The sequence below is a fragment of the Sceloporus occidentalis genome, unplaced genomic scaffold, assembly GCF_023333645.1.
Source record: "Sceloporus occidentalis isolate IW3139 unplaced genomic scaffold, rSceOcc1.0.p SCAF_56, whole genome shotgun sequence".
In the NCBI taxonomy this organism is placed as follows: Eukaryota; Metazoa; Chordata; class Lepidosauria; order Squamata; family Phrynosomatidae; genus Sceloporus; species Sceloporus occidentalis.
The window spans coordinates 574,543-636,262 of record NW_028317036.1 but is presented as its reverse complement, the minus strand read 5'-3'; the positions used below and the strand labels follow the sequence as shown (position 1 = coordinate 636,262).

Below are 61,720 nucleotides of genomic sequence, written 5' to 3'. Positions count from 1 at the left end.
AAAATGATAATGCATTAAAGAACTGCAGTAGATATGTTTAATAGTTAAAAAAAGAACATATCAGTAGGCACTAATGTACCAGTAAGACATATGGGAATAGATAAATATAAGGTTACACATTTGGGAAGTGTAAAGGTTCATGCTGGGAACACACTTTATATTTTGTGTCAATCTATGGGAAATAAGTGACCCACCTGATTTTGGTACATTCCGTAAGTACTTGTGATCTGAACAGCGCTTACAGAAGAACGGAAAGTGGAACAAGAGAGAATGTAGATATATACTTTACATTAAATTCTTAACCATGTGATGCTTGCTTACATGAAATTGTTTTTTGTACACTCACACAAATTATATAGTACTTTTTTAAGGACAGACAGGACTTTCTTTTGATACCATTTTTAGATGTATAGTCAAACATTTAATATGAATAATACATTAAAATAATAAAAGTATTTCGGGGGGAAATAGTTTACTGTGAAAATGGTCCCCAAACTAGTTCATTTGACAAAAATACGACAAAAATCTACAAAAAACTCAGCATGCATAGGTTTGTTATGTTTTTTTTTTTTTATGTTATGGGACACACAATGGAACATGGCCGTTCACTTTTCCAAACTTGACATTTTCTAATTTTATTGTATGAGGCCTATGTCTCATTTGGGACTGCTTAGCTACCCACCAATTCAAAATACCCCCAAAGAAATATTTGTATATATTTCACTAGGAGCATTTGGACTCTTATCATGCAACCAGTTGGTCAGCAATCCCTGGCATGGGGATTTATTTTTTCCAAACTTTCCATATTTCTTAGAATTGAATGCACAGATTACATGCAACTGCAGAAAAACCCAAACTGTATTTTCTGAAGCCTATATTTCATTTGGGACTGTTTAGCAGCCTATCAGCTCAAAATACCTCCACAAAAATGCATCCCCAGATGTATAGGTTCTATGGATTTTGGAAGTTACAGGGAAAACAAACATGTTCTCTTTCCCAAATTTTATTTGTGACGCTGTCTCATTTGGGACTGTTTAGCAGCCCACAGCTCAAAATACCCGCACACAAGTTTATATATATATAAGAGAAGACAAGTATTTCACAAGGAGCATTTTGATACTTATGCAACCATTTGGTCACCAATTATGAGGCGCCGTTAGGGACATTATTTCAGTTTTTATCTCACATATATCATATAGTGAAACGCATATATCATATACTGAAATGCATATATCATATACTGAAACGTATATATCATATAGTGAAACACATATATCATATAGTGAAACGCATACCTCATAACCAATCCCTGGCAAAAGGAGCTGTAACATTAGTTTTTGTTGTTCTTTTTTCACCAAACTTTCCATGCTTCCTAGGAAATACCTATCAAAATGAATTCAGGCATAGGTTTTTGTATATTTTGTTTTTGTGTATTATTTTAAATCTACAGGGCCCACTACATGACAAGCTCATGTCACTGCACAACAACACACAGAACAGGGCAGGGTGGGCACGCTGAAAATAAAAGGTTAAATTTCAAAATACACACTGTACAAACAGTAGGGACAAAGATACATTTTCTCAAGTATGCCATCCTTTTAGTTCTCTCTTGCACTCAGGGGGTACAACTCCCATCACTCCTATTTGAGGGTGATGGAAGTTTTAACTCATCAAGAAAGACTCGTGTGATCGCATGAGACTTCTGACCTGGGGATGGTGAATGCCGGTTCCCAAACACTGCCTTGGGTGTGAGACAGTCCACTGCACCAGGAACCGGCTCCTGTTCACAACGCTACTTTCTTCATGATGTTCTATGTCATCAATATATTTATTTTTGGGCACCTTTTTTTTCGCAGAGTCATAGAACATCTTGGTTAATTGCATGTGTTGAATGTCATGATTTTTTATTCAATAAATCTATTATCTTTAATGAGCAGACCGAGGCTAATACAATTTTGTTAAGCTGTGCAAGTGAATGGGTTAAGCTTTCAGAGAAGAGTGTTGTTACCTAGCACTTTACCATTAATGCTTTTTTGTTTATGTGGTGCTGACTGCGCTTGTAGCTGGAGTCAGATATCCTTTGTTACTCTTTATTAGTGATAATAAGATGAGAGATTTCCTAACATCGGCTTATTTTGACGTAAAGACTCAGTGGGAATTTTAACCATGCCATATGTATGTGGGAAAAAAAACATCAATATTGTAATGTTAAGAGGTGTAGCTCAGCTAGTTGACTGGGTTTGTGAATGCTGCAATAAGTATCGTAATGAAGCTTGTTCAGTGAAGTGAAACAAAAGGAGAAAATGATCTTGCATGGCATGAAAGTACATAACATATATTCTGTCACGGGAGCCGCCGCGGCACTTACCTCGCGTGCTCGCGGCAGCTCCCTCCATCCTGCCGCGGCGCGCCCGTCAATGCCGCCGACGCCGTACGGTCGCAGCGAGGTCGCGGCTTCACCGCCGCCGCAACCGGACGCCGGCAGGGAAGTCCTGCCTCCACGGCCTCACTCGGGCTTGCGCCTGCTCGCCAGGGACGAGCAGGCGCGTCACCACCTTCCCCCACCGGGATCGCGGATCGGACCACTGCCGCGATGACGTCACGCACGCCGCGCACGGCACGCCACGGCCTCATTGTGAGTAGACGGTTTCCTATTTAAAGGCCATTTGTTTTATCTGCTTTACCCGTTCAAAGTTTATTGCTTTTTGGGGTGTGCTGTGCTTTATGATATTACCTTGCCTTGTGTACCGACCCTTGCCTGCTCTTTGACTACGATTCTGATCTGCCTGCCTCGACCTCGGACCTGTTATACCGTTTTGCCTCTTATCTGCCTGCCTCGACCTCGGACCTGTTATACCGTGTTGCCTCTTATCTGCCTGCCTCGACCTCGGATACGTTTTTGACCTCGCTGTTTGCCGTTGCACTTTTGACCGGACTACGCTACGTCCATATATCTGCATAGTTGGATCCTCCCCTGCTACCTGACCCCGTGACATATTCTGAGCAGACATTAACCCTTCCTCTTTTCAGCGGGATTCCACTCAACTGCTTCAATGCAAGCCCATATGTCTATGGTCATTAACCGTCAAGAAAAAATTACTTATATGTTCCATTAGTCAAGAGATCATTTTATTAGTTAATTTAGTACTGTCTGCAGAGATATATGCTGTCAAATGTAAGGGTTCAACAATTATTTCAAATAATTGAAATAATCTGATAATAATTCTTCTTAGTTTAGAGAAAACCTCCCATGATTCACCTTACCGTAAAAGAGCTGAGAGAATAAATCCAAGCCATTTATCTACACTTTAAGGATTTTTTTGCCAGTTTTGTAATAATATCAGTTATGTTTAATAAATACCTGAATCCATAGAATATTCAATTAGGAAATTGGATTTGCACTTCAAGAAAGATGCTATTTTTTTATGGTTGTATAGGAATATTTGGAGACAGACTATTAACCCATCTGGTGCCAGTGAAGTCTGAAACAACTATATGTTAGATTGTAATGCACAGTGTATAGCAGGCCTTGCAGTGAGCTGGTTAATACAGATGGATGCCATACAGCAGATATCTATCCAGAAAACAGCGTGTCTATTCCTTGCAAAAAAGAGAGAGATTACTCTGCTGATATATCTGAGTCCAGCAGCATATCATTTTCAGGTTATGCTCTCCCACCAAGCCATTTAACAATTTGATTTTAGGAGGCAGGTGAATTATTTCCATGAAAAAAATATAAGCATGAGAAAGCAATTTTTCCCCCAGCGTGCAATTCCTTTGCGAGAATTTACATTCTTCTAATTTCCTGGTTTATCGCATCACTTATTGCACTCCTGCGGAGGTGCAGAATGGCATCCGCCGCTAAAATCACAGGGATGTATGATATATACACACCAAGAAGCTCTCCTCCATTTGCAAACATTGTGTCCATTGTTTAATTTACTTACAGAGACAGTAATGTTAACACCCAAATCTACTTCAATTAATCGCTTCAATCCTACAGACAACAGTGAAATGCAGCTGACGCCAATATTATTGAAAAACGATGTATTTGTCACAATGTATTTTGTACAAACCACTTCAAAATCTGACACGAATGGCACAAGGTTATGTGCTTAAACACACACACAAAATGAGCACCAAATTTAAAAATATACACTCTAGGGACAAAGGTATTGAGACACCTAACCATTACCCCAACAGGGACTTTGTATTCTAAATATATAGATATTAATATGTAGCTATATTACCTTCCACTCTTCTTGGATGTTGGATGAGAAGGTCTGGCTCGCAATCTCCATTCTAGTTTATCCCAAAGGTGTTCAGTGGGGTTGAGGTCAGGGCTCTGTATGGGCCAGTCAAGTTCTTCCATACCAAACTCATCCAACCATGTCTTTATGGACCTTAATTTGTTCACTGGGGCACAGCCATACTGGAATACAAAAGGGCCTTCCCCAAACTGTTCCCACAAAGTTGAAAGTAGAGCCCTGCACGGGACTGTTTTTTAAATCCCACTCCCGCTGATTTTTTTGTCCAATCCCGCCCGCTCCTGCAATGTGTGTTCCAATCCCGCCCACCCCCTTATCTGCAGATTTTCCGCGCAGTCCCACAAGGCTGCCTTTGTGTTGCTCCCTCACAGCGTCTCTTCTCTTGCTCCGCCCAGGAACAAGGCGGAGTCATGGGAAGTGACGTCACATCACGTGACTCCGCTGGGTTTCTGGGCAGGACAAGAGAAGAGACGCTGTGAGGGAGCCTTGCAGGACTGCGCAGGATTACCGGGACCCGCAGATACAGTGTCTGACCGTCCGCTCCCGCCCGCAACACCAGCAAGACCACCCGCATCTCTCGGGACCCGCATCCCAATGCAGTCCTCTAGTTGGAAGCAAAGCATTGCCCAAAATGTCTTGGTATGCTGAAGCGTTAACCCCTGAAAAACAGCCCAGTACCTTTATCCCTCCTCCACCAAACTTTACGGTTGGCACAGTGCAGTCAGGCAGGTAACTTTCTCCTGCCATCAGCCAAACCCAGACTCATCAGACTGCCAAACAGAGAAGTGTGATTCGTCACTCCACAGAACAGGTTTCCGCTGCTCCAGAGTCCAGTGACGGCGTGCTTTACACCGACGTTTTGCATTATTCTTAGCTGCAGCTGCATGAAGCTCTCGTCGGACAGTATTTTTGCTGATATTAATGCCAGTGGAAGTTTGGAATTCTTCAGCCATGGAATCAGCAGAGCGTTGGCAACTTTTACACACCACGCTCCTTACCACTCGGTGACCCTGCTCTGTGACTTTACATGGTCTTCTGCTGCTGCTATTCCTAAACGCTTCCACTGTCCAATAATACCACTTACAGTTGACTGTTGAATATCTAGCAAGGATGAAATTTCAGAAACTACCTTATTGCAAGGGTTGCATCCTATCGCAGTACCAGGCTTGAAATCACTGAGCTCTTCAGAATCACCCACTCTTTTCATAAATGTTTGTAAATGCAGACTGCATGACTAGGTGCTTCATTTTGTACGCCTGTGGCAATGTGTCTGATTAAAAACACCTGAATTCAATAATTAAGAGGTGTGCCCCAATACGTTTGTCCACATATGGTATATCATTATACCTTAGTACCTCCCAGGTATGCTTTCCTAAAGTTCTCCCCTCCCGGATCCATATTCAAGCATCCAAAAAGGGGTGTGACTTGAACTTAATGAGATGGAAAATGGGTGGGGAGTGGGTAGAACGCTCACCCACCTAGACATCAAAGCAGTGTCCGTGGCTTGGTAATGAGCTGCTATTCAGGGCAGGGTGTGAGTGTGGGGGCAGGGCAGGAGACTGGGTGCAGGGCAGAGTGGGGGTGGGGGTGCAGGGCAGAGTTGGAGACTGGGTGCAGGGCAGAGTGTGAGTGTGGGTGCAGAGCAGAGTGGGTGCAGGGTGTGAGTGTGGGGGCAGGGCAGAATGTGGGGGCAGGGCTGGGTGCAGGGCAGAGTTGGAGACTGGGTGCAGGGGCACAGTGCAAAGTGCCAGGGCTGGGTGCAAAGTGCCAGGGCTGGGTGCAAAGTGCCAGGGCTGGGTGCAAAGTTCTGGGTGCAAAGTGCCAGTGCTGGGTGCAAAGTGCCAGGGCTGGGTGCAAAGTGCCAGGGCTGGGTGCAAAGTTCTGGGTGCAAAGTGCCAGGGCTGGGTGCAAAGTGCCAGGGCTGGGTGCAAAGTGCCAGGGCTGGGGCTGGGTGCAAAGTGCCAGGGCTGGGTGCAAAGTGCCGGGTGCAAAGTGCTGGGTGCAAAGTGCCAGGGCTGGGTGCAAAGTGCCAGGGCTGGGTGCAAAGTGTCAGGGCTGGGTGCAAAGTTCTGGGTGCAAAGTGCCAGGGCTGGGTGCAAAGTGCTGGGTGCAAAGTTCTGGGTGCAAAGTGCCAGGGCCGGGGCAAAGTGCCGGGTGCAAAGTGCCAGGGGTGGGGCAAAGTGCTGGGTGCAAAGTGCCAGGGCTGGGTGCAAAGTGCCGGGTGCAAAGTGCCAGGTGCAAAGTGCTGGGTGCAAAGTTTCTTGAACAGTAATAGTCCACCTCTTTTCAGAATGTTTGGGGTTATTTTGTTTCATAAATATTGTGTTTGGGTTTTTGTACTTTGAAAATTGTTTTTTTATTACATCATAACAAAATAAGAATGTTAATGTAAATTTTAAGTTGTTTTTTAACATCCAGGTCATTAAATTATTTTAAATAAACAAAAAATTTGCATATTGTTTTTTTTATCCGATTAATCGATTAATCGAAAAAATAATCGGCCAACTAATCGATTATTAAAATAATCGTTAGTTGCAGCCCTAGTATGATCTAAACACTTTTGCTTTGCTTGCCATCGGCTTCTACTTCAGTGACTTAAGAGGATATGCAATAAAATTAGATACTGATGTTTCCTGGTTTCAGCAGGGAGAGTTAAGGAATTAGTAAAACTAAACAGAATTCTTGTTTTCCAATAACAATAAATACATGCTCTAACTTACATGCAGTAAATGTTATTTAATTCCCATATAAAGCATACAAACAGCATCATTCACATTTAGAAAATGACCAACGCACATAAGAGTTGGCAACACTAATTTGTGCCAGCTGCACACATGGCGGTAACGAGGAATGCATTGCTGTAATGGGATATACCGTGGTCTATGTCTTGGCTAAAGACAAATTGTGTAATTAGGGTGTCATTTCACACAGTCTAAACTCTAGGACTCGCCTTCAAAGGAAATGCTGGCTGTTATAGGAGACAACCCAGCAGAGAGCTTAGAAAAATTTAGGACTTCAAATCAGCATACATAAAATCCAGATGGATTTCACCAATTCTTGAAACGGAACCTGTTGGACTTTCATTTAGCTTCTGCACACAAAATAACTTTCTTAAGCACAACACAAGCCCTTTAGATAGGAAAAGCTAACAAAAAAAGTCAATACAGTAATCATAAGTAAAAGCACGTCTTTTCTTTTTTTGAAGCGTGTGGGACACAACAACAACCTATCTTCTGATTGTATGCAACTTCTGATTGTTTAGTTAATCAACAGCCAACTTTCAGGTTCTCCATGCATAAGCGATTGATAGAGGCTCCATGTTGTCACAGAGCCCATAAAACAAAACCCAGTAATTACATCAATTAACTGCCTCTAGATTCCGTTTCTTTTGATTTTTGAGCTAGGGTCTAAATCTGAGTTCTTTGTCATGTACAGCAGAACCTCAATAAATAACTACTTCCCTATTTAGTTGCCAAAAATTACAATTTAATGATCTTTACCTTGAAACAAACTCTCTTAGTAGAATGAATTATTCACCTTGAGTATCAGGCCAAGACTGGTCTTTCAGCACACTGGCCAAATGCCTAGTGGGCCAGTGGCCGATAGGGCTGCGTACTTATCAATACTTACACTTCAGTGGCAAATCAGGCCTGCAGTGTGCCGCAACCGGCAGGAGTATAAAACCATAATGTGCATTCCCATATACATCATTTGACAGCCGCTGGCCTTAAAGGGCTGTTTAGCCATCCCCAGTCCGGCCTTGTTGGGTATCCATCCTAGACATTTGTCTGCGCCACCTCAGTCACCACCAGTCTCTGTCGAACATAGCGCAGGCAGCTGTTTTATTCTTTACTGATGGATTTCAAGTATTTGTTATGTGATAGGTAAGGAACGGTAGGAAGTCTGGAACGAATCACAAACCATTGTCTTGGGTATCCAATGGTTAAATGTATATACTATATGAAACGGTGATCAATAGCAACTGGTAAAGTTATAGAAAACCCCTTTTTTTACATCTTGTAAGTGTGTTCAGTGCTTTGTGCAATGGTGAAGGACTGAGATAAGAGTTTCACAAGTTTGCAGAGTTTACTTTGCAATTCATGTAAGCTTTATTAAGCAAAGTATGGCATATTCATTCAACCAGGGAGGAGGGGATTAATCCTGCATAAGTAATTTTAAAACAAGTCTTTTTTTTCCCATTTCTGTAAACTATTTGAGTTTCCATTTTCAGGATTACTGAGATTTCCGTCAGTCAGATTTTAATTTTGGTTTCATCAGAAATGGCTTATGCATAAGGGTCCAAAGCTGTGCATGAAAGCATCCTCTGAATTATGTAATTGGTGTGGAACAGTGACATGCACAGAATATATCTGACAAGGTCCAAGAAATAAGCTTCGGTTCCACAGTTCAGCATCTTTGTTGAAGATTAGCAGAATCCTTATTGCAGGTGTAAAGTATTAGCTAAAAAATATGACATCCTTGAGCGCAAAGGCTGCAGCATTAGCACACAATGTATCTGTTCTATACACAATCACTTTACATTGATTTATATATACGATAGATTCTATTTTTTTTTAATAACCCCAATTTAAAAACCCCATTTTGATTTGGAGTTGTGTTCGTATCCTTACCAATCATATAAAAATATAATATTTTATTTAATTAAACTAACAATTTAAATTAAAATAGTTTAGGTACAGTATATCGCTTACATGTATATGTACATATATTAGGACTTCTGCTCCTCTGGACTTGTCCTCTGGTTTTATACACCGCATATTGTCTGGCCACTATAGGACATTTTCACAGCCAATCATTTATCATTTACCCAAAATAATGAGAAGATCAGAATTTTCACATGTTCTCTGTTATATCATTTCCATCACCAGACACTTCTCCCCTGTGAACTACACCGGCGCCTTAGGCTACGTTCGGTGAATCTACAGCTTTATTTGCAAACCTTCCCTCTTTGAGAGGGCTGCCTCCGGATAGACCAGAGGTCCACACTTTTACTCCAGCTAAACCGTGCTGGCCTTATGAAGTTCTCATTAAAAGCAGGAGAAGTTATCCTCTTGCAATGAATGTTGAAATACTACATAAAACGGACCCCCAAATACGACACATTTGGAATCGGGCAACACTGAAAAAAATTTGTACTTATCATGTCTCTTGAAGAAACTTTTAATGATTTTTTTTTTGTCACAAAGGGTGATGAAAATCCTTCCACCAGCCCTGCCTATCGGTACTAGTAAATGGTGTTATTTAACACAATTTTCCAGAATATTTCTTTCCCATTCTTTCTATATGATCTTGTAGTACTGACATCTCATCCACCTCCATAATCCGAGCATGCCATGCGAATTAGCCTTCATTTCCCATAGTCCTCCAGTGAGCATTGCATTTCTTCTCAGGCGAGCTTGTTTCAAACATTCAACAATTACAAAAAATAATTTTTTGTAATTAATGTGTTTTTAGCCTTTGTGCAGGAGCACCTGATATGAAACTGTTATTTCTATCATATCATACATTAGTATGTTAGATAAGTAACTACTCCATTTATGTAAAACATTAAAATACCGTATAGACCAAATAGGGTTTGGGAACAGCAACCATTGATCTCACAACATTTCCGGTCACATACAAGTTAATATATTATTCCATCATTACTAAATATGTGACTATTTTTTCCACCCTGGAAAAACTTGTGCGGAACAAACCTACTTCCTTCTCCACCGACATACACTACCAAAAGTAAGTTTGGAGTCACTTAGAAATGTCCTTGTTTTTGAAAGATTTTCAATGGAATATCTTCATAGGCGTGCAGAGGCCCCTTATCTCTCCAATCACTCCTTTGTTCCAATAGCACATTAATCTAAGTTTAAAAGGCTAATTGATAACTAGAAAACCCTTTGAAGTTATGTCACACAGCTAGAAATGTAGTTGTTTTCTATGAGAACAGCGAAAGGCTCCTCCGAAATTTTGAACAATATGTCAGAGTGCCGACGTAAGACATGTAGCCATTTGATCCATAACACAGAAAACATTTTGCGCTTACAGTCTTCACGCACAACACACATAACATTTCGGTAAGTGTCATTTGTGGCATGCTGTCATTGGTACAAAAGTGTCAAAATGCAGCGATTTTCAGTGTACTGCCCAGCGTTGTATATTACATAGACCTGTTTTTAACTCATTTAAACACAGGACAATGCACAAAATTATGAAAATATGTGAAAAGTTAAAAGAAAAGACCAGTGCAAGTAGATGAATTGTTACATAAAGTTTTATTTAAAGTTTTCTTCCTACAAGCAAGCTCAATTTATACATTCTGATACTGTACAAAATTTACATCCGTTTTATGATTTGTTCAATAACACTGCTTTCCGTGGTCATGCCTTCTTGAAAGATAGAAAGCTTTAAATTACTATGGTAAAAAAAAAAAAAAGAACCATTCAAAAGACAACAAACAGCCATTTAAAGTTAGAATTCAGAAGATTGCACATTTCGTTAGACAAGTCAGGTGACAGCTGCCGTAAATCGTTTTGAGACGGGTCTTCTGCCAATTTTAATACTAAGCAGGGATGCCTCATTTTGTGCTGGAGCAAATTGCTTTTGCATGTTCCTTCCAATGAAAAAAAATAATCTATATTTCCCAATGTCTTATTTTACAAGGAAATTGGAATCCTTGGGATAAAAAAAGGTAATTTCTCTTATTATCACACAATACAAAAACAACATAGATTGCACTTTACAGTAGTAATAGTAAGAGGGCATTTAAACATACACAATTTCCAGTTCTTTTATGTGGGGTAGGCAATGAAGCTCAACATGTTTCTGCCTCTTTGGCAGTTAAGTGGCAAAATAAGGTATTATTTAATAAATAATGCCAGTGGATATTGTAATGGAAATATTAAATTTTACACTCTCCTGGTATGTAACTTTCAATGTTAAATTGCAGAAAGAGATTAAACATCAGAGGTCTCTTCTTTATTTTTTTGAGTAGAGATCATTCCATCTTTTGAAAGCAATGGTTTGTTAACCGCTTTGGCTCTTGAAGGCTTAAGACATATTAGAACTGTGTAATTTCATAATTTTGCTCTATTTGGGACCAGGAATTCAAAATGGCCGAAAAAAACCTGCAAGCTAAGTGTATATACTGGCATTGTAACGTGTAAAGGTTTACAAGTTTATGAAAGGCAAGAAAGTTTATTAGGAAAGTGCCAGAGCTGAAATTAATGAGATTGCGTATACGTACAGTATGTATGGAACCGTAGAAATTCAGAATATACTGTTATATCTGTCAGACAACAGTAACGTAAGAGAAGGCCCGGCTCTAGGAGTTTTTTCATATGACAGCTATAAACATATTTGCCAACACAAGGAGACCTACTAGTTGGGCCGGGCTCTCTCGTGTGCATTCACAACCGCTGTTTTCTGTATTACTGTAAAACCCGATGTTGAGTTCAGCCAGCTACTGACACAGAGGTGCTTTAACAAAGATACCAGGCTCTTGAATAACAATGCTAAACTTAAAGTAACGAAGTACAATTTTATTAAAAGAGTGATATATTGGGCCAGATTCAATGCCACATATAAATCTATCACAAGTAACTAAATAGCAATCCTCCAAGATATTTCAACAGAAAAAAACTTTAACTAAAAGTAGATATATTAGCCCAGATTCATTCACTGGCCAAAATAAAATGTTTTACTGGTTTTATCTCAATTTTTACATTGCTATTGGATTGCTATTCAATTATTTCTAATCAATTTATTTCCGCCATTGAATCTAGCCAGTCGTTTCTTTTGCCAATAAACTCCTCAGCTTAAAAAAAAGAATTGAACAATCAGAATCCCTGTTTTTTCCCCTTCATAATACAGCTATGGGGAAAAAAAACATAATTTGAGGTTTGCCCAAAATAGTGGCGAATGGCTACTGATTCAGTACAAATTATGCTTCTAGCTAGTGGCAGTGGAACGATGGCTGAATTCTTGGCAGCAATGTTTAATTTAATTTAAAGGATATTGGGGGTGAAATGATACATGTTACCTATTTAAATGATAAAGAATATGTGATAAGAAAGATTCTTAAGTTGGGTTCCATTTAACAGGTTTTATAAACTTGTATTAGAATAAAATCCTCAATCGGAAGAAGTGAGAAACGATTGTCTATTTTACATTTTGCACAGAGCCACTTTGCTGAAAATCCTTAATCCGGAAACCAGTAAATCAAAACATAAAAGAGGAATCCTCAAAATACGATAAAAAATATAATAATCATACAGATGAGGGTCTACATTTTAATAAATAGTCATTTGGAATTAGCTTCGTGTGATTATGTTCCGTATTGAACCTCTGGCAAAAATATCCTCAAGATAATTTCTAATCAGATGTTTTACAGCAACCGAGGAGTAAGCAGCACATAGAGGTTGATTCACAAGAACGCACGACTAACATTGAGATTACATCCTGATGTTGAACCTATTAATACTTCATGGCCCTCTGCCTATTAAATTATATCTTTCCTTCAACCTGTACAATTTGTGTGCATGCGGAATCCTGTAGGTAAAAATTATTTTGCTCTGTACTTGTAAAAGTGGGGAATATATGCACTTTATGCACATAATAACATTTTATATATGAAGAACAGATGGGGGGTAGATTATTGTGTGAAATCAAATTGAGAGGATATTAAATAAGAAGAGAGCAACGAGGGCACATGCAGAGCCACATACACCCAAACGCTTATGTCTGGAAACAGATACACACTGCCAATAATGCAAAAAAAACCCCACACTATTATGGAAATGCTGTAACATGTTATATGATCTTGTTGCAGTTATGGAGAATGTTAATAAATAAAGATCAGTCTTAACATTATTCTTTGTGCTTGAATAGAAAAGGTCCATTATTAGCAGGTTTCTGTATAGAAATTGCACTTTATGTGGTAGCACTGGAAATGAGGCATACCCGAGAACTCACTGGGTTTGACCCAGAGTCTCCAGGCTAAGTGCTGCTTCCCTGTGTCTCTTCTCTCTTTCTATGGGTAAGTCAAGTGGTGTTTAGCAAAGCCCATTACCTACTATTAATACTGTCTTGGGCTATACCAGCCCCTATGCACAGCTAGCCCTTTCCCACAGAACTCGGGGTAGGCTGCCCTGGAAAGTTCCTGCCCATGGGCATATCCGTGCTAACTGGCAAGCCACAGCAATTATAATAATTCCCCATACCTGCTCCGTACACACACCTCATATCCAATACAGGCGCTTACCATACGCATGTTTGATCTCTCAAGCCATCAAGAGTATTGATTTGTTTCTAACATATTCTGAATTAGATGAGCTTTATGAAAATGCCTAAAACATCTCTGACTCCAAAATAATATGTCCCTATTAAAAGAGTAAAATGTCTTGTGATATTAACAAACTTAAAAACCATTTGCACTGGTGTTAGTCTACACCTACTCCACTGACATCATAGGTTTGAACTATTCTTTTACATTACAATACTACTGAAAAAAGGTTGGAAACATCATTTGATTTCATATGATTAATATTTTGAAGCATGGATTTTTTTTTAGGCTATTTGGAACATGGTGATGCATTATATGTATATATGATATATATATATATATATATATATATATATATATATATATATATATACATATTACAAGTTAGCATAATAATACTAAGTAGTGTATTGTTCAAAAAACAATAAGTGGATCGTTACAGTAGTTCAACTGTACATTATAGAATGTTCATAGACAGACAAAGTTATCAACATTCTATACGTGTTTGCATGGTTTCCAGTAATTCTTGTCTGCATAGATCAGGTGAGGTTTGCTCAGACATTGGGGTTTTGAAGGCGTCCACAACAATACAGATGAAGGGCACGGGAAAACAAATGTCAACATTCCCTTGGGAGGGCAGAACTTGGTATAAAGCGATGCAGATCATCACATCACATGACTTCGACCGCTATAATAAAGTGAAGTTATACCATTGCTCTACTCACACTATAAGCATGTGTGTTCATTACTAAAAAGCGGTAAAATGTATTACCAGTGTCAGGCATTCAGTTGTTTCAGGTCAGATGGTAAGTTTCACTGTTGAGAAATCTTCGAAACATTAATTTCTTCCTTGCTTTTAAAAGTCATAAATCCACTTAGAGAAGTTCAGCAAACGAAGTAAGTCCTGCAATGTCCTAATGCTACTTGTTATAGGGGACACAAGCTGGCAGTATGACCGTCGCGCAGGCAGGTCCTGCTAATGGTTCAGCAACATCCCCTTCCAGTTCTGTCCAACTTGCCTTTTCGGGACTGTAACAAATAGTCGAAGACTTGTACGCTCCCTAAAAACAAAAGACCATCACAGCAATCATGAAAACTTTGGTTTTGGGAATAAATTACAACATTTGTTCAGTGCTGCAGAATATTTTATAAAAATAATAATAAAATAAAAGGTGGCCAATAAATGACTGCTATTATACACCAGTGCAGTGTAAATGCTACTTACAAGAAACTTTAGCTGTAAGTGAAAATAATTTAAAAAGCCATATGAGTTTTAGGACTATACATCTGAAAACATTACCTCTGCTAAAATTGTCATTTCGCTAAATAACCATAATTTACCCTTATTATGTTATTTAATGGTATTGGAGCCAGACAAGATTTGTGGCAACCCCTGCTTGATCATAGGTGCAGTTAGCAGGTTCAGTGATACCCATGGTAAAAGTTGGGATATCCAGAAATCATTTGCAGCTTCCTATGCTCTCAGATTTGCTGTAACGATATCAGTTTAAGTTCTTGACTTTGACTTATATTTTACGCTAAATGAAGCCCCCAATGCCTTCCTATGCTCTACCCTTTGCATTCACTAGCACATCAGAAAGTCTACATTTTGGTCTTGAACCCAACCTCTCTGGGATGGTGTATGGGGATTTAGGAGCTTTAAAAAAATTACAGAACTCTAATTGGAGATTGTAGATTTTTTTTTCCTTGTCACCTGTCTTTCAGAGACAAAGGGATATTGCAGCACAACAGAATAATAACTGGATTTAATTCTCTATTATTATTTTCTAGAAATCCATGAATGGTGGCATCATGACCTTTTCTTTTCACACAGTTTGTCAATTTTATTTTTTCTGTCTCTTGCCCTAAATATCAAAAATTGATTTTCAATGTATGATCCCAATCAGCTGGATGGATGAAGAATTGTATGTTTATTAACAAACAAGAGCTACTGGGTAATCCTTAAATTGACACATACCATACTCCAGCTGTAACCTCCAACAAGATAGAACCTATCATCTAGAACTGCGCACCCTGGACCACTGCGACCTTCCAAAATAGGCGTCTGTAAAATATTCCACTGATCTCCTTTTGGGTCATAACACTCCACAAGCATGACATCAAGATGGGAAAAGCCTACATAGAGGATAGATGCAAACATTGGTTTTATATAGTGCTGGAAAGTTAATGTACATTATGTACTGATATTTATCCATACAACTTTGAGACATAATATACATGATGTTCATTATGGGCCAGGCAGTGGGAAGTCTTGTCAGTCTAAAGTAGAAGCTGTCCAACACTACTCTACTGAAGCTCAGCTAGCAAAAAGTACTTTTCATTTGTTTTAAAATATCTAGTGGAGCGTCATAGGACTTGTAATTAGACAGAGAAGTGTATCTACGCTGTCCTCACCACCAGCCTGGAATGGTATGTTTGTAGCAAGCCTTTACTGGTAGATTTTACTAATTACATATATTTAATACTTATATTGAAAACAGATATAACATATATTACACAAAATGTAATGTTAAATTTGAATTGAATCTTACATTTTCAGGCCACTTTTTTAATCTATCTTTAATTTCAATAATCACCTTTTACAACAGCTAGATTTGAACCCAACTATGTGATCTTTTACAGGTCACAGTTGCCAAAAACAACATAAAACGAGGATTATTCTGGATGAATGATCTCCCTACCTAACTACACGTTTAGATGCTGTTATGACAAAGGGGTCGTGATGTCTTCAAGCCATTTAAATTCAATATACCCTGAATTTGTGGTTTATATTAAAATGACATCAATAGCAAAACCATTGAGCACGCTGTGAGTTTGCTTTAAAGTACAATCCTACTTTCAGTAGGATTACTAGACGTTTTACCTTTTAAATGGTTCCCTCCGATTGCATACAGACGATCATTCATTACTGCTAAGGCATGGATTGCCCTTTTAGTGTTCATATCTTGCTTTCTGGCCCAAACATCCATTACTGGGTCATAGCAATATAGCCACTGGACATATTCTCCATTATGTACACCACCTGCAGATACAACATATTATGACATTTACTTATTATTCTTATTATCACCATCACAACACTTCTTACAGTATGAGAAAACCAGAAGTGACAGAATAAGACAATACATTTTATTACTGTATTATCAATACATTGGGTAATAACCACACACCCTACCTAGGAAACGGGAACAAATTAAAAAAAAAGTTGTTGATTTTTTATCTTAGCCTTTGGGTACCAAATCCTTTAGTTCCATTCATGATGTTTCTAAAGGATCAGATTGAAGTTTATACTGGAAGTAGCTGTAAGCTGATTTCTTTAGGAAAGTGGGTAAATATAGTATATGAATAACCATATGTCTGATACAACATATATGATGCTTTCTGTGTCTCATCTTGCTGACAAATCCACTTTGTAAGATGGAACATGTTCACGTGGATATTTAAAATTATTATACATATTACATATTGATTTTGTTAACAGATTGGACCAATTACAATCCACTCTTCGCAGTTGTTGAATAGACCACAACAGTACAAAAAGAAAAAATTAAACTATGATTTTTTTTTGTAGGATTCTTAGGTTTCATACCGGATATGTATATTTTGCCATTGTGTACCGCTCCTGCGTGAGCTGCCAGAGGCTGGGGCAATGAAGATACGTAACGCCATTCGTTGGTCTCCAGATTGTAACACTCCACGCTCGACAAATAACCGGTTTCATTCCTTCCCCCGATTACGTATAAGTGCTTCTCCAGCCGGCATGCATAAAAACTGGCTCTCCTAGAAAAGAGTATGTACGATTTCACTTGGATGGGTCCTATTTGCATTCTTCTCTTGGAAGAAGTCTCATATTAGCCTGCCTAATATATGTGACTTAACACAAGCTTAGAGTGCTTTCTCGTGGTAATCACTACCTTTGAAAGGATCTGCAAGTCCATATGACAAAGTGAAAAATGAAGAAGATAATTTAACAATAATAAATGATCTTGACATTCTCTATCCTTATGGTCCTTCAAGGGTCATTGTTTCCAATTTACTAAAAGAACCACATCATCAAAATTTTTCTCCAATTATCTTTTTTTTTTTTTTTTTTTGGAGAAAAAAAATATGGAACTTTTACATGACAATCTGTAAATGAAATTTGGCTCGAAACTCCCTAATGGATCTATTTAATGAACAAGGTGTGGAATCGTTCCAGAAATAGAAGCTGTAAGCCTTATCTACTCTGGATAGTAATGGCTTCCTTAGTTATTGTTATCTACTAATATGTTTTGTGTACAGTATTTTTTCTTAAAAACAATTGTGTCCTATTATCATCTATCTTATATTCGGAGACTATGCATTTATATTTGTAGTCGGGAATCTTTTCAGCACACATGAATTCAGAAGAGTACCAAACAAACACTGGAGTGGATTTGGCAGAACAGGATGACAATTACAATGAACTAGGATGTCAACTGTCTTGTAATTATAGATCAAATTATATATTACAGAATACTTGTGAAATGTTATAGTTTTGGAATGTTAACATTTTATACAAATGCCATTGGAGGACTAGACCTTTTTACTTTTTAGCGTAATGTACAGGGTAAGATTAAACAACCTTATAAAAGTAAAGATGGGAGATGCTATTAGTAGATAACATTTTTATATCTATTACTATAAAATGGGAATAGTTATATAAGAACATAATAAAAAAGCATTTCTATTTTTCAACGTAAGGCCAATTTTGCATACTTTAGTTAATATGTTCCCCCTGGCATACTAGATAACAAAAATCTCTACTTTTTCTATTTTTAAGTAATGTCAGTCCAACACATACAATATAAGTGATCACAAAATGCGTAGCCTTATATGGAGGATAATGGAACTTGGGCTGGTATTATATTTTTTTCTGCATCTATTGATTAGGGGATATCTTGTTTTGATTATCAATACAAACAGCAATAGCTTACAAAAAGATTAACATGATGGGTATATATATATATATATATGTTTATGCTATTTACCAATGTCATATATATATATATAGCTTATTAATGAGACCTACCTTTCCTGCATGGGTGGTAGTTGTATCCAGCTGTTAAACCTCGGATCATAGCGACTTACAAAGTTTGTACTGTGCTTTCCTGCCAAACAAAATATATTTCATGGAACATGAGGATTCTAAATAATATTTACATACAAGATCATATATTAAGCACATACTACATTTGTGTCTTATATACATACATGGTGTCAAAATGACATTACGACACAGTACACAATCCTTTCAAACATTGATCCTGATGGAGCAAATATAGACTTTTGGTTTTATTTGGGTACCAGAGACTATATTAGAACTTCATGCATAAACAAACATATTCAGCTGTCAAAAACACTTCCATAAAAAGCAACATTATATTTTCAATTGATTAACCCCAAAAGTAGGATTAAACACAGTTTAAAAGTAATTATACTTTCCCTTTAAACAAATGAGCGTTGTGTGCCACATAAATCAAATAACGATACATTTTTCAGTCTATGTTACACTTTTGTAAATCTGCAACAGTTCTGTAAATCTTAAAGCCAGGCTTCAAAAGTTCTTTTAAGTTAAATTAAATGTAATTATGGCTCCCTGATACAGAGTGTGACTTTTATGAGGTATGGATTCAGAGTAAACTTTCATGCATTCTGCCCCCGTCACTTAAATTGCTAAAATAACCTTTGTTGACACACGATTCGGAATTTCAGTACAGAATGCTGTATATCCAGCAAACCAAAAATGTTCATTGGTATTAAATAAAATACAACCAATCCAAAAGTACAGCCAAAAAGCTAAATTGAAAGCATATAATTCTATAATTAGTTGAGTTATTCAAATATCTGCGCTGCAGATGGTACTGAGTATAGAGTCAATCGCTGTCATAAATACCTGATTCACCTAGAGCTCTCCAACACCACTTGGCACTTCTCGTTGGGATTGGTTAACAAATAGATTCCTATATCTTAATGGATATCCTGACATAAAACATTTTAAGGACAATCCATATGCTTAGCATATGATGAAATATTAATAAATATTATATTTCATTGATTAAATCTTCGAAATTCCGAATTAAGGAATGTGAGGACCATACTTGGCTGTCTTGGTGCATTCCTGCAGTGGGACCTGAGCAGTGTCACTTTAAGGAATATCATCCCATGGAGTGCAAAGGTGATCCTTATAGATTTAGCATAGAAACACAGAATTTGATGGCAAATAAGAACCAGTCGTCTCATTTAGTCTGCCAATGTTTCTGATGTAAAGACTCAGACCTTCATCAATCCTTGGTCTCATCTTAGATTCAGGATTAACAAATACATACCTCATGCAAGTTTAAATCCCCTCACTGCATTGGCCTCTACCACTTCTGCTGGGAGGCTGTTTAACTTTTCTACCAGCCTCTCAGTAAAGTAAAAAGCACTAGTTTCAAGACTCTATATAGTAAAACTGTTATTCCAAACTTCACTTTAATGTGTTTTTAAAGGTTCATATTTGTAGCCTTTTTTTCCCCGTCAACACTTTAAAATATTAATGTATTTTGTACTTTCGAAACTACTCAGCCCAGCTTTAGGATGCACTGCAATTTAACACGGTCTAGCAACTTTTTCATGTCTTTCAACGGATTTCATTTATTAAAATAAGATTATTTAAATGGAATATCTTGGGCTGATGTTTCCCAGTGTCGCCATCATTTTAGATTATGCTAGAGGAAAAGATGAATAAAATATGACTGCATGGTTTAACATTGATGCAAAGATATGTTTAACTCTCAAAGGGATTAAAATGGTTTGTAGATATTATTGGCTACAATTTTGACATTTTAAACAGATTTTGATAAAGTGGGGAACTGATTGGGTTATCTCTATTTCTTAAAGGGAAAGTGTAGAGAAGGATCTAATACTCAGCCCACATGGGATACAGTCTTCAAAAAATATATTAGGATCAGATATAGCATCCTGATTGAAACCTGGGTGATCCTTTTACAAATATGTGATTCGAATCCTGATTAAGTCAAATTGAGTAGAATCAAAACACCCTGCGTTATAGAGGCTATAATTGCACAAGCCAGTGATGGCTCAAGCTGAGCACCTTGCGTGGCCCGGTTGGACTGGAGTTCAAGCAGGTGTCCACACCTGCTATAACTCCTCGTCTTTAAGGAAGGATTCTAGCAATACTCATATGATATAAAGTATTTTGTTTTGATTCTACTCTTCTTTTCTACTTTTGTAGATGTACTGGACATGAATCAGAGAGAATTGTGTAGAGATGTTTCCAAATTCAGCAATGATTTCTGATCTTACAGTCTGGTAACACATGGGTATGACAACACAAATAATTATAAAGCTACATTATAACTTACAAACAGAAAATCATTCACCTTGCTGACAGACGTACAAACTAGAAAAAAGTAATCTGTGAGGTATAAATACGGTAAAGTTACACGTTTCTTACCATTAGGATTCCACTGGTCTTCTCCTCCTAGCACAAACAAGAAGTTCTCCACTTCCACCACACAATGATGTGCACTGTTATATGGCATGACTGTAAAACAAAATTGCTTTCATTAAAACTATTGAAAAAAAAATCATATGAAATCATACAAAGTTATATAAACTTATAAAGTCCTGTAAATGGCCAAAGAGGGAAACATTTTCATTTTTTTGTGTGAATATGCACAACACGTAGATTTTGTGTGAATATGGCACAATGTAAATGAAAAAAAAATAATAATTAAGAAGACCATGTATTTTATTAACACACTGTTATTTATAAACATGTTTTCTATACATATTATTGTGTAATGTATTGATTTATCAGTTTATTCAATTGATTAATGTTTTCACCAATTATACATTCTTTATTAAATGGATTATCATTACTATGTATTTGCCAAATATTTATTGTAATTTATTTATTAAAAACTTTTTTCTATGATTGGGGGGAAAAAAATGCTTGCTCCTACATTTTTTGGCTGGCTCCTGGATCCAAACCAAATTTGTCAACCCCTGCACTAAAACAAAGATATGCTTGTCCCGTAAAACACATTTTAAAGATAGGATTGGAGGCTTTTGGACAATAAATAAATATGCCCGCATTTAGAGCCTCTGCCGCAGATAACATGTTCCTTATATTAATGGTATTCACACTGCTTATTGTTGTCATGGGAATCTCACACTTACGGGTTACCTTTCAGTCCTGCAAAATAAAATATGCTTCCATTTATTAGAATTAGTTTAACCATGGCAGACATGTCATGTCCTAGGCAGTATATTATACCTGTCCATAAATGTCATGTCACATCCTTGAAAACACACAAACAACACGGCTATCATATCATGTAAAGTGGCTGAGGCATTAGTCACAAAATGATGTCCTTGCTCATCTCATCAAATGGACACCTTAAACCTAGGCGAGGACAAAGAGGAAAACGATGTGCATGTTGAGGCAGGGAATTTATTGCTGGACACGGATCAACAGAGCACTTACAAAACCAGTGCAGTGGGAAATCAATGTGACACAGGGCCAGCTCTTTCTCCATAAACTTCTGCCAAAGCAAAAAAAAAAAAAAAAAAAGGCAGCCGAACTGAAATGTGATTTTTTTCAGCTATATATCTCTCATTTCACATGATTTACTATCTTCCTCTTGCAAAATGCAGCAGTGCAATATGGAATGTTTAATGATAATTCTTATCATTTTGATGCTACAGACTCTTAAAACTTGGCCAAGAAGTGGAATGATTTATTAAATTTGCTAGCAAATGCAGATTCTACAATTTAGACCAGCAGATTTTTTTCTTCCATTCTTTCTAAGAGTAGAATGTTATCATATAAATAAAAAGGTTATCCCATCACCTACTAATGCCAGATAATGTGCTTATTCTTTAAAAACTGAATACCTCTGCACTCTCGGAGCTGATGTTTCATTTCTAGTTCAGCTTTGACTAGTATTTTTTTTTACCTTCTGAATATTTACGTTTCCCTTAGTTAATCCATAGGTTTATAGGACTAAAACACAACACATTGTCTGTGTACAAGTTGCAGTCCGTCCCTCTTTTCTAAGAGTTCAAAATATTTGTTGGGTGTAAGTGTGTCATAGTGTACTACAGCACTAGAAGTCAAGGTAATATGCATTGAAAACAGCAAAACAATAGGTTTATACATTAAATTGTGTAAGTAAAATATGTCATTCTTATGCTCATTTAAATAAATAGCTATCCAGATGACAAAAAGTAATTACAAGTAATAAACTCCTATTTCCTAGCTGCAACTAAATAACCCCAGTGATCTGTCACATCAGCAATTCAAAATGTTGGGAATGTATACCTCCTTTCTGTTTTTAAGTGGCAAAAATTCTTGATTTTCAGACACTGTCCTCTCAAGTTACCCATCTGTCCCACTTTTGTGGACATTGTTGATCATAGGTTGATTGGGGAGATCAGAAGATCTCTCTCGCCCTGCCCTCCGAGCTGTAGAATCAATACCTACGCTTTTATAGTACAAACCTTAACAGCAGTTCTCCACCTGGTGGCCTACAGAAGTGTACCAGGTTTAAAGAGAATTCATGGAAAATCACCCAGAATGCATAGATTTACTTTTATTTTTATACACTGTATATAAAACATCAGCAATAAGGTTTTATGCTAGTTTAGTTAAAAAATATACAGCAGTGATATATACACCATCTTTGTAGATTCTTGCTTTGAGGATTATTATTTCATAGGGAGAAATATTAGAAAACAGAAAGGCTGTGACCCATCTGATGCATATATGTATATCACCGATTGACCTTACAGTCTGTAATGTTCATTCATTCGCTCCAGCAGGATAGGTGTTAAAAATAACTTCTGTAATCTGTCCTGAAACGCAGCACACTATATGAGATGGTAGCGTGTCAGTCAGTGAGTTAGAGGGAAAGGGTAAAGTGAAGCTAATCAGGATGAAATGAGATTAAAGGCTGTCTAATTTTACAGCAACTGTGATCCATCAGGCACTGTGAAAGTGACAGTGGAAATGAATGATGGAGGCAGACAGGTGGGGTTGTACATTTCACTGATTTATCCTCAAATGCACTGGGCCTTATTTTATTGAGTGAACATGACCACATTTATCATTACTGTCATCTAAGCCCACTTCCCTCCATTTAAAAAGGTCACTTTACTAGAAAGGAGTGCCCATGGACAGTGCAGGCTCTTTTGAAACATCAAAGCCAATAGCATATCTCACACCACTTTCGGTAGAGTTCAATATTAAATGAGGGAGCCAGAGAAAATTCTAAGCATAAAAATTCTCATAATCCTCATTTATGTTAAAATCACATAAAAATGTTTGAAGGGCCAACTCCTAAGAGAAGCCTTAGACCAGACCTTGGTAAGTCTCACAGGGGAGTACTTGCACAATTCACAGTACTTTGGAAGCGGGAAGATGCAGAATTAGCCACCAAAGAAGTTGCTGTGAGGTAACCCCTGAGTTTACCACAGTTAAAACCTAGGGTAAAATGAATACACTCCTTTTGTGTAAGAAAGTCCATTGCTTTCTGGTATTAGGAAAAACCTAACCTAATGGAATGCACAACTGTTATATGTATATGTATGTATGTGTGTGTGTACATGTGTGTGTACATGTGTGTGTACATGTGTGTGTGTGTGTACATGTGTGTGTGTGTGTGCGCGTGCGTGCAGAAGTTTTTACTTTACTTCACTTTACTTACCCTTATCGTTCTTATTCGTTAAATTATAACTTGATAACATATTTTACACCGGAGTATAATATGCAATCAACATTAAACTTACAATATCAGAAATACCTTTTTTTTAAAAAAAAAACATAGATAAGGGTCTGTTTTGGAAAATTATTGCCTAAGTGTCAAAGTAAAAAAAAAAACAGATCCGACGCTTGCATGGTTCAACTGCTGAAAAGTTTTGCCTAGAAATAGATACTTATCCTTACAGTATATATTTGAGTGTACAGTTGCAAGAGATTATCCCTTTCAATTTAGTTGTAGTACCCGAATAAATCACTAGATGGAACACCTTACACTCAACACTTCTAAGAGCTAAGCTGAGTAGCGTTGTGTATTAATATCCTTTGTGTGCCAGATGCAACACAGCATATAAATAGTTTAAATGGCAACTTACAAAAGATGGTTGTTTACGCTGTTTTAAAAACCTGAAATTCTGGGGAAAAAAGCCCTGCAGAATCTTAGAAGTGAGTTATTTTCCATGAAACTAGTGTGTCACTGGGTTCCAACGCTGAGACGACACAACTTTATCATTTCTTTAATGAAATTTGTTTCCGCGCTATAAAATTGGATCGAACATGTTTTTATTAGAAGTGATTATATCCAATTCACAAAACTTCACAATTCAACTAGCTCAGTTGCTTGATGTAAGCAAATTTGAAATAATTATCTCACAACATTTAATTTGCTTAGTCCATGATTGAGAGGCGCAGAGACTACATGCGCATATAGCTCTATGAGTTCTGCAGCATAGCTGTCCTTTTAAAAAGTTCATTGTCATACACTTATGCCTTTTATCTATTTAAGGCAAATGTGTATCTCATATTTAAGCTGGGTTATTCCAAAGTGCACAGTAGCAAGTATCTGCCGCATAAATGAATACACACACGTTATATGAATACAACTCTCTAAAGTAAATTTGCTGGTAGTTTCTTTTTTGCAGATGACATCTCAGCTTGTTTGCTTGATGCCTAGGCGATGTCTTCCATTAGCATAAGACGTGCATTAATATGTTTGCTAATATATGTCAAAACATTGCACCTGTACGGTGATAGATCAGGCAATACATTTGGGTGACCAAATGGCACCTTAAACTGGAGAAGGGTACAAAGAAAAGGTGCATCATGTACAGTAACACAGTAAATGTTTTAAATGCGGTCCTACAGTATGCATTTTCTATAAGCCTCCCCAGTTAACCCTTTCAATGCTGACCACATATCTGGTCACCAAAGTGGACCCAAGGAAACTCTTACGAAAATCTAACTATAAAAAAGATATGAAAATCGGCCCGTCCTTCTGGTAGAAAAATTGTGTCCTGACCCCCTGAACTCCAAGAATCAAAATGAGAAATCATCCTACTATACTTTCTATACAAAACAAAGCTTAAATAAAATGTTACAACATGTGCTGGAAATTTAAGGCCAATTTATGAAACAAAGTGTTAATATGGGAGCAGTCAAGCAGCAACATTGTATTAGATGCTATGGTCATTGCTCCACTTCCACCACTATGCTCCAAAATTGCCCTTTATACGTAACATATTCCTCTTTGATTTCAAGGGGAATGTTTTTTTTAAAGATAGTGGTCTTCTTCTTCCCTGATTTTAGAAAAGCTTTCATGGATGTTAAGGAAACAGCCTTATACTATCTGATTGTATTAGGGAAATCCATGTTCCCTTCCTGGCCCCATGGCAGTTTACCTTTGATCAGTAATCTGGTCAGTCCGTCGGTGGCAAACTTCCCTTTGTTAACAGAAACTTGCTAACATGGACAATGCAAATTTGCCTATTAAATGGAGCATATTTGCTTACATTCAGAAATGGTGCTATGTCCTGACTCCCTGAACTCCAAGAATCAAAATGAGAAATCATCCTACTATACTTTCTATACAAAACAAAGCTTAAATAAAATGTTACAACATGTGCTGGAAATTTAAGGCCAATTTATGAAACAAAGTGTTAATATGGGAGCAGTCAAGCAGCAACATTGTATTAGATGCTATGGTCATTGCTCCACTTCCACCACTATGCTCCAAAATTGCCCTTTATACGTAACATATTCCTCTTTGATTTCAAGGGGAATGTTTTTTTTAAAGATAGTGGTCTTCTTCTTCCCTGATTTTAGAAAAGCTTTCATGGATGTTAAGGAAACAGCCTTATACTATCTGATTGTATTAGGGAAATCCATGTTCCCTTCCTGGCCCCATGGCAGTTTACCTTTGATCAGTAATCTGGTCAGTCCGTCGGTGGCAAACTTCCCTTTGTTAACAGAAACTTGCTAACATGGACAATGCAAATTTGCCTATTAAATGGAGCATATTTGCTTACATTCAGAAATGGTGCTATGTCCTGACTCCCTGAACTCCAAGAATCAAAATGAGAAATCATCCTACTATACTTTCTATACAAAACAAAGCTTAAATAAAATGTTACAACATGTGCTGGAAATTTAAGGCCAATTTATGAAACAAAGTGTTAATATGGGAGCAGTCAAGCAGCAACATTGTATTAGATGCTATGGTCATTGCTCCACTTCCACCACTATGCTCCAAAATTGCCCTTTATACGTAACATATTCCTCTTTGATTTCAAGGGGAATGTTTTTTTTAAAGATAGTGGTCTTCTTCTTCCCTGATTTTAGAAAAGCTTTCATGGATGTTAAGGAAACAGCCTTATACTATCTGATTGTATTAGGGAAATCCATGTTCCCTTCCTGGCCCCATGGCAGTTTACCTTTGATCAGTAATCTGGTCAGTCCGTCGGTGGCAAACTTCCCTTTGTTAACAGAAACTTGCTAACATGGACAATGCAAATTTGCCTATTAAATGGAGCATATTTGCTTACATTCAGAAATGGTGCTATGTAACTGAGTACTGAGAATAATGACATTTTACAATTTGTGCTCCATTGCATTAAAGACAAAAAGAATATATTTACAGTACAGAAAAAACATCTTTAAAGATGAAATTTTAATTACCAGTACAGTCCTATTTGCTTATTTGTTAAACTCACCTTACAATCAGCTCAGTTCTTTAAAAGAACTTAGAAATGTGGGCTGACATTGAGGCAGCAAAAATGCACAAGTGACATGAAGCAAATGTGAAATAAATAACATCTGACAGTATTTATATGGATAAGGTTGTGCAGGGGTGGGGGCTGGCACATTCTGGCCCTTCAGGAAAGAAAGTGAATGGCCCCCACTGGCCCCTTTAACCCCGTAACATACACATTAGCACACATTTAGATACTCGCTCTCACCCTAATACACACCAACATACACACTTACACACTCATGATAACACACACTTACATATTAACACTCAGTCACATAAATTACACCACCATTACACCAACTTCAAAGGAGCTCTCTTTTTCTGCTGGCACACTGTGCGAGAAGCCACACTATTAATACAGAATCACATAACATTTCTTTAAATGCCCGTGTTCCTATCTCCACTAGTAGGCCAGTCAAAGTCCGGTCCATTGACCCCCATGCCAGTCCAAAATTAATTACCCCCTATACTTTGTTAAATCCCTTTAAGTATTTACTTTTCTGTCACATCTCTCTCTGTTCTTTCCTCTAAGATGTACATATTGAGATACCTTAGTCTAGCCTGATCATTTTTATCTTGTAAACCATTCACCATTTTTGTAGCCCTCCTCTGAACTCTCTCTAAAATGCCAATAAGTAATTAAAAATAGATGTAAGCCAGAGGCAATCAACACATAGCTCTCTGAGTTCTGATTATTAAATTATATCTCCCGTGATTTTTAACCAATCTGTGCCAAGCTGAGTGCTGCCTAAGGATGATGTGAATTGTAGTTCCCGTTGGTTACCCCTGTAGACTCAAGTTCTGCACTTTTATCTGATGTTGGTACCAGGCTTATATATAAGTATCATCAAGTTTAACTCTTTACACTAAGAGAGATGGGGATAAGCATGACAGAAGGGTTTCTAATGGAAACGTAACATAAAAACACAGAAATACTGCAAATAGAAATACATCAAAGGAAGGTTATTATCAATTTAATACTCTTGGTTTATTACTGAATATGACCCCAAGGTGAGATCTACAAGGTGAATGCTTTTTCATATTAGTGTACATAGTAAGGCAGATCAGTAAAAAAGTTGGCAGTTGCAAAAACAGGACTTTTGGTTTCACTTAATGTTTTTGCCATGGTCCAGTTTTAAAGATGGAGTTCCTCTCATTATGAATTGAACTCTCCATCATGTTAAGCAAATACACAATAACAGATCTGTCCTTTTATGAAGGTTTAATCACATAAAACAACACAGAAACCTTTTTTTAACCCCTTCAGGACCGCCATTGGCAAACTGCGTCTTCCCTTGAAGACCGCAGGTTTTTTTAAAATATTTAAATTCCGTGCTCGTGATTCGCTGCAAAGCGATCACGTGCATGGAATTGAGGGGGAGTAGCTGCTAGGGATCGCTGGGGACACCCAGCGGTCAGTAGCAGCCGCCCCTCGCGATCCCAGCGTCCATAGCGATGCTGGGATCGCGCATCATCGATGACGTACCTGGTACGTCCCGGTCTGCCGGTGACCTTTGACCCGGAAGTACCAGGTACGTCCCGGTCTTGAAGGGGTTAAAAAAGCCTTTTTTCAGTTTCTATGGCAACAACCCAACAATGCATGCTTTAGTGTCACATGACAAATGTTTGAACATGTTTGATAATGGTTTGAACATTTAACAATGCTTAGAGTAAGGACACTTCTTATGCTGCATTTAGAACCTTTAGCACCTTTACATATTCAGATTTCATGAAACCTCATAAGCATACCTGGGAACTTCCAGTTTAGGCTACATGCAGCTCTCCCTCCTCCAGTGAAGGGATAAAGCTAGGTGTATGGGCGAGACTAGCTGTAGGACTTTAGTGAGTGGAGAGTAAGCAGGGGGTGGGCAAAGCCATACACAGCACAGTTTGGAGTAAAGAAGTTAGAGAGGGGATAGGATGGAAACATGTAAATACTTAAAGGGATTTAGCAAAATCCAGGAGGTAAGCTTATTTAAAAAGGAGGAGCAATGTTAGAACAAGAGGTCATGGTCTAAACCTCGAAGGCCAGAGGCGTAATTGTAACGTAAGGAAGTTCTACTTTACTCAGAGTGTAGTAGATAAATGGAAGAGTCTCCCAGCAGCAGTGGTGGAGGCTAATACAGTAAGGGCCTGACCAAAGACTGATAGGGGGTTAAAGCCCTTACATCAGGAAAAATGGGCAGACTAGATGTGCCAAATGTTTCTTATCTGCCGTCAAATGTTATGTTACTTATCCGGAGTAAAATCAAACTGACCTGGAGACCCAGAGAATCATGGTGTGCCCCGCAGAGTTCCCAGGTATGCTTATTACACCTGGCCGTTTAGTGAAAATGTATTTGGGATGCCATTCATCCTATTAGCCAAAACAAGAAGTTGTTCCATACCTCTCAGCATTTCATATGAAGAGGTGCAGTTAGAAGCGTGGGTTGTAAGAGGAATGAGGCTTTTTCTGTGACTGTATTACCAACAGTGATCTATGTAAATTAGTAAGGAATTCAATAGGAGAATAATGTATTTCATTTCTACAAATTATTAGAAATTATAAAAAAGATAAACAATATAGAGAATCATGTTATTTATAGGACATGGAATAATCTGAAACACGACAGCTCCTCTTTATATAACTGACCATAATTTAAACAAAAAAACAACCATAAAATATTTTAAAAAATATAATTTAGAATGTATACAAAAGCCCATTCCCCACAATGTCTTCTTACCATTCAATAAACAAATGCACTGACATCAAAATATGTGCTCTGCATGAAAAACTGTTTATTTGAACACCTACAAAATAGTACAATAATCACCCAGACCGATGCGACTTCAGGCATTTGTTTTTGTCTCCAAACCTGCAGTCCAGTCAATACGTATATTATATATTTAATCTTACATACACACATTACATTAAAAACGAGTAATTACCCATGGGTGGAAGGCATTTTGCTGTTATGCAAGACTAGAGAGCGTATCGCCAATTCTAAAATAGGACTATTGGAACCATTAATCACAGAGTGGGAATACAGCAATTCTGTATGATCATCCTTTGAATGCAGAGTACAGCTAAATTAGGTCTTCTTCAGTGATGTACAAGAGTCTAAAAATTGAGTTCTTTCTGCTAAAAAAAAGTGTGCATTCATAACAGTTAAAAGCTGATGTTCAGACGTGCTAAAAAAGTTACAGAAAATAAATACTTTCAAACCGAGAATGTTCACAACATGTCTTAAATAGCCGTAATTAACCATTATTAATTTGGTCGAGATAAAAAATAAATGTGTCTTTAGAAAAATAATAACAAATGATTTAAATTGTGATAGATAATAAAAAATCTTTAGGGTAACAGATCATTTGCCTGTTTTTCACATAGCTTATCAAGGCAGAGAGAGTCTGCCCCTGTTGGCCTTTGTAGTGTTTGCTGGTCAGGTAGCCAGGGATCCAACATTTTTACTGCTGCATCCTTACTTTTTGGGCTGCAGAAGAGGTAGAGCACCAGGTATCCCCAGGTATGACTTTAATGCTTCATCTATAATGCCTGTCTATCTGCCAGAGGCTTTCCATTTTCTCCTCTTGGACTAGCTCACTCTGCCACTTCTTTCTTCTAGTCCCCATCACATATACATGTTCCATCCATAACGTTTGCATTTATTTGTGATTTTTAGTCAGTCTACCTTATTAGAATTAGTACAACACAATGCCTGGACTTGTAAGCTCTGTAAGTTTTTCCTTTAAGTTGCCTGAGATAAAATGTTGCCTTATAATGTTACATTTAGAGGGATTTGTGTATATATATATCTACATTAAACAAGAACACCAGGGATTTCTGCCAAAGAAACTCGACATTTCAGCCCTCTCTGGTTGATAGATGCATGGATAGATAGATAGATAGATAGATAGATAGATAGATAGATAGACAGATAGATAGATTTCATTTCTGGGTCTCTGATGTCCAACCTTAGTGTTCTGTATAGTGTACAGACACATAGAATCAAAGTATACAATTTAAATTAACATTTTAAATGGAAATTGAGGAAAAACCAATAACTATTTGAAACACACACAAATTGGCAGGCCTCCTAATCAGAATATATTGGGCAAGACAAATGCTCAATCAAATTAAAAGCATTCATATATGGCCTATCTCACTGTCATTTCTACCACTACAAGACAAAAGCATTAAAGCAAAATTAATCATGTCAGAAGATTTTAGCAAAAACAAGTGAAACCAGGCGTAAAGCATCACTATGTCTAGTGTGAATTCACGCTCTGATTAAGGACATATAATGAAAGTGAAATAGATACATCATTGCCTTAGCAATGGGGGTTGTACTAGAAATATGCAAGCTGAATTAATTCGACATAAGCACATATTGTACATCCATACATTTTAATGCTGATCTGTGTGTCTAGATTGTAAGCTTGCGAGCAGGGCCCTCCTAACCTAATGTATTGGTTCGTCTTAGTCAGACAATTCTAGTTTTGTCAGAGCTTTTGGATGTATGCATTTGGCTACTGAATTATGGTCGGTATGGTAAATATACACTTACTCATAGACCTTGAACTCAGATCATAAAGGATTCAAAAATATAATATATGCACATCCACAACAACCCTTACAGTGACTTATACAAACAGAAAAACAATGACAGTCACCCATACATACTCTTGGTTAAATTCAAGTAGAATTTAGAACTCAGAAGGTAATGATTCTCTAAATATTAATGTAAGAAGGCATCACAGTTACTACATCATCAATACAATTCTAGGAACCTTGGCTACTTGGCTCCCAGCATTTTCCCAGCCATGCTCAACTACAATCTTTTTTTAGGACCTCTAAGGTCCTCAGAGGTCAAATGATCCCAAAAGCTTATGTACCTTTACATCTTTTCCTGTGTTGGTCTGATCAAACTTGTCAACTTCAACCAAAGACTCCATCTTCCATTGGGTTACTATGGGGTTTATCCACTTTCCTTATCTACATACTAGATAAATAGTTTCATATATTCAATGTAAAACTATGACCAGCTTATAAACATCTGATTATCAGAGATTATATTTATCTGAATATGTCAATTTGTATAACCAAGCCATATTGCTGGCAGGTACAGAAATGTTATTAATGAAGTTATGACTGATTTAAAGCATCACTTAAAGGAAACATAGTATTAATAGTTAATAGTGAAACTAAGCAGATGTGTTTATTACCTACAACAATAGATAAGCCGTACAGCACAAAATAAAGCCGTAGTCACAAAATAAAAAGGCCAACATGATTTTAAAAGCTAAATAATTAAAAATGTATAAATTACATCTATCTCGTTCTGCTATAAAGTGCTAGATCCACGAAGAACAAAGATATAATTCCTGGCCAACTTATGATGCTCCTTCCTTGTGTTTTATTCCTCTTTAGAGAGGAATTAATCAAATGTATTGAAACTCTTTAAACTTCTTTTTCAGCAGACAGTCATCAGTCTTCACACTGCGGGGAGGTATGTCTTCCCCACCATACTTGGTTACGAGTCAGAAGGCCAAAACCATAGATCGGCTGTCTGTTTTCAAGGATCGGTAACTATGACAATAAATTAGAAAATGTGTTGAAATACAGTCTCTATCTGTTTAATGCCCATGTGTGATATATATATATATATATATATATATATAATATATTTGTGTTTAAAAACCCATAACAAAATATCACAAGAAGAGCTAAAATGACACTAGAATATAATATGCTTTGGTCCAGAATGAAGACATTAAGTAAAACCAGGGGAGTTTATTTCTCACACTCTTGCTTCTCTTAAGAATGTTATCTATTTTCCTGATACTGTATACCCAGAACAACTCCCACTGCACAGTATTAGTTATTTTGTGCAACCAGCCACAGCTAAGAGGGAAGTAACCACTGTCAGTAGATGTAATAAAGGAATATTATGCGAATGTTTAGCTTTACCGAGAGCTTTTGGAGGAAATTGAACAAACTTTTTAGTATGTCGTTTTTTTTTAGGTTTTTTTCCCCCTTGAAAACTAAACTACGTTGAAAAAGTGTTTTTATTGTCATGGATGCTTGCTTTGCCTTTTCAAACATTATTTGTAATGGTGGATTACATGGAGTTTCCACACAGAACTGGTATAAAATAACCTTTCCAGGAAAAACCCCTATACATGACCTATGTAAATAACCATACTAGTATTTTGGTGCATACTACAAGCCCTTTAATAGTAAGGAACATCTTTAATGGGGCAGTGCAGCCTCTATAAAACTACAAGTGTTTTTCAGTTGGTGTTCCTACTTAATTTAAAACTAAATAAAAAAAAAATGAGAAACATCATTCCTAAAACTAAAATATCATTCCCAAACTTATCCCAGAAATAATTATTTATTGATGTAGAATTTTGCTGGGAACATTTGTCATGTGACACGAAAGCAGGCACTGATAAGCTCTTGCCATATAAATTTAACAAGATTTGTGAAGAATTCTATGATGTTTTATGCAATGAAAAGTTCGGAGAAAATAAAAAAATGACAAGTCTGTTCAGGTTTATTCGCTAACATACTAAAGAGTACAACTGATGTTCTAAATGGGACAGCACCTTTAAGCAGCAGAGTGAAAATGTTCCTATCCACAATTTGGAAAAATAAGTAATAAGTCTTCAAATCCTTGCTTCAGATCAAACTTACAGGACACCTATAAGGCTCAAATACGATTAGATTCCTTTTCATACCTTCAACAGAACTATACACTAGTTTGTTTTATTATAAGAAGGCCATCGGAGAGACCAAAGATATATTTCTCTAACAGCAGAACTATTTAACAATGCTATATGTGACACATCGCACATGTTGTATCGCACTGAGTTTCATAACAGCCAACAATCCAGTTCAACCAAGACGCCAAATTCCAAGCACATAGACCACCAAGTACAGTACTCTAGACCAGCTATGGTTTGCAGTTCATACACAGCTTAAGGGTATTTCTATAAATATTAAAAGAACAATCAAATGATTCAATGTTTCTTTTAAATTGTTCAGATTTAGGAATTCCCTCACAAGTCTCCTACTGAATTGAATCACTAAACCATTTCAGGTTCCGTACCCCAACCTGTGTTTTTACATATTGAGGTGATATTTTATATCTATAGATAAAGTAGGTGGATAGCAACGCTAGAAATTTCATTTAGAGGGCCACTGAAGAAACCTCTCATTTACACATCTATCTTTATATAAAATCTCATTTTTCCTCTTTATTTTTTTTCACATACTCATTAATATAAAAAATGAGGATGTATTAACCAAGACATTCATCTAGCAGAAAAATAGTACTTTTGTAATTTTTTTTGCCCTGTGATTGTCTAATCATGTCAAAAACAAGTAACTGGATCCATTCTTTTTTATAATTGATTGAAATCAGGAATCAAAAACCGTCACATTAAATAAAAACTTCCCATTTTTGTACTATGGAATGATAACACCATAACGTATTCACAAAGAACTATATTTCTCTTTTAAAACAGTACAGCAATATGTCTCTACGCCGCAAGAAGATGAGGTTCAATCACAAGGGACGTGGTACCTTTGGTGGAATGAGAAGAACGCCAAATTGGAAGGCACTTGCTGGAGAACAGTGGTTCAGGAAACCAAGTTCCCAAAGGCTTTACAAAGTGGATAGTGTAGCCCTTTATCCTTCAGCGCAAGTAAATGCCACTGGCATTGTGTGGTTTTCTCTGTCACTGTCAGCAGACATGGGACAAAGCCTGGTCTTTTGGTTATATTCCCGCTAAAGACACCACTGTTGCAAACAGACATTTAAAGCTAGCAAAGCATGACTTTTAAATCAGAAAACTGAAAAAAACTATTATGTGGTTGGAATACAAGCAGACACATTGAGAGGAGATGCTAACGTGTTACCGGTGGTTAAATAGCAATTCATTATGAATTTCAGGAAATGTCAGTTTGGTTGGCTATATGTGCCACTATATAACAAAAAAGTACATGATGTTTTGCAATGTATTAAGCAATGATTGTTTAATGACTAGGAATGGGTAAAACCATTGTCCCCACAGCGCTGCGGAATCTGCCGGCGCTTTATAAATAAATGTAATGTAAATGTAATGTAATATGGAGTTTTACTGTTGCACTTTCATATATGGGGAATCGCTGTTACAAATAAAACTTTTTAAGTTGTTGGCTATTAAGTAAAATAGTGAACATTCTACTCTACTCTGACTTTTTTGTAGCCTATTCTTTATAAGACAATTATAGCCTTGACTGTGGGTCATCACAGCAAAAAGTATGCACAATTCCTACACTTGTGATAAATGGTCTGCGGAGTAACCATATATAGAAAATTTTTGGCAGCCAAAAATATTTTTTATGTAAAATATCTACACTCTCGAAAGCAACCATGTATGATATGTTAATCTGAACAAAAACGCCCATTACAGTAGCCAACGTTTTCACATTCAGTCTTCATCAGGGCCAAAAGAGGGGAAATTCAATATGCAAAGTAGTGTGAACAGATGCACTGAGAAAAGGGCATTGAACCCCGAAAAACACATGCATATGGGAACTTTGGCTCAAAACATTTTGTATAAGCAGTAAAAGGTGGTGTTACTTCCACACCAGAAATCATAATCAGAGTGTACTTTCTCCTATTTCCTCACAATCACTTTTCCTGTTTTGCATTTGGTAAAAACCACAATAAAACATATTTGTTACGAAGACTTTCATACCTAGGCAAAGATGTCACCCTTAGCGCCTCTCACCTACTGCGTTCTTCTTACAAGCAGTCAGGCCCGGACTGACTATCGGGCCGGATTGACTTAGGGGCTGATGGAGCTGCAGCTCCAGGCCCCTACCTTAAAATAGGCCCAGTCAGGACCGAACTGACTGGGCCTATGCGGCCTCTACGGCCGCATTAACGCAGGGCATAAGGGTTTAAATTAAAACATCGGGGTGTTTTTTTTTTACTTTATTTAACATCCTCCATGTTAAATGAAGTTTTTGTTAACCCCCCCGATGTTTTAATGTAAGCCCTGTGTGGCCGCAGACCCCTAAGGCCGGCCCTGGTGGGGGCTTCCCGGCCCCTTAGAGTGGCGGACCTGGTCGCAGTTGCGGCGGGCTTAAGGGGCAGGTGCCCCTTATGCCCTGCGTTAATGCGGCCGTAGAGGCCGCATAGGCCCAGTCAGTCCGGTCCTGCCGCGGGCCCGGCCGCAGTAGCTGCTTGCTCCGGCAACAAGGTAAGTAGGGTGAGGGAGGGGGGTGCAGTGAGAAGGGGCAGAGGGGGGATAGATAGTGAGAGGGGGTACATAGTGAAAAGGGGTACATAGTGAAAAGGGGGAACATAGTGAAAGGGGGGAACATAGTGAGAAGGGGCAGATAAGATGGGGAGAGGGGGTAGTGTGAATGCGTATGAGAATGAATGAATGAATGAATAAATGTGTGGATGAATTGTGTGAATGCATATGACAATTAATGAATTCATGTGTGGATGAATTGCTTGAATGATTTGTGAGACTGCATTAATGAATGTGTTAATGATTTGTGTGAATGAGTTAATGCAAAGATGCAAAGGGCTTTAACAATAAATAAATAAATAAATATGGGCTGCTCGGGCTTAAATGCCCGGGCCTATTTTTTGTCCCAGTCCGGGCCTGCAAGCAGTAGACAATAGTCTTTTTAATACTATTTTCCAATCATTTAAATAGTTTCTGGTCTACTGTTTAAATTCATCAGAAAAATAGCATGTTTGATAATAAAGTGACGTAATCTTTCTTTCCATTAGTTTTTACAACTTGATTTAGAAGGCATACTCCAGTAGCTTGTGAAGAACATTCATCCGCTGGTTGGGTAAATGTAATGGAATTTGTAGACTAAATCAGCAGGCATGCCAGAGATTGTCTATTAATGATATATACATATACTATATATATATATATATATATATATATATATATATATATATGCAAGGCAATAATAAAGAATACATAAATCTGAATTAGTTTTTATTTTTGAGGCATATACAAATTGTCACTTCGACAGTCTATCGCAGCTCATATTGATGAGTTGTACAACACAATGTACACCTTAGGCCCTATACTACTTAATCTAATCAGTTCCCTCTAATATCTTTGTATTATCAAATATACAGGCTGGCCAAGAGCCACAACGACTTACTTGTAAGTATCTTCCATGTCTTCTTTTCATCATCATAGTACTGAACAAGGTTGCTGGGCAGTCGGTCCGGCCCCGGGGGCAGTCCACCAACTAATAATAACATTTTCTTGTTGGATCGAATCCTTCACCCAAAAGAGAAAAGAAGACAGATGAGTACTATCATATCTTGTGTGTTCCGGCTTCTCGCTGCAATCTGTTCAATGTTTCCTGCATCTCCCTATAATTATGTCACAATAAGTTTGAGGAAAGAGCAGAGCAGGAACATGATTCAAAAGGATACACATCCGTTAGTAGTGGAAAAAAAGAAAAATAAGGTCCTCTCCCACCATTTGTTTTAAGGTTCCATCTGGAATTACAGCTTTTTTTCCCTCTCCTATTATCCTTATAAATCATTGCTTTTTACAGCTGAGCGCACATGAAGTGCCCTGCAGTTGTGATAAGGTTAGGCATTAAAGTTACACATCAAAAATCATATTAGTCAAATCATTATTATAAGTCATCTCACACCCAGAGAACCTTGAAAAATGATAAAGGTTATATCCTGAGACTGTGGACGAGGCTTTGATATCACTAAGAATCTGATACTTGTGCTTTTAGAGTAATTAATCAAAGAATTACAAGGTTTTTTTTCCAGTTTGTACTTTATAACTGCATTACCTAACTGGGTGCAAGAAGTGTATGCAATGAGATTATCGGAACTCTGACGCGTAAGGAGTTAAAAAGATGGGGAGGGGGGGTTCTTTGTTTTTTGAGTTTGTTGGTTCCCCATCACCAGACTATCTGGTTTCCCCAGAGTGAAGCCACTGCTGTCCACCGATCCAGCGACAAAAACCCGCTCAGCTGTGCAGTCACTCTAATTCCATCCTGTTTTTTAAACTCACTTCTCCCCCAAGGGGCAACTACTGAACAATATGACTAGCTACCCACAGAGTGCCGGAAACTCTCTCATTCTGTGATTCCGCTCCCCCATACATTAAGAGGTTCCACTCATCAAAATGTAATGGTAACATATGTTACCAATACATTACATATATATATATATTGTATAAAGAATGTCTTAGAGAAAAAATCTGAGTAGGTTTTCACAATGACAACTTCATGCCATGTCCACATTCATCATCGCTAAGAAATCTCCTCTGCCATCTTGCACACCTAAATTGTATTGAATGTGGTTAAAAACAGACAAGTTTGCTTCTGTCCTTATACATTCTTTGTTCTCCAAAAAAGGAACCAAGTATAGTCAGGGTGAGATAAAATTCACAGCCAGTCATGAAGGAGGACAAAGCCCCATGTTATGAGACAACTCTTTGCATGCATGAGGGAGAACATATATGTGTGTGTTGGGGTGGTGTATATCCTAGAGACTATTCACAACCCCTTTCGCCAGTAAAAATTCAGGGATACATGTTTTATCTACGTCGCATCATGGTGTCACTACCAACGTGTTTGGTTTTAGGATTTCATTAAAGAGAAAATTATCAGGTGGAGAAATTCCCTTATTTCATTTAATGCACAATTCAGATGACTCCACAGGAACTCTGCAGGGGTTCCTCCATTCATGTTATTGTAATTTACAGCTGTTGTGTTCAAAGTATATATTCTTCCGTGACTTTGCTGATAGAAAAGGCCGCGGTCGTAAGATCATGCGATCTCCGGAAGGAGATGTGTCACTGCACAGGACTCTGGACCATGTGGCAGAAACAGCCCCCATCTAAGTGCCAGAGCTGCTGCTGTGGCCCACGTTGAAAAGGAAGGTGATGGGTGATACAGACTTTTTTTTAATATCATTTTTATCCAGATTTGGGATAAAAAAGTCTGGGGGGGTTCGGGTTGTGGGGAAAAAAAGTTCTTCCTCTTCTCTATAAACCATAAAAGGGTAACAGGTGAAAAGGTTTTAACAGGTGAAAATATGAATTTAAGAAAGAAACATTTTTAAATATTCATGTTAGCGTAGTGTAATTGCACTTAATTAAGACTAAAGAAACCGTATGCTTTACCAGGAAGATAGCAACGAGGAATATAAGATGTACAAGGAAAATAAATGTAAAAGAATCTGATCTCTGTTATCTGGTAGTGATTATTGTAAGTAAATTCTGTTTTGCACACAAATAAACCTATTTATTTTTTCAAGACATTTTTTCTCAGAAATGGTCAGCTCGGGCAGTAATTTTTCTGGTCTTAATAAATCACAAGTTTCTAAGACTTAGGAGAACCTGTTCAAAAATGGAACTTTATATAATAAACTCTCACATTTGCAAATACATTCTTCTTACTTTATACTTTAAAATGACAAAAAACCCCTAGATCTGAGTTTTTACATTTATTCACAGTAAAAATGGGTTAAAGTGTAGACCATAAATAGGGACCATTGAGAGACCACATGGCAACAGTACCTTCATTTCAGTCCATAACAGTCGTAACATCACTTCAAACATGATGCGATGCCTTTCATAATACATTGAAACATTTATATACTATTTATTTTTGTTTACCCCAAAAATGCAAAAATTCAAGTAGTGGCACACCTCTGTCATGTTGCCAAAAAATTGCCAGCCAGCGGCACAAACACCAATCACAATGCAGCTCTTAAATAATGTAAACTGATTCAGCGAGGAAAAACTAAGCCTTGGCCCATAAGAGTTTAGAGTCTATTGGCTGCGTTGTTTGGCATAGCAAAAGTGAACATTTCTGCTACATGGGGTAAAGAATACATGGATTTATGATGTTACCTACATAAATGCAAGGAATGAGAAATAGCATTAGATTTGTTTTAACTTTAAATAAAATGGGGCCTTCATTGTCACATTTACTTACTATTTATTTAAAAACAATATTTACGCTTTGAAGAATTGGGTATCTTTTTAGTTTTAAGTACCATAAAACTATAGAGAAAAATCCTCTAAATAGGCTTTCAACTAACTCCTATCAGACAGGCAGGTTTAACAGAAAATACTCTAGGTCGTTCACAAAATATTTCATAAACATTACATATATCTATCTATCTATCTATCTATCTATCTATCTATCTATCTATCTATATATATATATATAATATGTCTAATAATAAGAGATCTATATTGTACATGTGGGTGTAAGCTATAATTAATTATAAATATGATAACAAGGGCTAGGTAATAACAGCCGTTATGGTGGACATGTCAGTAAATGTCCCAATGACTTAATCAAGACTTGTCACTTATACTCATGTCCGTCAACATGCACTTTAACTAACCATGAAAATCATTATACTCTATGACATGTTTTACTCTTTGCTCCTTGCCCTTTATGCCATTCTTCCCCGACCCATGCATGCTGATCTCTAATATTCTATTTTTTTTCAGTCTACAGTGATTAGGAAAGAATAAGAAACTCTTGATATAACTTAAGAGAGATTTTTCTGAATATGTTTCCATCTCTCGATAAGCTTGTGTTTCCTGTTTCAAGAAACTAAAACTAAACTAAAAAGTAGTCTAGCTAGACCTCACCATTTGCATGTGCAAGCAGGCCAACCAGAGCACTCTACAGGTGCTGATCATTGGTGATAATTGTTGGACCGTGGAGGAGATGGGGAGCTGCAGCTTCTCCGTAAGGCAAGAGGCCCCCCCCCACCTTTTTAAAGTATACATCTTAAAGTACTCACAAAGTACAATGTTATTTGGTGATGCTGTCTGGGACATTAAACTATCTCCTTAAAGAAATATAACTTGTGTCATTTATAGGACGTAAAACAGACAATAACACAACTGGGTTACAGAATACAGCATATATTAATTCACCTCTTCTATACTCATAGCTTATACAATTATTGCATCAGCGTCTATACCTAGATTTCTCACATTAGATCACAATTCTAAACATGACCAATGAAATATGCTTTTGGGCCACTGTCTTTTCCAACTCTCAAATCTACAAAACATATTAATAAGTTTCATTTGGAAGTCCTTGGACCTACTAACCTCCACCCACTATGCCGCTATAAGAGCAAAGCTCCCCCTTTGTCTCATTGAAAAATTGAAGGCTGGATGAACTTCTCGCCCACCTATATGATTCATATTTACATTAAAGGTATTTTTAGTATGCGTTTCTGGAGTTGCATTGTAGGACCTAACCCTCTGTTTGTAAAATATACCTAAAATACAGTCGCTTTAAGGTGTACCCCGTAATGTTTTGGTAGTATTATCATCTTTTCAACATGCAAGGCAAGGGTAAGACATGACATATTATGTTTAATGTGTTATCACAGCCACCCCCAGCTTTAGAAATATTTATGTTATACTGGATGTTATAGCACATACAAAACAGACGTCTATGCGTCATGCATCTGTTTAAATCTACAATAATGAATATATGAATTAATGGTATTAATGGTATCATCTCATCAAAAAAAAATACTTAATTGCTTTACATTGTACAATAGCTTAAAAGCTCTATTGTGTCTTAAAAGACATCAATATGTTATGGCAAAACTTGTCTTTACTCCTGAAACTATACACTATAGGAGAATTCATTAGAAAATAACGCTACTTAAACAAAAACTCCCCAAACTGTTTAACTGGTATCCTACAAGACTTACAAATTAAAGAACATTATGTAGATGTCTACCTGCTTAATAAACACAATGGAAGTCAATAAGATATGACATTGTTTATCAGCCTAAAACATTTTATGCAGGTCTGTTCCAAGATAAATAAAATAAGTAAGTTTGTTAAGTTTGACTGTATATACCAACTTATTGCAGGTTAATAGAAAACATAAGGAGTGTTCCACGCGCTGCCTGGTGGTGTTCAACACACCATTTGTAACAAAGGGGTAACATGATTCACCAGATGTATAAGCTGCAAGATAATTGTAAAATAGGTACAAAGTTGTAATAAGTATACTATATATATGCCTATAGTACCCCATTCATATGTCTGACTACTGTAATTATTACACAACTGCACATAATGTACATCCTCTTTATACAGAATCCTCCATAAGCCATTTTCATGCAGGAGATATGATGACATCCACTTGAAAAGCTTTTTCTGTTAATTTCTTTTGGCAGCAAAATATTTTCAAATGATATGTATAGACTGTGCAACACTAAACAAATAATAATGTCCCTGGTTATACAAACAGTAATTGGTAGTGTAGCAATCAACAGTTATTTGTAATCATTGAAGGTACTTTGATAATCATATCAATGATCGAACAGATTTTAACTGCACAAGAGATCATTTTAGTACAATTAGAATCATATGATGGGGTACAATAAAGCTTTTGAGAAACCATAAAATATTTACGAATAAGTAATAAAAATGAAAATAATGCCAATAGATTTACTTTTTAACAAATCACAAAATACTAATTTAAAGGTGATTTTTGGCAAAACAAGTATCACGTGAAAATAAGTTATGATGGTCCCAGAAACCATTGTAGTACAATCTTGTGAGTGTGGCACAACTAGTGGGGGCTGTTTTAAACCTTTTAAACGTTATTGCACCATTTGTGGTTTTTATTCTTTTTACAGAGTACTTTTAAAGCTGTATCCCCAGAATTTGTTCTGTTTTTTTCCATATATCTGTTGTAAGGGGCTTTTTGAAGGAAGAGTCCTTGGGGAAGCTACCACATATGTGTTCCGATGAATGAATAGAGGGTTAAACAGCTAAGTACCCTGTTTTTATATTATCTTTCATTCTTGTAGAACACAGTTACAACTTTATTGTAAAACACTACAGATACCTACAGCGACCTTCAGAACGTTGATCCCTGCCTTTCTAACTTGCGCTTTTACTTACTCATGTATATGGTTCTTCATGCACAGCAGGGATTATGTATGAACATTGATTCTGGAGTAAAGTTTTAAAACAGGCCTAACAACTAATAAAACTCACTTACTGGACTAGTTGGTTGGCCGCTATAACATGACATTGTTCCACCCACCAGTCCCCACCATGTATCATTTGATTAGACACATGTCCTCACATGAGAACTATCTCAATTATTCAATGAATAATAGCAGTGATGCAATAAAGGAGGTGATAGTGGTTACGCCATATGGCACTCATGGTATAATGGAAGCATTGAGAGTGTCTGCCTATAGTACCGATGAAGATGGAGCTAAGTGTGACAGTACAATAAACCCCTCACCTGCTGGCTTGGCTCTGCCTACAGTGTTGTCTGAAAGGCATCAGGTGGTAGTTCATAGCATCCAGAAGTAGCTTTTGGCACACAGGGTCGGACCTCATGAAATCCACTGACTGCACCCTCTCTACCAACTCTGGGGCTGGTATGAGAGCAAAGCGGAGCCTTTTCATCAGATCAGGTGCATACTGCATACGGGTTTCCCTATCATGTTCCAGCCATAGCACAGACATCTGGAAAAGAGCAAGTTCAGACTCCACGGGAGGTGGAAGTGAGTCGAGCATAGAGCGCATCTCTTCAAAGTTGAGTAGCAGCACATCCTCCACCAAATACTTGTTGGCCAGCTTCTTGGTTTCCTCTAGTCCATGTAGGGCTGCAATTTTGCACACCTGCTTATAGTTCTGCACAGAGATCTGGTCATTGAGGAACTGTACACACAGCTTGGTCACCTGAGGAATGTGCAGAATCTTACTGACTGATAGAACCTCCTCCACTGTGTCCAAGGACAAAGTAACATTGGCTGTGTAAAGATACTCCAGGACCAGCCGTAGTCCTATGGAGGAGCATCCCTGTAGAACTAGGTTGTTAATGGCCCTGGGGCTGACCAGAAGCTTGTCATCGGGGGATGAAGAGGGTGTCCCAGGCTCCTCTGACTGCTGCTGCTCCTTTGGGATTGATGACAGGCCATCTTGCCCTGGGTGGCTGGAAAACAGTGATCTGAAATATTGGGAACAAGAGGCAAGCACAGCTTTGTGGCAATGAAACTGCTGTCCCTGGGCTGTGAGAGTTACATCACAGAAGAGCTGCTTTCTCCACAGCAGGTTTAGACCATGCAGAAGATTATCACTGTGGCTCGGGTCAAAGGTGGAAGTCCTGTCCCCCGATCTGGACATGGCGGGCCTCACTCAGAACCTCTTGTTTTTGACCTGTGGAGACAGTTAATCACAAATCAATTGGAGTATTGGAGTAAAATTGTGAAAATATATTAAGCTCTTCTCTATATATACTATGTTTTTTTGCATATATTCCAGTATAATATAAAATTCTTAAATTCCATAACATAGTTAAATTGCAGTTCAAAATACATCTCTCAACCTTTCAATATATGTTGCAGGCATATGGTATATAGGATTACACAACTAACTTATTTGATGCCAAAAAGTAAATACCTAAAGTAATATAATTTTTGTATTTCAGCAATTCAAATTTATACAAGATGTAAAATAAGTAGAGGAACCTAATAATTTCCCTTAACATACACAGTATGTTTGTTTCTGCCTATTATCCTTTTTTTTCACCTTTTTTTCCATATCCACTACCTTCCCATTGAGTCAGTACCATAAATATGCTCCGCTGCCTACTAAACCCTGTGTCATTCCTGAAGGTTTCTACCAGAGATCCTTTCTTTTCCAAACTACTAAAACAAGAGTGTTACACAGAATATACATACTGCCAGCACTACACACAATTGTACAAAATATACATATTTGATTTATGAGAAATACTATATATACAAATGTTTTACATCGGTCTTGTATGACCACTGAGATCTACTATACATACTTGCTGCTTAATAGTATATATATATAGAATAACAGCATTCACTTTAAAAAAGGAAACCTCATCGTACTTTTTGGAAAACTTGTAGTATTGTTTTCTTATTTAGAAAGGTACAATTTGGTATATTTTCCTTATTTAAAACTAAATTCAGATTTATAACTAAGTCGTGCAAACGTAATACAAAAGTACAAATATTTTCAGCTAGGCAGTGATAAGAGGAGTAAAATACATGGAGTTGGGGGCTACCGTAGGACACACATCATCTCGTAGATAGAAACATAGAATTTGACGGTAGATAAGAACCTATTCGGCTCGATCAGAATGCCCGTTTGTAAAGACTTTAATCAATTCTTGATCTTGTTTTAGATTCAGGACAGCTTTATGTCTATCTGATTATGTTTAAATCCCCTCACTATATTAGCCTCTACCACTTCTAATGGGAGGCTGTTCCATTTATCTACCACCTCTAAACCTCTGACTCTCTAGTATTAGATTATGACTTTTTGTTCTTAAATTTCTCCTCCTTTAAAACTTCCATCCTGTACTCTCCCTCTCTCTTCTTTCCTCCCAGCTTTTAGATAAACATTCATCAAAATATCACCTATTCTGTAAAATGGCCAGAAAATGGTCCCTTTACACTTTAATAGTGTTAAAAGAAAATGACATCCATGCCTCTGGTGTTTCCTATGCACCATTGGACCTTACCCCACTGTTTGGTTTGGGATTTACTTATATCTGTGCTGTGATCTTCTCATATAAAGAAGACTTAGATCCACCAGAATTGTTATAGATACTTGACATCTCTTCAACTGATTTCAGATTACATCTCACAGTCATCCAGCTCTTTGTTGGCTTAAGATGATGATGGGACTTGTAGTCTAGAATGCAGTCTTCTCACTACTTCTCCAAGATGTTTACTATCCTGCAGGGACCGCATCTGAAAAAACCCTGCCACCTCCTTAAACCAGTCCCTCCCAGTCCAGCCTCGTCTTGTAAAGCACTGGTACTGGGCAGGTTCTATGGCATACAAGTTCTTTTCCCAGTAGATCCCCATCCAGTACACTCAGACCAGGGCTACCATCAGCATGGGTCCTCTACACACTACAACCATCAAATCCTACTTACTATTAGCAGCTGATCCTCCTAACCAATTATATCAATACCTACTAATGACAAGTGAAATGCTAGATCCCCCAAACATCATACTATGACCATACTGTAACACACAGAGGTACATCTGCTTCTGCCAATTGTATTACTTTTTTAATACTAATATATTTGTTGCTTTAATATCAGTATATAATAAAGCCTCTTTATCTTACAGGGGACGTTTGCTCCCGTTGGCGACACGCACTCCAGTCGTCACATGCAGACAAGTTAACTTTTCATAATAAAGTGTAAGCTCTTAGCGCAAGAAGTGGAACTGGCACCGATCTCCGCGTTCTATATTAGAACCTCTCCGGAGCCCTCTCCCTGCTTCCAACAAAGCATGCGGTGTCCGGGGGGGGGGGGCGCATTTAATCCAGCCTGCTTTATCGGAACACCCGACTCCTTCCCCGTAGAAATTACACGGGATCGGGGGTTTACTCAGTCCTCGGAGCGAATATATAGACTCGGCACCCGGGAGGGTAGGAGCTCTTCCCCCGATCGCCGGTTAGACTAAGCACACGCTCGCAGCGCTTGCCTGATATTATGGATCTTCTCCATAGGATACATAGCTGGCCCCACAGCAGATCACACTGCAGCTCAGGGCTTTTAACGCCTTCCTCATCACACTGCTACACACCGTTCAGGCTGTCGAGGAGTTAAAAGGCTGTTGTGATATCTTGAGTTACTTTCATACCCTCTGCACCAGCATATGTCAGATTAATATATATTTACTTAGGGATCTCCTGATCAGTCAGACCCTCATCTCCTACTCCTGTCTTTTCATAATTTTTCCTTTTTTTTAAAAAGCTAGAGTTTATTGGCAACAATTGATCCCCTTTCCAGGTATGCAAAAAAGATCAAGGGCACAAAACAAAGCATGGACACACAATATAAACAAATAGAAAGGCCAGAAACTTACCTGCTCGCAACCAGATGCCAAAGTCAAGGATCACTTTAGCTTCCTATCCAAAAAGAAACAAGCATCCAACTCCTGTCTTAAGAACAAAAATAAGGATCGTGGCTTCGTCCGGCATAAAACCAAAAAATACACAACCTTTTCTCGTCCCACAAACTCCAGACAGTCACTCTACACAATTTATTTTGTCGTTCGTCATTTGATCATCATGAATTTGCAAGGAAGATCAGAGAGGGAGACAAAAAAAAGAGAGAGGAGAGAAGGGAGAAGAGAGAGTGAGCAGAGCTTTCTGCAAGAGAAGAAGAAGAAGGAGGAAAAAAAATGTACGTGTGACAAATTATGCTACCAAGAAACAACACATCATTATCCTTGGGCCTGGGGCTCAGTGAGTCGTGACGAGAGTAATAGGAAATCCACGGTTGGGGAGAGAAATGTTCGTGCATGGCCGGTGGAGAGAGACCATGCAAAGGGGGGATGGATGCTGAGGAGCCTCGCAAAATTATGGCTCAAGGCTATTGTAAAAATTGTCGAGCGTAAATGACTGCGATTTCAAACATCTTTGGAAGAAAGAAAAAGGGGGGAAAGCAAGTCCTCCGCCACCCCCCTTTCCTCTCCTCCTCCTCCTTTTCCCCATCCCTCTCTCATCTCTCTCTCTCTCTATAAAGAACCGTCAAGTTTTAGTGCGCATTGCTAATTAGTCAATTTCTCTCTGCCTTCACAGGCTGGCGACTTTGCTGCTGAGCCGAAACTGCTAATTTCTGCGACCAGCTTTTTTTATTTTTTTTTTTAGCTGTGATCTGGATGAATGAGTAGCTGTCTCGGGAAGATGACAAAAAATAAACTCTTATACCATGCCTCCCGCCTCCTCCTGTATGCACACGCAAGGGAAAAGAGAATGATGAGGGGTGCCGCCACCATATTATTATTATTATTATCTTTTATTTATATAGTGCCAACAATATATACAGCACTTCTTACAATACATATATTCAAAAGGTCTGACAAAACTAGAACTGACGGCCTGAGACAAACCGATACACTAGGTACAGAGGGGCCTGACCGCAAGCTTACAATCTAACGGACCATATCGGTCTGATACAGAGATTTGTGACGTGCAAGCATCCCATGTCAATGTGCAAACTTTCCTTGTCTGATGTGGTTTGCAAAGACCCAACTCTCTCCCGTCTGATTTCTGTTACTACATGCTTTCTATTTGGCTCTGTGGCTACTTCAATGGGCTGACACTTGTCACAGCCGTCTTACGGGAAACCTGATGTCTGGTAGCCATATAGAGAGCACAGGTCCACTGTGCTATGGACACTTTATACCAGAACATGTTTTCAGGTTTATGTCTCTTTAAGTACACTTTGGTTTTTAATGCATGTAATAACATTTTCATGTGTTCAAGTTAATCTTTTATTGGAGTAACAATAGAGATGTGGGGTCATTGCTGAGATTTAAACACGCTTTGTTCCAAACGGGGTAATATATGGGAAGGTGATGTAACAACACTGGGGCTTAACTGGGACAAAGTAAGAACCAGGCGAGCTGGAGCTATGGAGAAAGACCGGCAAGCGTTACACTAGGGGTGAGCAACAAGATAGACTTCTAGGTGTTTGGTTTGTACATGGGGGGGCCTTCTTTTCAAAAATGCAAACCTGCCAGGTGGAAAAAAATCAAGAGGTGGGGGCACTAACATATAAGCAGATCATGTAATTGCTTAGGCTCCATTAGTGGTCCAAGTGTCCTTCTTAGAGGTCGTGGAAGGGGTGAAACACAGATTCCTCATAAAGTTACATTTAACAAACTGGTGAGTATAAGTATTGCAGTACTTAGTTGTCTAATTATTTTTTTCGGCACTTTTAGTACAGATGGGATATCTGTAAATCGTCTGGCTTATTGCCCCTAAAAGAGCTGCTCTATGGGGTCATAAATGAAGACTTGAATTTACTAAGTCCCCTTATTACCCACTTGTTGTTAAATTTGTTGTTAGATTTTTTCACTTCATTTTCATAAATGATGGAATAATGTTAAGGATATTAACGAATCGTAATGCTGATATAATGCCAACACTGGACAGTTATTAAAATGTAAAATGCCTGTATTCATACTTTATCATAGCAGTCATTTCTAAACCGCGGTGACCCACATACTGTACATGGAGAGGCTTTGGCTGGAACTGCAAGGAATGTGCGACACATTGTTACACAACAAATAGTTCACTAAACTTGGAATTAGCAGGACTGTTGTGGCTTAAATTCACTGCGCATTTTCAATAGTCATCCCTGTCAAATTTGTCTTGCAAGGAGGATTGAGCTGGCCCTGTACAATGCATAGAGGTGATCTTCAAACGTTCTTTAAACGTTCACACTTTAGCCCCTTCTATGTATAAAAAGCCTGAATAATTTTGGGTCTTGTGAGTATCCTGAACTTCTTATGGCCTAATGAGAACAGGGCATGCCTAGGGCTAGCGGCATCTGGGTGCAGTATTTCTTCAAGGCACCCCTATAATTAACACACATATACTAAAACCCAAACTCACTTTAACACCCACTCACTCTACCATATATATATATATATATATATATATATATATATATATATATGTATAATACCGTATATATAGTTACACACAGTAACATACCTACACACCAAAATCATACTTACACATCCACAGTAACATACTTACACACACTAACATACATTCAGCAACATACGTTCACATACTAACATACTGTACTTACACACAACCTACCTTTGTTGTCTCAGGAGGGTGTAGGCCAGTGCCAGCTGTTCTGCTCCCTCAAGGTCAAACTCAGGGTGTTGGGCCAAAGAAGCGAGCCCACAGTGCCTGCCTAGGGATATATCTGGGGAGGGTTGGTGGAGCTGGTGCAAGCAGCCTGCAGCGCCCTCCTTTACACCAGTGTCTTCACTACCATGCAGTGATGTAATTCACGTTAGGTGACCCCACTGGGTGAGAGAGCAGGACGGCCGGGTCCAGTATACTAGTACCGGGCGTATCCCCCTGGTGGTTGCCCTGATAACTGTGTATATAAATAGCAGAAAATGTTCTAGATGCCTTATTCATAAACAGCGCCTTCAAGGATATTAAAAAGGGAAATTACATATAAAAGAAGGTATAAACATATGCTAATGACCACCCCTGTTTGCAAACAAATATTGAATTTATTGAGCAGTTAAAAAGTGTAATGCATATTAGAAATTTTATGTAATGCTAGCAAATGAACTCCTAATGTTGTCAGAAAATAATAATATACTGTATATAGGCATGGCCAGTGATAGGGATTGGGCATTCAGTGGCTATGGAGGCATAGTGCATTCTTTGGCTGAGCAGGTATAGCGCACCTAGTGGCTATGTAAGGATAGCACAATCAATGGCTATGCATGGATAATGGACTTAGTGACAATGCAGAGACAATGGACTAAGTGGCTTTTCAGGAAGAGCGCATTCTATGTAGGGATAGTGCACCTAGTGACTATGCAGGTATAAAGAATTTGTCCAATAATGCCTTCATAGGCTATGCAAGGCCAGTGCCTTCGGTGGTAAAGCTCATCTATATACTAAGATCCACTGTGTCTTTTTGATCATTTGGCCATATTGCATGTTCAAAATACATTTGAGAAATAATTGTTCTCTGTCGTTGATATATCATTAATATATACTTATTTATCTACTAATTCTACAGTTGCTGTAACTGCAGGAATAAGAAGTCTCTTTTCCCCAAAAAAGAGCTATGAAACTAATTATTCCATAAGGCAACTGATCGGGGTCACAAGGCTTGCACCCTAACTGAATTTTAACTCCAGGTATAAATAAATATCTTCACAGTTCCCATTGAGCCTTGGTGTCCTTATGGTCTGATAAGCAGTTTATATAGCTTTGCATAGAAAAAAAGAAAAAAGAGAAAGCAGTAAGCAGTTTAAATATTTCTCACATCCCTTCCCCTGCATAGTATACGATTTATGGTCTTGTTTGAAAGCAGATTTTCTCTGTCTTTTATCTGGTTAGACAGGCGGCTCGTAACTCCAGTGTCAGCTTTTCTGCGGCCCAGAATGGTTTAGAAGAAGACACTTTTTTATGGAAAAAGATTAGCATTTTGTCAGATTTGCTTTTCACTCGCCAGCTTTTTGCATTTCAGAAGTTTAAATCTAATTGCTTGAAACGTTGGTGCGTTTCCGGCACTGTAACCTTTCAACTTTCTATCACATCTGATATTTAAACCTCATTTTCTAGATTCAATTGTGGACAACTGACACATGATTAATAGCCTCAGATACCATCTTTCCTAGTATATTTTTACACCTTAAGGACTATTGAAAAACATATATAAACTTCTCTATAACATACTCTACCGTATTCTAATGCTGCTTTTCAATTTTGGAAAACATTTTCTAAAATAAATGAAAAAATATGTACTTGTCATGCATTAACATTTGGGATGCACTTGTAAATGTGTAGAGCAAACACATATTATATAGTATATTTATGGTGCTCGGTATTTAGCACCAAATGTACTTATGTTCACCCCACAATGTAACACATTACCCTTAATGCTTTTTGACACTGTGAATGATATATTGGGGGATAGCATGCAAAATCAGCGCCATATAGACTCTAGATTCAAAATCTAAAATACAAATTAATGTAATTAAATCACTCCATCTGTCCAGAAGTTCTTTTCTTAGTGGCCAAGAGGGTATGTCAGAATGGGTAGAGAATGAGAACTTTATTGGGTATTCCAACTGTATTCTGGTTTATCCTGATTAAATAGTAATATAGTAATTATATATGTAATTAGTGTTGTAATAGAATATGTACTGCTTTTAATAGATTGTTATTTTTTTGGCCATGATGCCATGACTTGCATTTATATGGAAACATTTATTTTGATGGCAGGTAGGAGATATTTTGCCCATTCTAGTCTGCCTTTTTTGTTCTGCTGTGAAAGCTTCAAACCATGTTTGATCCTTAGTTTTGAGGTTTTGCAGGATGGCTTTAGGATGGCTAATGCACATTTAAGCTATTTTATTATACTAAACTCTACCTCTTCTGCTCGGATCCTGTTCCACTTATCTGCCACTCTCTCAGTGAAGACAACTTGTTTAAATGACATCTAAGCTTCTCACCATCCAGATTATGATCTGTTGTCCTAACATTTCTCCTCTGAAATACATGCTTCTTGGTTTTATTTCTGCTCATGATGTTTTTTGTTTTTTGTTTCCAGAATGTAGAGCGGTATCGTTATAATTATGTATATACCTGGGAAATTTCCAGGGTAGGCTACCTGGAGCTCCCAGCTTCTGGAGTCGTGATTTCTAGCAGGCTCCAACTGGCCATCTAGGCCCAGGTTGGGTGTTGGGAGTGTGGGCTAGCAGCTTAATATGCCTAGTTGCCCATTGCCTGAGCAATGTTAACACCATACTATGACCAAGTCATAGTGTGCAGCCGTGCATATCCAGGCTGGCCCTGATTTCTAGCCACGCATAGGCACAGAGCTACCCCAAACATCCTTTAGTGAGTGGGCATGATTAAGCCAGGAGAGGGGTCATGGCCAAACACCTCTTTCATACTAGAAAAAACTGAACCATAGAAGCAGGGTTTTACCTGAAGTGTTCACAGGCATGTTTTTAGGTTGTATGTAGTGGTTCGGGTATGGGTTAGCACCATATCATTTTACCGTAATTATATTCTAACTGGCGAATGTATTCTGTACTGCACGTATTACAAGGTCTGTGCCAATGCATTGATATCGTGAGCTCCAAAATAAAATTAGAATTAATTGTAGATTTCACACAAGCACTTCACGTTGACATAGAGGATATTTTCCTTTGGGGAAAAAAGTCACATCTCTTTTTATTTATTATCTGGAGAAAAATCAATATATTTATTATACATAGGAAACTTCACATTTCTATTGAAGCTGCAGTTATTGAACTGTGGAAACCACTGCAGTGTTCAGACTGATTGTGAAACGGCAGCACTGCCTATTTTGTCTTCAGCTGAAGATTAGTGTATCTGAAGTGAAAAACAGGAACTTATTTTTTTACTTTGCCTTTATTCTGCTTGCGATGTACTAGGCTCTGCTGTCACCACAGGGCAATATATATATATATATATATATATATATATATATATATATATATACTCACTGGCCACTTTATTAGGTACACCTTGCTAGTACCTGGTTGGACCCCCTTTTGCATTCAGAACTGCCTTCATTCTTCAAGGCATACCTTCTACAAGGTGCTGGAAACATTCCTCAGATTTTGGTCCATATGGACATGATGGCATCACGCAGTTGCTGCAGGTTTGTCGGCTGCACATCCATGATGTGAATCTCCTGTTCCACCACATCCCAAAGGTGCTCTATTGGATTGAGATCTGGTGACTGTTGAGGCCATTGGAGTTCAGTGAACTCATTGTCATGTTCAAGAAACCAGTTGTAGATGATGTGGGCTTTGTGACATGGTGCATTATCCTGCTGGAAGTAGCCATCAGAAGATGAGTACACTGTGGTCATAAAGTGATGAACATGGTCAGCAACAATACTCAGGTAGGCTGTCATGTTTAAACGATGCTCAATTTAAGGGGCCCAAAGTGTGCCAAGAAAATGTCCCCAACACCATTACACCACCAGCTGAACCGTTGATAAAAGGCGGGATGGATCCATGCTTTCATGTTGTTTATGCCAAAGTCTGACCCTGCCATCTGAAGCTGGAATGGAGACTCATCAGACCAGGCAATGTTTTTCCAGTCTTCCATTGTCCAATTTTGGTGAGTCTGTGCGAATTTTAGCCTCAGTTTCCTGTTCCTAGCTGACAGGAGTGGCACCCGGTGTGGTCTTCTGCTGCGTCAGCCCATCTGCTTCAACGTGTTGTGTGTTGAGATGCTATTCTGCATACCTTGGTTGTAACAAGAGCGTTTATTTGAGTTACTGTTGCCTTTTTGTCATCTCAAACCAGTCTGCCCATTCTCCTCCGACCTCTGACACCAACAAGGCATTTTCTTCCACACAAATGCCACACGCTGGATATTTTCTCTTCTTCGGACCATTCCCTTTCTTCCCCATTCTGATGCTCGGTTTGAACTTCAGCAAGTTGTCCTGACCACGTCTACATGCCTAAATGCATTAAGTTGCTGCGATTTGATTGGCTGATTAGCTATTTGTGTTAACAAGCAATTGAACAGGTGTAGCTAATAAAGTGGCCAGTGAGTGTAATTTAAATCTGTATATTGAAGCACAAATGTGAACAACACTATATTTAGTATAAGCCAAAGTTTATGTGTTAAAAAGCTTTATGGCCCCTTTAAGGAATAAGGTGGGGATCCTTCCTGTCTTCAATCTTCTCTACAGGTGCAAGTGTGGACATTTTGGTTGGTAAAACAAAAATCCAGAATGATTAGATCTGGCAAACTGGGTATTAATCACCATTGTTTCCTTCCTTCTACAAACGTATAATGGAACTTACTTACATTGTTTCTATATTACTTTGTTTTCAGATGCATTTTATTATTTCTCAGCGTTTTGCATTCCCAGCTCAATACTTTTTGTATATTTGCATTTTTATTTTCACTTCAGTTATTTTCTGCATATTTTTAATTATGATCTTGAATGTCTTTTATTTGATTATCGCTTGTTTTTTGTTGCTTTGTACTTTGTCTTTCACATATAGGAATGTGTCAGTTTGTGTATATCTGTAATTACGGTTACACGTGTAGAGGTGTCGTCCCACACCGACGTCACATAAGCTTTTGGAAATTTGGAGATTACAAAATGTAAAATCATTTTTTTTTTTATATTTGGGCTACTGATGTAAATGACCTCATAGGGTCATCTTTTTTATAAGGCAAAAAGGTTCAAGTAACTGGTGCCAGTGACTTAAAGGGTCCCAGGTCACTGGCCCTAAAACATTGCTAGGTCTGTAGGGCTGAACAAACTAACCAACACAGAGAGGCTATTTTGTGATATAAAAATCATTTATTTAATGGATCCATGGCAGAAGACTGACTAGGGCTCTACTTGAATTAAAGGACAACTGTACAGCTTTAGTAAATATGAAATCAACTGATGGTCACCTACCAACTAAACTGGCAGCCAATATGAGAGCTTCAGCAAAGAGAACCCAGCGTATTCATCTAGAAACTGATGTGTTGACCACTGTATTCACCCACTGGGAGAAAAAACTGATTCAGCTTTCATTTCACATCGGCTGCACAAAGTTCTGCTTGTCTGCTTATTCTGGCTTTTCTGTACACATCACTAAACTCAGTGAAACATGGTTTATTTCTGCTGGTATATGGCTAAACAAAAGAAAATGTGTAGGACGAAGTTTCCTTTGTATCCAAATTGTGTAATATGTATGCTTACATGTATGTAATATTTTTCTGAGTTCTTAAAAGGTAGACTCACATATACATGGAACACGCATGTTCTGAGATTGAAATGTTTTTAAAGTTATTCCATGAATTTCAAGGTGCACTTTAAAGTCTTGTTCAGCCCTTATCTGAAATTATTTGCACTTTTAGAATAAAACACATACATTTAATAAAAACATCAACCAGGTTAATGACAAGGACAGCATGAGTTGCCCACTGTTACTTGGGTGTGTAATACATATGAATGCTGAGTGTCCACCTGTCCCCTTCATGTGCATTTGCCTCCTTCCCTGCCCTTCAGCTCCTTAGCAGGAGATGTGTTTGGTAAGCAGCAAGTGACGGCCCTTGCCACGAGGAGCCCTAGCGTAACTGCCCCCTTTTACCCCATTGATATTTTACCCGTTTGCAAACCAGAAAACAAAACATAGCATAGCCAACCAATTGTATTCACCAATGTATGGAAAGTAATGCAGTTAATTGCCATTGGATTAATATGGAATAATCTCACATATACACTTTTTTTCCAAAACATATAGCCATTTATGAAGTTTCTCTTAGGGGTTTTGTGACTGAACCAGTATTATGCAAAATACGGCATATATTCATTGTAACACATTGCACAGACTGGGGGGTAGACTATGTGGCATGGCAGATCTCTCGGACTATCATCACCAGTAAACCCTAGTATGCTTACCAATAGATGTCATACCAAAGGTATGGATTAGCCAACCCATGGAGTAATGGTTAATGGGTGGCCATCATCACTACAAAGATATCTCAACACAATATAATTACAAGATAAACATAAATATATTGGTTCCATAATTACATCCATCCAACGTTATCCTTAAGCAGCTTTGTTAAACAATTGAAAGTTTGTGCCCAAATTATATTTTCTGAACACTATAGTTCAGGACAGATTGTAATTCTCTTAAGGCAAATATCTAGGGAGAACTCCAAGATGAAATTTTAGGAATGAAAGAGCGAATGAGTAGATAATGTTGGCAGAATATATTGTACATCTGCGAAACAATATATGTTTTCAATTAATGAATTATGTATGCTCCTTTGGCTTACAAACCCCAGTGTTTCTCACCGAGCCGATACATTCGATGTAATTTAAAACAGGAATAGGGAGGTAATTGAAAGGACATCAGGCATTTGTCTCATCCTAATCCAAAAAGATTTTGCATCATTAATATTAATGCACACATCCCGTAAATAGTACATAAGGCGTATTTAACATATGTATTAGCAGCATTTATAAAAATCTGATGCATTAAGCCATTTTCTGGAATACTTTTGCTAATAAAACACTCTTTTGTTTGAAGCAGAAAAATGTCATTAACGCCATGGTTTGCTAGACAATTACTTTGTCAAACCTCAACAAATTGCATAATAAATGGTAGAGATGCATCAAACATGAACAGTGTAAAGGTATAACAAGTTATATATTTCCATTTCACTTGGTTCTTTTCATTTAAACTGTAAAGCAGCTATTGTTTTTAACAAACGTTCTAGATTCTTCCCCCGGCTGCCAAATAAACAGCGTACACATTTATCTATCAAGCTAAAGAGGAGTAATTGAAACATTTAATATACATAGTGACATCTAATCTATGAATACTGCCATTATTTATGGTTATTTATTATTTATGTTTGGACAAATGAAGCCATCATAATTTATCAGGTTTTTGTACATATTTTTGCTTGCTGTATATTTTTCAGACATTTATAAACAGGTTGGTAAAAAAAAAAAAGGAAAATATATGGATATTGTTCAGGACCACATTCATAGCTATAAATAATATAAAACTTTAGCTTGGGTCAAGCCTACTCATATAAAATAATTGCCATAGACTACATACTCAGATCACATTAGGGCGTTCATACAGATCCTTTGTGGATTGTTGTCTTGGTTTAAAGTTAATCTGTATGTCACCATTTGGTGATCATGTCATAAATATACCAAGGTCTACTTGAACTTGGACTATTGATGGTTATTGTGGTTTGATCTCATGGGGACAATGTACCTTTACCCTCTGTCTTTTAAATGTAAGTCCTTTCTGAGTTGTCTAGTTGAATTTTTGTGCTATATGATGTTGAAGGCCCTTTAATTTTGAATTTTTTTCAAAAATCAATGAGTGCTGAAGGGGCATATGAGTGAAATGCTGTGTATTGCGCACATCTCTGAATGCACACATCATTTTGTGTTGGAAGGACTGTGAAAGATGTGTAAAGCGTGGAGAAAACTGTTTGGCATGTTAGGTACATTAGGAGTTATTTATTAAGAGCAATTCTGGTACAAAGTGGTATTTTACTGTTTTGTTCCATGTCACAAAGTCAGCCCTTGATAGGTGTGAGGCTGTGAAAGGGTTAACGCTAATCAGCCCTCTAGTTTATTTTCCTGCATGACATAGAGTGGCAACATTTAACCCAATTTCTGGGAGAAGAAGGAATGATCAGGCTGAGGAAGCTTTCATAATGTGAGCGTGTGTTTCAGTGTGAATGTATGAGCGTGTGTAAACTAAATAACAGATTAAATGGGCTTGAGTGGTGGGGGTGAGGAGGGGCTGCTGAACTGTACTTGCCCCAAGCCAAAACATGCCAGCCCTCCCATGCACCCACTTACCCCCCATTTTTTTTTGCCAATACCTTGTTATATTTAAAGCCTTTAAATAATGGAAGGAGGCTTTGTTAGCTCTTTGACGGATTCCTCTAAAACTCAATTTAGCAAAATAACAAAATAATAAAAAAGTCACATGTCATACTGGAAAGCTAGTAGTTCAGATTAGAGCACAAATTAAATTATACTTGCAAGATCCTTTGCTAGCCCTTCTTGCACTCTATAACATTTTATTAACTCATGTATCTTTAGGACACAGTCAAATAGTTCCGTTTTTGTTTGTGAAAACAATGCTATTTTGTAACATAAACAGAAGGTAGCATAGTGGAAATCCAAGGCATGGTATCATGTATATCACACTATGTATTAACTGATGATCAGAAACAGCTCTTCATAAGATAAAAGCAGCCTATCTACTGTACCCGCCTATCCATTTACTAGGCCTTTGTATTGCAAAATGTTTACACTAAAAATAGGAAATCCACAGTCCCTGGGAAGCGATTGACCCCAACTTTCCTATTGTGATGTCATAAATTATGGTGTTACAAACCCCAGCTAGCTTGTTATTGATTAAAATTATATCACACTAATCTTTACAATAAAATAAGCTGCACTGAGTTTACTTCTATATGTAGATGAGCACCACACTTACAAAACAATAAAAATAAGAAGATCAAGTTCAAAATGATTGGGTCTTGTATTCATAGGCAAGGCCAAAGAGGATTTAGAAGATCTGTTCAAGACTGAACTTTAAAGAATCACCTTTTGTAAAAAAAAAAAAAATACCTATTAATACATTTGCGTATATATATATATAACAATAGGAGAAGGATGGGCATGTCTTTAATGTACAACTCATTAAGTGCCCTGTTTGGGAGGGTCAGTCCCACTTTTGAACCCAAATCCCCCTAGCCTTCTTTCCTCCCCTGGTGCCCTTTTTTTCTCAGTGATTAGAATGTTTGGTGGGTGTGAATGTTTCACAGTGTTATCATAATCTTTGTTTGTAAATCTAACATCTGAAATGTCCCACTGTGTGACCTTTTATATGGCATAGCAAATATTGGATCTGTATATTCATATTTGTATACAATTCTGTAAAGTGTGGTTTCAGTAAAAAAAAACAAACAACACAATATTAATACAGCCACGCAACATTTTTACCTTTATCTATAAAAAAAGTTTTTTGCAGATTTTTTTAGGCGCAATGTGCCAATAACGGCTCCTCTAAAACGCTATCAATATAAATTTCCTTTTCCTGCATTAGTAGTGACACTTGCATCTGAAAACCCTTGGGGTTGTCAGTGTGAATAACATTTAAATGGTTAAAACAACTGCAATTTTCAGAGTCATCATTAGGAATATTAGACCCATCAGCCAAACAGCTGAAATGTGTTCCACTTTATCCAGACAACCCATAGAATATTTATTTTCTCATTTCTTGAAGTCTGCTTTGCAATGTGTATTAGTATGTGAAAACCTAATTAGTTCAGTCATTACTAAAAGCATCTCACTCAGTTCTTGAACAGCTTACTCATCTATGCTGTGTTACGGTGGATAGTGATTAGACCTGTCTGTTTTAAATACATCAAGCCATCGAAACCAAAATGGACAAGTCTCACAAACCATTGTTTGTGAGAGGAAATTAAATTTACACACACACACGGGTCGAAATGTGTGCATTGTTAGTGTTACAATAGTTTTGGGAATATACCAATTCTTTTAATTTGCAGCCTGATGTAGTGTTGGACATTTGAGAAGATTGTCAATCAGAGACACAGACCTCTCAAGAGACCAAAAATCTCTCACAAGCTAGAATAGAGTTCTCCCATTATTCTCTTAATAAAACAAGTATTGAAAATAAGATGGCATTTTAGGAATTGAGTATCTGTTATTTTTTCCTGGCAGAGCATGGATGTGGATTAAAACTGTGGTGCAAGGGCAGGAGTGCGTATGGCTAATATTTACTTATGTCATTATGTCAAACCTTAAGATGCTTTTATTCTATATGTTATAAAACAGCTTATATTTTACTACCAACATTTATTTTGCAAGTTTCATAGCAAGGGTTTCTTTGATGTGAATTTTGTTCATCCATCCATCCATCCAATCACACTACTCAAATAATGCTTCTTCTCACTACTTCCAGCCTACTGAAAAATAATATCTATCCTGTTTAAGACAGAGTTCCTACATTATTTAAGGGAGCAGAATGATCCACCTACACTCATGCTGACCCTATTTTGACCATGCTCTACCAATTTCCTTGTATACTTCCCAGTTCTCATAAAAGGTTGTGCTACCATGAATTATTATCCCTTTTTAGTTTAAAATCCAATGTTAAAGAACACATATGTGCTGCAGACCTTAGGTACCCGAGGTGGCTTTGTTACGCGTTTGGTTTCTGCAGCCTCTTCATGACATACTCCACTTTCTTGTATTTAGTTTTCCAGTAAACAAAACTCAGCAATTTTATGTAGTGCCAGTTTATGCCCTGAAAAATGCTTGATGTGATATTGTCACGCATCGGAGACCCGGTACAGGCAGCCAACCTGCAGGTTTCGGTGCAGAAGATTCCTACTCAACAGCCGTCACATCGGGCTTCTGATCTGGCTGCCGGATCTGCTGTAAACACACTCAAGGGGGTGCGCCCATTACGTGCAACAAGGAGTCTGAGCACACTTAAACTGCCACACTGAAGCACCCTAGCCTGGTCCATTGATGCATACCGTGCAATTCTGTATCGTTAAGCTGTGTTTTGACTCCTGGCATGCCTGACTACTCTCTGCCTTGTGGTTTTGTACTTTGTTGACCTGCTCTGTGTACCGACCTTGGCTCCATCTGACTACCACCTTAGTGAGCTGAATCCGGCTTCAGGTGACTACCTGTCCTGGCTTCCTGGGGGCTACCTGTCCTGAGCAATTACCTGTCTATCTATCCAGCCCTCCAACAAGTGCTTTGCTACCTATACTCCTACAGTTCATGGAGTAGTTGTCTCTACCTGAGTCTCCTTACCATGGGATCACTGTAGTCCCTGGTTTCCTCTCTTACGGCTCAACCCCTCAGTAGGTTATTCAGGGTTATTGTGACTGGTGTTGTGACATCTTTGTACTGACCTATTGAATGAATCATTTAACACTGCGAGACAGGTAACCACCTGCCTGCCTGGAGATTACATTTTCTTGTAGAACTATATATGTGTGGAGAATGGAGGCATAACAGGAAATTCTTTATATGAATATTGATGTTGGAGGACCTGGCTGTAGTGCCTTTTAGTAGCTTTAGTAGTCATCACCATCTCCCTTACCTTCCCGAATAAGTTGTCGTGTCAACAATGTCTTGTCCATTTCTTTCCAGATGTAACAGAGGGTAACCTGAT

At 37.8% G+C, this 61,720-nt stretch overlaps 1 protein-coding gene across 1 annotated transcript; it reads right to left on the bottom strand.

Annotated features, from left to right (window-relative positions):
• Positions 1-14,480: 14,480 nt before the first annotated feature.
• LOC149287786 (kelch-like protein 14) lies at positions 14,481-44,588 on the bottom strand. Its single transcript, XM_089492472.1, has 8 exons — positions 43,702-44,588; positions 37,570-37,691; positions 21,059-21,148; positions 18,632-18,710; positions 17,171-17,361; positions 16,445-16,603; positions 15,539-15,696; positions 14,481-14,621 (listed from the first exon to the last, which is right to left on the bottom strand). Exons 1-8 carry the CDS (start codon positions 44,586-44,588, stop codon positions 14,481-14,483), a joined length of 1,827 nt encoding a protein of 608 aa, XP_089348598.1.
• Positions 44,589-61,720: the final 17,132 nt, after the last annotated feature.

What these genes read in the sequence shown, in the direction of transcription:
- LOC149287786 (XM_089492472.1), bottom strand. Translation starts at nt 44,588, where the DNA reads ATGTCCAGATCGGGGGACAGGACTTCCACCTTTGACCCGAGCCACAGT. An exon ending in AGGCAGAGCCAAGCCAGCAG is followed by an intron (nt 37,692 to 43,701) that starts GTGAGGGGTTTA and finishes TTTTGGGTGAAG; the next exon opens with GATTCGATCCAACAAGAAAA. An exon ending in GACATGGAAGATACTTACAA is followed by an intron (nt 21,149 to 37,569) that starts GTAAGTCGTTGT and finishes TTTGTTTTACAG; the next exon opens with TCATGCCATATAACAGTGCA.